The 64,915-nt window shown below is 34.9% G+C and overlaps 2 protein-coding genes and 1 non-coding gene across 9 annotated transcripts; 2 read left to right on the top strand and 1 right to left on the bottom strand.

Annotated features, from left to right (window-relative positions):
• The first annotated feature begins 40,307 nt into the window (after positions 1-40,307).
• On the top strand, positions 40,308-40,379 carry TRNAD-GUC (transfer RNA aspartic acid (anticodon GUC)). Its single transcript has one exon. It is a non-coding gene; the product is annotated as a tRNA-Asp (tRNA).
• A 5,003-nt stretch (positions 40,380-45,382) lies between these two features.
• LOC135154688 (mucin-22-like) lies at positions 45,383-51,393 on the top strand. Its single transcript, XM_064101722.1, has 3 exons — positions 45,383-45,512; positions 48,066-48,170; positions 49,973-51,393. The coding sequence occupies exon 3, from the start codon at positions 50,080-50,082 to the stop codon at positions 50,677-50,679; it is 600 nt and encodes a 199-aa protein (XP_063957792.1). The 5' UTR covers positions 45,383-45,512; positions 48,066-48,170; positions 49,973-50,079; the 3' UTR covers positions 50,680-51,393.
• LOC129265112 (zeta-crystallin-like) lies at positions 47,957-62,563 on the bottom strand. 7 transcript variants are annotated; one of them, XR_010294043.1, is made up of 11 exons: positions 62,158-62,247; positions 60,671-60,791; positions 59,177-59,329; positions 57,999-58,168; positions 57,589-57,640; positions 56,099-56,248; positions 54,908-55,009; positions 54,198-54,293; positions 53,710-53,848; positions 48,373-50,697; positions 47,957-48,301 (listed from the first exon to the last, which is right to left on the bottom strand). XR_010294043.1 is itself a non-coding variant. In XM_064101720.1 (10 exons), exons 2-10 carry the CDS (start codon positions 60,788-60,790, stop codon positions 50,681-50,683), a joined length of 999 nt encoding a protein of 332 aa, XP_063957790.1. In that variant the 5' UTR covers position 60,791; positions 62,158-62,247; the 3' UTR covers positions 47,957-50,680. The 7 variants fall into 7 exon arrangements, 6 of the variants coding, with proteins under 6 accessions (XP_063957790.1, XP_063957791.1, XP_063957789.1 ...); XM_064101720.1 differs by having other exon boundaries at positions 47,957-50,697; XM_064101721.1 differs by lacking the exon at positions 62,158-62,247 and adding an exon at positions 61,070-61,228 and having other exon boundaries at positions 47,957-50,697.
• Between the last annotated feature and the right edge of the window lie 2,352 nt (positions 62,564-64,915).

The following is a 64,915-nucleotide window of genomic DNA, read 5'->3' as shown; positions in this document are numbered from 1 at the left end:
AGTTTCTTTCCTGTTCTGCATACATGGAGATTGTATAAACCAAATACTTGTAGACTGTCCTGTCCTCACTATTATTGTTTAAAGGAAATACTTGTTCTTGCAACAAATTACAACAACAATATTTTACACTTGTCATTGCATGTCCATAACAAATGTCATTACAAAAACCTACTTTCATTATGCAGCTTTCTTTTGTTCTATAATACATGGGTCTATGATAAATACAAATCATAAGTATTTTTTCTGTTGCTCTGTTTCCTGTTTGGACACTTTTGGAGGTAGGGATCTCCTGTACAAGATGAGAAATGGGAGGTTCATTTTCAGTTCCCTATTGCTCTTATGCACTGCATGGAGGTAAAAGTAGGTGGTCGGTAGTTTTGTTGTTGATTAGCAAATCTCTGCCGCTGCCGAGTGAAAGTGAAAGTGGTCTCATACTTCAATTACTGCCTCATGTTTATTTATTCTTGTCTAATGACCGAGATGTTATGGATTTATCAATAAATTCTTTCCAGTCTCCATTTGAGATGAGTGATGAAATGTCTAGATCACCATCTATTTACAAAGTATAAAAGAACTAGTAACAGACCATTTTGCCAGCGTTCTCCCAATGACAGCTGTCGTGAGTTCGTAAAGATTGTTTAAGACCACATAAAATTACAATTAGTTTTAATAATGTTGGTTAAGTTTTGAAACAAACAACCATCAGGATCTAAACCAAACATTCCTTGCAAGAAGCACAAATGCTTCTTCTAGAGAGACCTCCCCCCCCCCTCCTGATATATTTTTGTGTTTTCATATTTTTATATTTTCAGGAGTGCAATTGTGTAAATTTTGAGCCTGCGTATTAATGTAATCATGGACCTAATAGGTCCATGATGTAATTTTCCAACAGGGTCCCTTCTTTCAAACCAATTAATGAGTTATTTGGCTCTACTACATAGACCTAGATGTATATGACTATAGTCTACAACTAATGTCTATGAACGATCTCCCAGTTTAATAAATGTCCCTTGTGCCTGCCTGGAAGCTAAAGAACAACTCCAAGTGTTAACCTCACCACAGAATGTTAGCTAGTTACTGGGTGACAGCAGACATTCTAGACTTTCCTCCTTGGAAACCTGTGAGATATTACTCTAAATAGCCTATCCTAATTAGATCGCAAGTCCATTACAGCTTCTGCCACTTGCCCTCATTCATCATAGTAGGATGGCATAACTACAATGACCAATCCCAGCCATATGGCTGCAGACAATTTCATGCCACTGCTAGATGGCTGGCCCCACATCCAAAGCAGCTTCTGGTTCTAAATGAATGAAACCATCTTGAATGAACCATCTCCAAGATAGGTTATCCCTTGCATCTCAGTATAAACCATCTCTACAAGTCTACAATCATTTTGCAGTCAGTGCAGGAAAATCAGGGACAGGCTAAAGCATTAAAATCAAGCACCCTCAAATACAATGATGCCATGGGCAATCAGCCGCCCCCCCCCCCCTTTCCAATTTTGACACCAGTGGCTTTTGTAGTTGTTTATGAGTTAAAGATAAAATGTTAATTTCTTTTTCTTTTATCTTTTCCGTCATTGTTCCTCTGTCATGCTCCATGACAGTGGTACCTGAGGCACTTACTGCGGCAGCCCGAACACGTAAATACTCTCTGACTATAAATTGGATAGTGATCAGTAGTGTATTGAAGAAAAATAACAGTCTTGTGTAAGTCCTGAAATGATTTGAAATGAATGGGACACACTTTTGGATGACTTCTTTGTTAATTCATTGTTTAAAACTTCAATAATTTTTCCTTTCTTCTTGTTCACAGCCTCCCTCCATTCTCCAACACACCATGGTGCCAAATGCACATGTATGTTACCCTAGATGTGACATTGATCATCAAGTTCCTGCAAGGATTGGCCCATAGATTTATAACATCCTCAGTATAATAGATTGATTTATGATGTATGGCCTATAAAGTGGAAGGAAGCAGCAATAATATAAAATGTATGCTATATACAATTAGAAACTTGTATGAGTTTTTCTTTAAATTCATTTATTTTCTTTCACTGTTATTATTATCATTATTATTATTATTTTATTTTTTTTGGGGGGGGGTACTGCTTGCATGCATTGGTCCACGGATTGATAGCAACCTCAGTATGACGGACTGATTTATGATGTATGGCCTACTAGTATATAGCGGGAGGAAGCAGCAATGAAATTAAACAATCATAAACAATAATATAATAGTGTTTTTTGTGGAAATTTATAAATTCTTTTGAGGTATACTGCTTTAAAACTCAACAAGATCAAAAGAAAATAACCTACATTTCCAAATATGCATAATTTTTATCCACCTGAAATCATCATTATTGCTATATTATCTGTAAAGTGAATGTTGAGCTTTACAACATAACCAGTTACATGGGGATTAGCATTGAGAGGACAAACAGGAAGAATTATGACGGATTTGCCTTCAGATATGATCTCATAAATCCATTCATTTACCAAAAACAGTCTGGGCAATAACAGGATACTCAAATTGCAAGTGCAATGTGGTTTACAATGAATGTCAACACATAGGACACATTTACATTGCAACCATTTCTGTATAAAAAAAAATATATATATATTTTTTTTTTTTCAAAGGTAGTGAATTATATTCAAATCAAAATAAAATTTATTAATATTTCTCTTCAAAATTTCAGGGAAATTAGGTTTCTTTCTCCTTTCTTTTTCTCTGGTAGGGGAAAAAAAATGCAAGTGGCAAAATAGCGAATAACAAAGGTCAAAATTTCAGAAGGGGAGATGTATTACATCCATTCTGTCACTCTACATTGTTTTGGGCAAGGACATCAGCCCATTATCCCTAATTCCCTATATAACTTAAAACTGAGTAAAAATGAGCAAGTCCATAAGTCAAAGTATGGAATGGTCACAGATTAAATCACCTGCAAAACTATTACTTCCTTTTGGTATATATCTAATTAGAAAGTGAAGTTTGGGTAATCCTATACCAATGATGCAATCACATGCATCATGTTGATGTACAGACAGCTTGGATTAGTAAAGTGCATCATTTTCATAAAAATAGCTGGATAAGCAGTATGCTCTCATATAACTAATAATCTGATTCATGCAGGATTATTTCAGTGTGGTTCTACCATCAATCTCCTGCAATATCAAGATTATTATCAATTTATATCATATCAGTGCGCCACATTTAAAATAACGCACTGATGAGTCAAGGTCAATATGATGTCAAAAACTAAAGAACTGAAACATTATGACTTGTATTAATGTCAATAAAGTCATTGAGCTGTTGACAGTTTCTCGAAAAATAGGATTGCTGGCATGGTAGAGAATATTTTGCAGTGTTTAAAATGAAAAACCATCAGAACCCTTTTCAATGAATGATAAAGCCACAGATTATAGAAGGAAATCATCTCTCCCACATTAATATAGGAAGAACCACAGATCAATTACGTAATGCATGTTTTACCCAATGAAATCATATTCCCATTTCACATTTACAGTGCATATAAACAACCCACGCAGGTGACACAGTATCATTTTGTTTTATGTGAAGTGTTTAAAAGTGATCATCTATGATGATCCCTTTTCTTACTGAAGGATGTTAAATGACTATGAATGGTTGAATTAAACTATTTGTATATTGAATTGAACTGCATTTCCATTGCACTTTCAGGCAGAGTTAAAAAAAAACACAGAAATGCAAGAAACATGAAAGGATGGCATCTTGTAAGTTCAAAGGTTGAATTAAGAGATTTTTACACACCACATTGCTCAAGTTCACAATTACAAATATCATGACCAGCATTTTAGGCATATTGCACTCCTGAACTCCACCTCATCATTCAATCAATTACAACATCAACCTAGTATTTGCTAGAAATCTTGAAAAAGACACGATGATCAGGGAACAGCTGGTGCAATACTTGATATGGATCTCACAAATTGGATGGAAGTTATCATCTTAACTGATATGCAATTGCTGTCATATTGCATGGAATTGATCATTCATACCTGATGATAGCTGGCAATTTTTCAAGAAAAATCCATGCTTTGAATATCCACATGTATATTATTTTGTAATGAAATATGTCAAATTTTTCTATGAGGTACCAAAATAGATGGATCATCTTGGAAATTTCGCCCACACCCCTAAAGTCCATAAGTGAAAGTATCCCTCCCTTCGGCTCCTTGCATAGCCTACTATTTTATTTTCTTTCCAAACTTTATAGCATGTATTTTGGCACCTTATGATAATTTTGCAGCCAAATATTTTCTGAATTGCATTCTTGTGCAAGAATCCAACTGCTTAATCTTTAATGAATCTAAACCTTGGGTTGACTCTTCCCAAAACAGCCTTTAACTAACAAGGGTACTATCAGAGCTGAAACCCATGAGTGCTGAATGAATATGAATATGAATATGTTTTCAAAATCAACTCACAATCAAAATCATCTAAATATTATCCCTATTGCCTGCAATATCAGCAGTAAAATAATTAGTTGAGACTTTATAGGAGTCCATTCTATTTACCTGCTTGAGCATTTTCCATAATACATTATCTCTATATCAATTCCTTTCATAGCCAATGCACACCTCATAATTTCTGTATTTGGCACTAAACGATACGCCTACTGCCTTGAACGCACTGTGCCACGAAGCCTGCGTGTAGAGAGACCGGGCTGTAAACATTACTTCTTGGGGGTGCATAAATTGCCCTAATGAATTTTATTGTGGCGTAACAGAATAAATTATTGCAATTTGTTTATAAATTGACTGTGGTGTCACATAAGGATACCGGAGCAGCTACAGACATATATAATTTGTAACATTTTCTCTCATCAAAAAGGGCCAAATATTGACAATTATTTGCTCGATCTACAGATCTACTCTTGAGCTCGAGTTCAGTAGTCAGTGCGACGCGTTGTTTATTAATGCGCGCATTGTGTGTGTACATGTTTATTGCATAGAGATGTATTCGGAGTATTCTGTGTGGTGTTTGCCATAGACAAGTATACCGTCCAATGCATGTATAGCACTGCACTCATCATTCAACGTTGGATTTGGTTTCTAAAATGAGACAAGCATGATTTCAAATGAAAATTGATGGAGCTAAACATTAATTAATCAAGATGATTTTTTGGTGTGGAAAGCTTACATCATATATCCTTGTCTGGGAACGAGAATTTCCCAATCTCATGCAAAACGCGCTGCTGCCAAGTTGAACATCGGTATACTAAAAGACAATTGAGCACGTGCGACCGATCAATGGAAAATGATATTTATAAGCACAAAAAAATTAATTGGATTTAAAATAATTTAACCTAAAAGTGACACAGGTTTTTGTCAAGTAAGGGTATGATTTTACATGGAATGTATTAAATGTTCCCTTCTTCTTACATCTAGAACGAGGATATTGTACTCCTTTTCAATTTTCAATGGTCATTTAAAGTGTCAAAAGATGTCAACAATTTTACATTATATCAAGTAATTAAAAAATGCGCGCAGCTGCATAATCTATAAAAAGAAGCGCTAAGGAATTGATATGTTGGTAGAGAAGCAGACACAACAGACAAGATTTAGAGTAATTTACCAGCAATTTACGCAAATAAAGAAGTGTTTAGAGTATTGCTGGTATCTAAACAGAAGCCATACAAAACTTAAACCCCAACACTAAAATCTTTACAATCCCTACCCTAAATTTCCATGAGATTCTATTCACTATCGTTCTGTTTTTGTATATTTCTTCAATTCCAACTATCCTTCTAGGTTCTTCTGACTTTCTGTCTGAAACCTTTTGACTATCAGGGTTCCCCCTTTCTCATGATCTTCCCTCAACTCAAGTGACAGGACAGGACAAGGCTCCTAATTAATTGATGTCAATCTTCTTGGCAAGGTGCAACTTATGCCGCTGACAGAATTTTGCAGAAAACGTTTCCTTTTTTTTTCTCTATCTCTCTCTCAAAATGAAAGCTCCCTGGGTTAACCATTGAGCTCAAGTATACCACCAGAAGAAAAAAAATCCTGGCAGAACGAAGCAGCATGAAAAAAGCATGTGTTGCAATTTTACTGAAACATACAAAACAAAAACATTCCATAGATATTGATTGAATGGGCTACAAAATATAGCACACATTCCATTGATTCAAAATGAAATAAAAGCTAAGACTTTGAACACTCATTGACTTATTCTTAATCCTGTTTAAATCATACTAGTTTAGTCAATATAATGTATCGTGCCAGTATCTATAATTCATTGCTTTTTACTTCCGGAGAAATTGTTTGACTTTTCATAACAACCTCGCTGAAAAAGTACAAGGAACTCTCCAAACACCATAATTCTCTGCTTTATAAAGACCAACAAAGTCATAAAATTCAAAGATTTGTAAACTGTCATGTGCAATATAACAGCTCTACCTATTCTATTTTTGAAAAAAAAATGAACCAGAACATAATAAAACCTTACACCTATTGATCTATCTATATGAGCTTGTGTCATCGATCTACCAGTATTATTAAAACTGACTTCACTTTTTGATGAAGTACTATCCAATGCTGCCCACAATAAAGGAGCCTATTCTTTAACGATGCAATAAAATTATATTACCCACACCAAAACCAAATAGGTGGGCATTGGTATTCTTTATCCATTCCCCCCTCTCATGGCAAATAATAAACATATACCTCTGGTTTTCCAATTATCAAACCGCCCCCTCCGACAAGAACAGTCTGTTCTCTAGAATGTCTAGCTTTCATGTATGTTCAAACCACCCAGAGCCCCAAATCCAATATTACAAATTTTCTTTCCCCTGCTAGGCTACCATAGTTCAATCCATTGGCTGCAGCCACAGGGTCTGCTGGGATATATTTTCCGATCAGCATTTTACACATGTTGTTTACGGATTGTTACAAAGCCTGGATATGGCATTAATTCAATTGGTAGGTTAAATAGGTGAGGGAGTAAATTTGATTGCCAGCTTACAGTACATGAATGTAGATGAAATGCAAGGGTGTTATAATGCAGAAGGGTTATCAGCAGTCAGATGACATATGTAGAATTTTGCAGAATGTGCACTTTTTGGGGTGGACCCACATCTGTTGAAGCGTTCAACTTAAAATATGATTTAAACCCATGAATAGACAAAGGAAATGGAATAAGAAAACATAACATTGAAAAAAAATATCATGGGCAATATAACCTGAGAAAAAAAACATGGTGGCATATACCCTCTATAATTGCTTGTTATAAAAATGTAGTCTACTGATAAAACTGTAATTCAATCAAATCACATCCTATTGAATATGAATTCCCCCAAATCAATATAATTTCAGAAAATCAAATTTTGAGTCTTGAGTCTGAATTATGATAATAGGGTTTCTGCCCCCCCCCCCCGCCTTTTTTCACTTACCTCCTTTTATCTCCCAGCATATAATGGAAAACACTTTCTACATTATACCAGGGACTTTTCAATGAATGTTATCTTGGTGACATGTATCCCCTATGACGTCAATCAATTTATTTCATATTCTCGGGAGAGAGAGATGCTAGCAGAAAGCATAGACAGAAACTGGATAGCCCATATATGTTAACCCCTTGAATACAAAGTTTGAAAGACTATGCTTGAGCTCTTCAGAACAAGTTGCTTTGAGAATAAAATTGTAAAAAATATATTCAATAGCTTTTAAATTCACACTGACATATGAACTTGTTTTATTTCTGAAAATCAAGAACTTGACAAGACTGGTTAACTCTCATTATTTCTCTTCTTTTTTTTCAGGGGGTGGGGAGGGTAAATTGATAATCTAGCTTCTTCTTTTTTTTGTAAAGAATGATTATAAACATAATTCATACCTGTTCCCGGAGCTGTTGTTCTAGATGCTGAATAATATCTTCTTTCTCTCTACATAGTCCCTCTAATGCAATAATGCGTTTGTTAGAAGCTTGCTTCTGTTCCTGACTCCCTTGCTTACTTTCAGATTTGGTAAGATCTTCCAGTTTTTTCTTTAGCTCTTCAACCTATAAAACAAATATAAGAAAGAAATGTTGAAGCAGGACAAAAAAGGTAGGTATAGTCTTACATTGTATGTTGCAAAATGATTGTTATATTATGAATGCAAATAGATATAGCAAAAAATGCATTGAAATTTGAACATATATGCAAAAACACCCTTCATTTATAGCATTGCTCTTGTTGAGTTCAATATAAAAAATCTAATTTGAATTCTGAATGAACAGGAAAATGTAGTCCATGCGAGGCTTTTCTCATTGTTGGGATAAAACACTATATGCGTGTACATCATTTTTTACTTATCAATTAAACTGACAATTGGCAAGTTGTTAATAAAAACAAATCCCTGTAGCATACATATTTCATCTGAGTTTTCTAATAAAAGCACACTGCATATTTCCATAATTAATTTAACAAGCATGGATTTTGAAGGACAAAATATTTGAAAAAGGATATTTACTTTGCTTAGTAATGGGCAATCATTGTGGTTTTCTAGACTATGCAGTAAACATTGACCAACCATACCTAATATTTGAATACAATTTACATGTATGTCCAGAATATTCATGAAAAACTAAATCTTCACTTGTTTATCAATATACTGGTACGTTATCTTTTTACATTTATAGTCAATTTCACTCTGTCACTTGGACCCTAGTAAATAATTTTTGAACATTCCTTTTGTCTTTTCATTCAATGTGATGACTTTCATGGTTACATATTCTTATTTTAGGCCTATCTAGATAAACTCAAGTTAAAAAAAAAATCAAATTCTTCATCAAATTCTTATTTAAGTGGCAATTTTTTTGCAAATTTACCTCATAGTTTTGATAACACAAAGTGGAAACATTACTCTAAGTTTGGTCTCCTTTTTCTCTCTATTTTGTTTTGTTGTTATACATGTAACTGTGTTAAATATAGTGCATATGACGTACACCCTAAATTTAGTGCATTCACATCTCAACTGTCAACAGTATGTCTATCTCCATCTTCCCTTCTTTTCTCACATCCAAAATATAGTATCCATTACATCCATACACAATATGAGTACCCATAATTAGAAACTTTCACTCCCTTCATGTTATGCTAAAGGAAATAGGGGTACCAAGATCATAACGCTGACAGCATGTGTAAGTCATGTGATAATACAGGATATCTAGTCTTAGCAATACTGATTTGACTTCTTAAAGAATGATCTCTTTCAAAAGCCCAGTGATTTGAAAGCTACCTGTATCCTCCTGAATTATTCAAATACAGCTGTTCACATGGGTAAGATTTCAATTGCATGAATAGGTCAATGTATTGGGTAATTAAAGGTACTTCAGACAAATGAATGCCATCTGCAGCACAGCCACTTGATACATAATGAAAACTGCCACTAAAAATTATGGTAAATGTTAAAGTGTATGGGTTTTTAAATGAATCATACACATGTAGGCCTACACTGTACATGATTTAGACATTTCAGTGTCTCTTGTTATGAAGTGATAATCATATTACCATGTCTTCATCCTGAAAATTACAATTTCCTCAAATACTAATCAACATCACATTCCATTGTACTGTGAAATCAGCTTTCATGCCCTCATCTGAATATCACTTGATATGCTCTGCATGCCTAATGTAATTGACTATTCATATAATGTTTATTGTACAGAAAAACGGCAAAAGCTTCTTTCTTTCTCTTTTTTGGGGGGGGCTTTTTGATTATATACACATACATGGAGTCCCATAGGCCTACAAGTTATTGGTTTTTTGTCCATGTATGGAAATGGAATGGGCAGATCATCCTATCCACACTCATTACCGAAAGCTTCTATTTGTTGACAAGGCTTCTTCATCCCCTCTCAAACTCCTGGGGGTGTTTCACAAAGATTTAAGTATAACTTAGAGTTGCACTTAAATGTCTAGTTGCACGCGGTATAAAAGGCATGACAGCATTGGTCAGATCATGCAAAGAGGACGCACACTACTGCGTATTGATCAATAAGATTACGCATTGCATATTACGTACGCGTCTGCATGCAAGTGCGACCTAAATCTTTGTGAAACACTCCCCAGGTTTATTCCAAGAGATTCCATCATAAGAACCAGGCACCAGAGAGATTATCATTTCCACTACATCTCAATCTACTGAAGATATCTTATTTGTTGACATTCTACATTTCTGAGATTCTTCCAATTTTGAGGACATGGGATCTCACGCTTGCTTGTTCATGTAGCACTTTATGGTGACATGCACACTAAGGCTAATGACTTATCACAGGTCAAAGGTCAGACTCTATGACTGTATTAATGGGTTGAAGAGAGATCAAATGATATAAAGTATATTTGGTATTCAATGGTTTAGTGCTAACAACAGAGGTACAGGTAATATCAATCTGGGAAACCAAACTAGTGTCATGCCTACAACCATGAATATGATGGCTGTATCAGGGATGAACTGCTACCTAACACATATTGAAGACATCTTCACATACCCTACATAAAGACAGATCATGATGAAGTAACACAGAGGAAGAGGGACATGGTACTCTTTGCATTGCATAGTATAGACCTAATTAACCTACTGATGACAAGTCCTGTTAATTCAAGGTTTGAAGATGACAAGAGTGTAGAGATGTCAATTGATCCCATTACCAATTGGATCAGAGGCAAACAAGATCTCTCTCCATCACATTCATTCTAAGAATCCTTGAATGCAATCTCTTAAGATTGGGACTCGTAACTCTCATGAAGCTGAATGAAATATGTACTAACTGGTACAAATCAGTCTAATCATGAATGTCAGCATGCTCATAAGTGATGAAATGATTTACTAAAGCTCACTAAAACCCTGTCCAGATATAAGACAGCATTACTATCCCACAAACAAGTAAACTAGGGCTATGCCTTACTTTGTACAATAACATATATTTCACAAGGAAAAACATCTGTTTCACAAGAAAACAACATTAGACTTGTTGAATATCATGGGATTAACATATCAGGAGAACACAAATGTAAATTTTCATCATAAATAATAATCATCTATGCTGAAGCCATTGCACGTCTGCCCAAGGTGTGTAATGCATGCACAATTGAAATTGATGATGAGCAGTTGTTTTGGCAATGATGTGACGGACAAACGATCAATTCAATTATATTTAATTGGACAGAACTACCAGATTACAAGGCTCATAAAAGGCTAATAAAACCAGGTTTACATGAACTACAATGAGTGAAGGAGTATCAACTAGTAAAAGGGGACAATACTTGAATCATTCATGCTGACATGTTATGATAACACAACTCTGTACAGATTTGAAGAGGATTGTAATAGCAAATAATTTAGAGTGTGCGCAGTAAATTATGTTTACATTATTAATTTTTGTTTATATACTGAATGATTAAGTGCAAGGGGTTAGGGGGGATTCCTGCTAAATAAAGAGTTATGTTTTATTTTTAATACAATACAAATAATCAAGATTTCACCCTTATATAAACGAAGGCTTTTGTATGCAAAAATATATTTTAAGAGAGCATTATGATGATGTTTAATGATCAAAAGAGATACAAGTAACCGATCCAAGTGTCAACTCCAGCCATGTGTAAAAACAAAAATGCTTCAGGAATTTCAAATTCAAAACAGTGTAAGCCCTCCACCGAACTGAGTATGTGGGACAAGCACAAACAAACCATAGGTCCATATGCCATGGCGACAAGACTTCAAATCTTAATGCACTCAGCAGACATGCATTGATTACCCTTGTCTTACTCAAATTACCTTCTTGGAGAGGCTATGAATGGGGGAAACGGTTGGCTTATCATAGACAACATGTACATGTTGAATCAATGTTCTGTGTTTACTAATGAAATTAGCAATAATCACTTCACATAGGGAGATTCATATTAATCGTTAACATAAGTTGAGTGTAACAAAATTAATGAGATTATATTTTCTATTAGCACTATTATCGTATGAGTCACGGACTGAGCTCAGGATGACTATTTTCAAAAACTAGTTTTTACAAGCACTGAACTTTAACATAGCATTCATGTATTTGAATATTTTACTTCTGTAAAAAGTAAATAAATAAAGCTTTCTGCTTACGAAAGAACAAAAACCCAATGAATAAATAAACAGATCACTGATTTCCAGAGATGAAATATAAAGAACGAGGTTAATGTTCTTTTACAAATCATGTCATGTGACATATACAACTTAAAAATATTATACTGAGTACCATGACATGATAACAATGTAAAGACTTGATAAAATGAATTATAATAATGTAAGAAACCCACACTGGCATATATTATCTGCTAGAAAGTATTGAATATGACCAGGATGTCATTTCAAATCTCAAAATACCAAGGCTAGGGTGCCTCAGAACGTTATGTGACTAAAATGAAATTTATGAGAGCAATTCAGGAGGAAGCCGGCATTGCTAAAGCTCAAGCGATCAATCTAGTTTGACCTCTCGTAAAATAGATGAATATTACACATCACAAGTATTTCATATATATCTAGATGTTTTGCTTCGCTGATCTTAAACTAGCCCTTCCATGGCTGGTCAGATTAAAAATAATCTTAATGTAAATCATGAAAACACTAGTTCACATCTATAATCAAAATTAGATTTACCATGATCTTTGCATACTAAAACTATCTGACTTGTTTTTCCATTTCATCAAAATTCAAAATATAAATGTAGGCTAAAGGATCCAGAAACATTTAGATCCATGAATCATTATATTCTTGTTTATATCCTTTGAGCAATTTTAAATATATACATGTAGATCTACACTATATAAGGTTGCATTTTTAATCAGCTTTAATTCTCCATCACAAAGTAACTCTTATCTTTAAATAAAATCATATCGTCACATCCAGTTTTCATGATTTGTATCTTTTCATATTGTTCAGCAAAATCAAAATATTGCCCTCAACTGTATGAAGAATATAGTAAGCTAAACATATTCTTTACAGTATTCTAGGTAGCCTAAATAATATATTCATGAGATTTACTAAGAGAACGCTCTGGTTATCACGTATCCATACCAACATCACGTTACACACACTCTTCAGTATACAGCAACTCAATGTACATACACGCCAATCATATAATGTGTTTTAATTAGAAATACTAGTCTACTGGCCACTATTGCCATCAGATATCAATGTCTAATGGCATGCCACATAACACGTATCAGTGTTTAAATTACAGATGGAATGAGATTCTGTTTAAAAGGAACAATATAAGTTAAATAAACATGATTTGTATATCTATCTTGATATTAGCAAATAGAAATTTGAATTATCTACTTAGCTGTTCAGTCATATATTGCACTCTATATTGTAGGGCTGACTGCAAACAAAGTCCCTTTTTAGTATTCAAACAAAGTCACACTTGACTGAAAATATTGTACAGTCAATGTGATGTTTGAAAAGTGTTTTAATCAATATCAAATTTCTAAACAATTTAAGCTTACTTTTAAATGTTTTAGCCAATAACATGTGAACAAAAAATATTTGGTCAGTTAATGTTTTTAAGGTTACAAATAAAAATCATTATGAAGTTGCTTTATTCACTGAATTAACCCCCCCCCAAAAAAAAAAATCAAATGAAATTTACATTTCAGTCAGTAAACATACAAAACACCTATATCACTAAAATAAATCTAAATTTTCACGCTTTGAATGACGTTTCTAGAACATGGTTGTCCAGTGGGAACGCTGTGCACTGGAGGGTATCTATTACTGATAGACAATTTTGAATTGTCCTTCATTTCCGTGTCCATACATGATTTTATCAACCGAAAGCCGGAGGGTATAAACTATCATCAATTCTAAACTACCATTTCAACATTGCTCAAGGGAACTGAGTTGGATTGCTTCTGAAGATGGAATCTCTTTTGTTTGGTACAGATATTGTAATTACAAGTATGAGTGCAACCTCCTTGTCATTACTCATTCCTCTGACAGACAATGAAGTTGTATAAGGTATCATTGTAACACACAATCTTGTCATTGGTATGGTGAGTGCATGGCTTTTATTGTTAAGGTTCTTCAACATCTAAAGATGATAGTATTTTGGTATAATTTAAGCAAAATTGTTTGATTTATTTTGTCTATATTATCATACATATGTGTAAGCATAAGTAAATTGGATCATTTTACTCTTTAGTCTTTACATCTACCTTATATAGATAAATAACCCAGCACTACTTAAAAATTCACATAATCATGATTGTTTTCACAATACAGTGACAAAACAAAATCATAGCTATAAATTAATGGATGGATGTCTTTAAAGGTGATAAAGAAATGTATCATGTTGGAAAACTAAGGTTAATTTCATGAAACTATTTCACTTCATTTAATTAATCTTCATGTGAGATGATTTAATATTCTCCCAAAGAGACTAAAGCAAAAATAACTCACTTCTTTCTCTGCCTTTTCAGCTCTTGTAGTTGACACTTGGACCTTCTCTTCCAGTTCTTGCATCTGCGAGACAAAATGACGGGAAATATAAAAACAATAGGGTTTGAAAGACATTCAAAATGTTCAATCAAAATCTATATTTTTACATAAATGCAAGACATAAGAATAATCAAGGAATGTAGCTCAGATGAATCTCTAATTCATATAAGAAGACCAAATTATCAAAAGGTTTCTTTTAACATATGCCTTTTCATATATGATGACTGTGCACATTGAAACAATATGAATTTACGTGCATGAGCTACCAATGCCAATAATTGAAAGAAACTATAAAAAAAAGTTATATAAAAAATAAAATAACATGATCAAGAAAATCTTTAATTTAGCCATTAATGTATTTCGTCAAGCACATTCTACCTTTAATATAAGGAGGAAAGTGATGAAAAAATTGTTGGCTTTCAGCCAAGGCACAAGTCATCTGAAGAAATATGACATTGGGGAAACATTAGCAAACCTCTTTGTCTCTTGCAGTCAATTCTAAACACTGAATGCTTTATATTTCCATACACAGTACATCTTTCATTTTTGTGTAATTCTCATGTCTCACTCTACCCCCTGCAGTTATCTCACTCCATTTATACCACTCTCATCCACATCATCATCTCTGCTCTACGCTTTTCTTCTTCTTTTCTCTTTATCTCATTCTTCAGCATCCAATAGTTAGGCTCCTGTTGAGCTTCTGACAATTTTCAGAATTTAATTTACAGTTAACATAGATATACATGTTCAAATCCCCAATTCCTTTTTTACACATTCTCATCCCCTCTGTTCTTCTCAAAGAACACCCACATAACCTCTCTCTCTCATTCACTCACTCTCTAACTCCTTCTCACTCTATCTCTCTCTATTAAACAGGGGAACACATCTCCAGGCGAGCCGGATTGATTTCCCCTAACAGCATTGTCCCAAGACACCATCCACAGTGAAAATAAGCTAGTAATTCAAGACGTTTCTCTCTCCATCTCTCCCTATACCTCTTCATCTCAACCGATTCCAAAGACTTCTTCAAGGCACAAAGGAACAGTGGAAGCATAAATTATTCCCTATAAAAGCACCTTCACTGCATGTGGGAATACATTGTACGCCTATCAAAGAATTCCAATTTCTTTCAATATAACATGAAGCTTCAAGTGTTATCTACCTGACTATTAAGTATAACACCCACTTTGGAACTGAATCTTTCCAATCACTCGGTGGAATAATTACTGTTACCAAAACATCTACAAATGTATGTAATGCATTTCTATTGGGAATTGCAAGTAGAGATTGTATCACCTACACTGTCAGCCACTTCATCTTAATGAAAATAGCACAACAAACTCTTGCTTCCTCATTAGATGAAACATTTACAATCAATCAATAAGAGATGCAAAATTACTCATTGGAAAGAGTACATAGTGGAAGTTAAATGATTGTCCATCCTAATCTGTAAGGCAATTCCTACCATCAACAATCAATAGTATTAATTACAAGGTTGTAATTTTCTACCTTTACACATGGGAGCTTGAAACTACGATGTAGGCCTATTCAATATTCCTTTAAAGAATGATAGCAAACACGGTAATGAAAGGAAGTACAACATGTTATCATCTACCTTAGATAAGTTATTCTAAGGGCTTACAATTAATCATATGTTTTACAATCGAATGTTAACTTTGCATTTTGCAATAGATAATGTAGGTCTATTTGCCAGATTTAAAACCAATTTATCAATCATAAAACTGATATTTCTTTGCAAGTTTCATGCAACACAGGCCTAAAGCAAGTTTTCTTTTTCGTTTTCTACTGGCTCTCAAATCACAGCATTATAAGACTCCGGATAAAAAAATATGTCTAAATACAGAACATCTGCGAGATTAATAGGTCTTATCACCCGATACCAGTCACATGATTTATTTCATTCATAAATTTCTCTCCCTGTTCAATCATATTCACATTTTGTGCTTTTACTTCTCATTTTTCAAAAACTTTAATCTTTCCTCCTGATCTACCAATTTCTCATAAATTTTCCACCCTGTGCAACCATTATCAATTTATCATCAAGTAGTTCCAAAGCCAATAAAAAGTCCCTCATTACTCAGACTACTGACTCATACACTGAGATTATAACTGCGGTAATTTTTCAGAGATGGAGCGATCCATCTTCGTTTATCTTGCAAACAAGCAGTAAATCACAATCGCATAACAAAAGAAAAAACTTGGAATAAATGCAACAGTACAATCCACTAAAAAGGTGGAAAATATTCTGCCATTTTCATCACAATGTGTTCAAGGTCATTATAGGTATGAATTCTTAATGATGATAAAGAAAAAAAGCTGAGAACGATTGATACCAGGGCCGGCTGGATTGAGGATATCTATCGATTCATCTCCATGATTACATTGTCTAGCTTGCATTGTGTCAAATAGCCAGAAATAGTCAGCCTCTCAGATGTATGAGTCATGTCTACGACACCAACCAATGATTACCAAGAATCAGCCCGCTCACATTCTGTCTAATACACCGCCGACATCAGCTAGGCTATCCAAACCCATTATTACTCTCAGATGAAGAGTTTTAAGGATTGGTGGACTACCAAGCCTGAGTCATAATGCTATTACCAAGGAAAATTGTTTGATTAGCCAAAGTCATAAAGCTAGAGAGTCCATATTGTGAAACAAGCATGAATTTGAGAAGAGAACAAGTTTTTTTTTTTGAAGTATTGAAATACATTATTAAATATTGAATACATTTTGGTTCATAAAAAAATCTCAGTTGCAATGGGTGAGTGTAAATTATTTTTCCATCAAGAATACATTGTAGCATTAGTTTATATTTCTCTATCCTCATTCAACTCTTAAAGATGATCTTCAATAAAAGATGAATTATGTTTGTTACTTTTCACATTATACATGTATGTGGAGATAGAAATACACTGTGCAATAAGTGTAGAAAACTGTTACTTTTCTTGTTTGTTGTTGGATATTTTTCACAATGAAAAGATCCCTCCTCTGCCATTAATCTCATTACCTGACACCTACATGTCCATTTAGACTACCTCTTTCATGTATAGCTAGTTATTTACAAGTCCAGTGCTAGTTTAAATATAAATACTACAGTAATAGCTTCTGAAATGGTGCTAATACGACTGGCTAACAGCACACTCTGTCAGAAGATTTTACTTGTATTATCTCACTTCTTATTAGTAATTTGTTTCATGTTTCAAGAGTAAAAAAACTATTTGTATCTGATCAGAGATGTGAGGTATGGTATTTGAAGATTAAGCTTCATGTGGTGGTCTTGCATAAGCCATGCCAGACTGCAGCAATAACACATTTACTCTAACAAAACATTAGCTTATCACTGTTGCTTATCATCTGTCTCTGCTGCAATAATGAAATCAAGCCCCATTGCATAGACAGAAGCATACTTACGTCAGCTTTGGTTGCTTTCAATTGCATTAAATCTAAGGAGATCTACTAGATGGAAGATGAGTAGAGAGAATGAGATACATTGAATGTGTCATTGAGTGTTTACATTCGTCTTGGATTCATGGCAATGAATTGGAATGGCTCCAATGGACCACATGCTTGGTGACCCCAGCATTACAAACTTGTTATGCTGATAGCACCAACCATGGAACGTTGGTGAGATGTCAACAACTTCTACAGACTTGCATCCCTGTTCATCTTCTTGAGAGCTACTATTAGTCCCTGTCAAGTTTCTCCCTCTCAATATTCATTCTTATTTTCCTCTATCTACGTCTACTTTTGATCATTCTATTTCTGTCTCTGATCTGTGTATTCTGGTTCATCTCTTGCTAGCACTGTCCTTTTCACCCTGACCATAAATTCACCTTTTGTAAGGCCAAACTGGAGTGGTCACAATGAGCAATGCTAAGTCTTTCAAACCAGGTGAATTGCTTCTCATCGAAGATCTAAATCTAATATATTTAAAGCAGGCAAAACTATTATGAAACTATTGCTGAAATTGAAGGGTGCTGAAAATTTTGAAAATCGCCAAAACAGAGAAGCACATGTAGGCATTTGTATTAAATAAAACTCTATTTACAGAATGCAACATTTATTGTGCTAATTACAGATCAATTACTAATTTTCTATCAGAATCATCTGTTTATTCATATATATTTTTGAGGTCATTGTATTAGATTATGTTATAATTCGTTTTTCAACCATTACTACAACTGGGCTTTGTAAACACCTCATTCTCATCCTATCTTTATAACACTCATTCTTTCTTTCGTGTTTCTATCTTTGATTGTCTCTATCTGAGATGAACTTCCTTTTTAAATGTCTTCTGGATAGCTCTTCTCACCTGCTATTTTTTCCTTACATCAATCATCCCAGATCTCTATTTCTCTCCCTTCTCTTCCTTTCCAAACACCCATAATTTCCACAACTCAAAATATTCCTTCAAGACATAATCAATGTGGCCATGAGGGGCTACCATATGTATTTACATAGATCTCTATCAACATCATACGAGAAGCAGGTTAGCCAATCAAATGGTACCTTTTATGCCTGCCAAGCTCTCATCCTGATTCCTTGATTTCGTGAGCTCAAGTCATATTTTCTGTGCCAGGAAATTACCCACCAAGGCCTGAATATATTGATAAATAATGAGACATGGGATGGATAAACTCCCCAGCAGGCTAGGCAAGCAAAGGAAGCAAGAAGGCAGGCCTTCACTAATTCACCTGCAAGTATCTCCCCATCATCACCTCAGGTAGATATAAAATGAGTCAATGATGAGCTGATGCCTGCCTTACTCATGCACCCATTAGATACACATGGAACACCAAAGCAGTTGGGGCAGAATGCTAAATAGCCTACACGAATCCATAATTCTAACCAGGATTTATAAGAGCACACTTGATTTGAAATTCCCACAGTTGACTATTTACTGCCAAGGCATGCAGAATATAAATTGTGTATTTAACAACTGTGGGACTGGCAATGGAATTTTAAAAAGAGTGAATAACAGATTCAAATTACTTTTCCACATAATTATAAAATATGGATGAATGTGAATGTCAAATCCCAAAGAAAGATTACATCTCAATGAATGGGATGTAATACTTTCAAATCAAGCAAACATATATTCAATGTAAATTCCCTGATCCTGTAAACAATATCATTACCAAAAGAAGTAACTGTGGTTGCATCTCATCATCTAGAACTATGAAAAAGAGTATTAAAAATTTTATTCTGAACAATAAACTTTGTAAAATGAATGTCATACCGGGTAAACAAAATTCAAGGAGTATTCTTAGTAAGTTTATGTCGGGGGGGGGGGGGTGGCACTGCAAAAAGAGGAGATTTTGCTTATTAATTTGTTTTTCTTAAAAGATGGAGATGGGAGCATCTTTCATGTTTGTGTGTGTTTATCCGATTGAACCATTTTATCTTGAGTTGGATTTATTACCCAGGTAAATTCTTTGGACAGGGAAAAGTTAGAACAGATTGCTTTTGCAATCATACAACTCTCAAATGAGTATCATCATGTGGGTCAGATGGTCAGACATGGTTCAAGAAGTTCATTTAAAATAAACTAAAGAGGGCAGTGGCAGACCTAGTAGAACATTTGGTAGAGTACTCAAAATAAATAAAGGCATTTAATTTAGAGAAGTTATCCACTTATATTTCATAGCTGGAATTCTTACAGCAGAGACTAGAGTCAAACGACATAAGCCTACTCCAAAACAAAATCATTCTACTTGGTTAATATAAAAAAAAAATCTCCTTTTGGATATTGCAAAATGAATTTAAATGTACACACCAGACTCTATACTAAAATAATGAGGAACAATAAACTTAATAATAATAGTGATACTTCTTACAAGAAAAGTTTATTTCCCTGCAAAAAAAATAATGGTAAGAGTGGTGTATTCTTTGTTCCTAAATGTAACTTGTCTGATAGTGACGTTACCAAGTAAATTTATTAAATACAGTTATACCTCCTGGGTGTGAAATATCCAGAACTGTAATTTGATAAATTGTATTTCTTATTACAAATGTTTCTTCAATCATATACTTCTGCTTTTACACTTTGGGTAATAGTCATACTGACATACCTCTACCAAATGTCATTCCTGGATATTAAATAGAATGGTATTTTGGAATGTATACACTCATAGTACTAGTAGATGGAAGTCACTTTAGATGAGGATCTAAATTTAATTATGATAATGATTGCAACAGATACTGTATATGAGACCTAAATCTGAGTTAATGTCCATTATGTCAGTATAAAATAGTTACAATCACTGCATTTTTCTTGTTTTATAATACTAACAATCTCAACTTAATGATTGCGCACATAATGGCTCATGGCACCATATGAGCAAAAGTTCTCTCATAGAAAATTAAAAAAAAAAATACAAAAAGGTGGAATTTCTGAACCCATAATTTGAAGAAAACAATAGAGAATATTCCATGAAATTCAGTATAACCAGATCATATTTATTTCTGTACATAGATTATCTGTTGCATTCTTGAACTTTGGTTCTGGAGTACAACCTCTTGTCTATTAGAAGATTCTGAAACTAATCAGCTTCATGATGATTGACGGAGGAGGTTGACAACCCTCTTTCAGATTACTTGAAAACATTACAGGTGTATGTACTCTTGTTCACCTGCACATTATCATTATCTATCACACATCCTTCATCTGAGGAAAGAAAAATCTGAATATCCTCTTCTCTATATGCTCTCTTGTATGTCCTACAATCTTGCATTTCAAGAGTCAAACAGTGAAGTGATTCTCCTGCTTGTTAAATGCTTTTACCAAACGGCAACAACCCTACCGATTCTCCCATCTCACTGATATTTCGCCTGAAATCAGAAATATGCCAACGATGACGATGATGATCATGTTGACCTCCAAATTCCCCCTCTTTTCGTAATGAACTTCGGGTGTAAGCGCTTCTCCAGTTCTAGAAGGAAATCACTCTGACGTATCCCCTGCACTGATATCTTTGCCATACGCTCGATTAGGTCCTAGCCGCTCACATCGACAAACGTCTAGTTATAAAATCAATGGAAGAACACATACAGTTCTGAGATGGAAATCCGACCATAACAATTACAGATGTGTACTCTCAGGAATGTGATCAGATGAATAACAAGCCAAATACATTTACGTAACTTATTTATTTCCTTTTGGAGCTCTATTAATAACAGAATTAAAACACATTTGATGATTCACTTTTAATTTACGAAACATTAATTGAAAGCATAAAAACTAAATTATCTAACAAAATATCAAATTTTAGAGGGTTGACCCAACCAGTTTAACCACAAAAGGCAAATATTAAATGGGCTACAAAAATATGTCAAGATTTTCTTATAGGATCTCAGTTCGTAGAGATTTTTTTTTGGGGGGTGGCAGGGAGAGGGCAGACCATATTGGAGCCATAATGATTCCCAAATGATAACTGTTTATCTTAACATTTGTTGGGGATAAATATAGGCCTTTGCCGTTTGCGTATTAAAACTTTTATCATGCCAATATGCAAGAAAGGGATGAAGTAAATTTCAATACTCAATTTCAATTTCTTCAACCATTAAAATTAAATTTTCATGAATTTCAAAATATTCTGACCAATAGCATCTACCATACATCAAGCAGAAAGCTGTAAGTAATTAAATCAATGTTTTCAGATGAACCATAGCTTCATTACAGTATACAAATAGCAAATAGGCAAGAGTGCGATGGTGCGAGATTTCGCATGAGGTGAAAGAAAGTGCTCTATTCAACGAGGCATTAGCAGAGTTGAATAGAGCGTCTGTTTCTTTCACCGAATGCAAAATCTCGCACCATTGCACGAATAAGAATATTCGCTATTTGTGTTGTACAATGCCTCGGAATTTAGCTATGAAAAAAAAACCAAGAGTTTTTCCCTGCAGTAATCTATGAAAAGGGAGCACAAAAATTTGAAAGCAAAAAGCAAAATCCCACAAGCGCACATGACCTTGGGCAGCATTGTGCATTTAGCCAGCAGGCTTATATGCGTATTGCACCTTCATTTTACTGAGCGCAATGAATTAATTCGTATTGTGACGTCACCTCCTAAAGCTGTGCAACGGTAAATTTTGGATGGTACGTCTTGTGTGCAACGGTACGAATGTTTGACATTCAGCCTCTCATTTGCCCGCGTACAACAAGCTAAGTAGGCGTTGTACACTACCTTCTGTCACAACACAGCTACATGTAAGGACATTGATTGCTTGATGTAGGCAACACAAAGCATATATATTTTAAGCAATACAATTACTGTATAATCTCTAATGATTATTGTATATGACCATGGTAATGATAGTATTGGTGATGACCAACCCAATACCACCATACCTTCCAGTTTGCTATCTTCTGGTACATATGGTAATGATTTTCTCCACAAGCCGGCATTATCAGCCTAATCTGACTGGATAAGTGTGAAACAAAGAGGATTTTCATTAGAACAGGAAGTGAAGGGACTTTGCTAATTACACACTGCATCAAATCTCAACACAGTTCATTCCCTCATAGCATATTACAAGACACTGACATTTTACAACAAAGAGGTATTATTTTATCATTCAATATGCATTGATTTTCAGTCAGAAAAACTACCTTCACTCAAAATGTTTCAAGTCTGATACGGACTTCAGTCACTTCATGATATTCAAGAGAAAAAAAATCTCATCAGTTGTCTTTAATAAGTATTACCCATGAATATTACCCATAGAAATTTAATGAGTATTACCCATAGAAATACACGTATGTAGCTGCCAAACTTGTGTCAGCAACTCGTTGAAACTCGTTTGAAACAGAATTACAGCTTTTCAGGAACATTATTTTTTTATTTTTTATGGAAGACTACTGTTCCTATGTACATTTACTACATTTGCAAATATGTATGCAGCGTACAATGTAAATACCAGAACTGAATGAGAAGATGGCATTTCTAAAATAGATTTTATATCTTCGAATGATTCAGCTAGATGTAAACAGTAATTTACCATTTTGATCTAATCTACATTTCTATCTACTTTATTAATTCATCATTTAGTAGTATGCAAGTAGTATGCAAATAATCAATGATTATTTCAATCACTTTTAATCAATCCATTCATTGTTTAATTCCACTAATATTCTGTCTCTCTTTGAATAAACTTCTTGATCAATTTCTATTAGTTAGTTTGTTTACAAATTTTGAACAGTATTATTCAGTATTCACTATGGTCATGGATACCGGCTGACAGATTTAGTAGACTTTCAATTCAGCCAGAACCACACTAAAAAACAAACGAAAGCATGCTGTCAGAATTAAATTGTCAACACAAAAATTACATCAAAATAATCAAAACTAGATTTTAATTTGTCATGCGGACGAATGAGGTGGTTGTTCGTAGAAAGATAAATAGATAAACAGACATAATTATTTAAACAAATGAGTAGATATTAGATTAAAAGATAAATAGACAGACAGATAGACATACACATTTAAACAGATACATATAAGAAAGATAGATAAATAGATAGATGGATGGAGAGATAAATGATAAGTGGATAGATTAACAGAAGATTATACCTTGATAAATAGATAGATAGGTAGATAGATATAAAGACATATATAAACAGATAAATACGTATTGGATAGATAGACAGATAATGATTGATGACAAAAATTACGATGATGATGAGGATGATGATGATAATGATTGATGACAAATGAGATGATGATGATAACGGTGATTATGATATTATATATAACCAGATGGACAGACAGATAGATAAATAAATAGATAGATGGATGGATAGATAGATAGACAGACAGATCTATAGAAGATATATCGATATACGTATTGGGGCATTTTCACGGTAACTGACGTTACACAGCACAATTTTACACACTTTTCATTGTGTGTATGACTATATCTAAAACAACAAATGATGGGAGTTTGCTTTTAAGCAATGAAAAGTGTGTAAAATTGTGCCGTGTAACATCAGTTACCCTGAAAATGCCCATTGATATATATACAGATCGAATAACATATTAAACAGATTTAATAGATAGATATATATTAGATGGGACAAATATACAGACATAATTATTTAAACAGATCAATAGACATTAGATTGAAAGATATATAGACAGATAGACAGACATATTCAAACAAATAGATAGATAGAACATCAATAGATAGAAAATAGATAGATAGAGAGATACAGGCAGAAAGATGGATAGATAGATAGATAGGTAGGTAGATAGAAAGACAGGCATATTTAAAAAGACAGATATATATTAGACAGAGAGAGAGAGATAGACAGATAGATATATCATATAGGTAAATAGATATATATAGACAGATAATAGATAGATAGATAGATAGACAGACAGACATATAGATAGATATATATATATAGAGAGAGAGACAGATAGATAGATAGATAGATAGATAGATATATAGAAAGATAGACATATTCAAACAAATAGATATATATTAGACAGAGAGATAGATAAACAGATAAATAGACAGATCGACAGACAGATTAATAGATAGAAAGATAGATAGATAGAAAGATAGAGACAGGCAGATAGATGGATAGATAGATAGGTAGATAGAAAGAGAGACATATTTAACAGATAGATATATATTAGACAGAGAGAGAGAGATAGACAGACAGACAGACAGACAGACAGACAGACAGACAGACAGACAGACAGACAGACAGACAGACAGATAGATAGATAGATAGATAGATAGATAGATAGATAGATAGATAGATAGATAGATAGATAGATAGATAGATAGATAGATAGATAGATAGATAGATAGATAGATAGATAGATAGATAGATAGATAGATAGATAGATAGATAGATCATGTAGGTAGATAGATAGACAGACAGATAGATAGATAGATAGATATATCATGTAGGTAGATAGATAGATAGACAGACAGAAAATATAGATAGATAGAGAGAGAGAGAGAGAGAAACAAATAGATAGATAGATAGATATAGAAAGGTAGACATATTCAAACAGATAGATATATATTAGACAGAGAGATAGATAGATAGACAGATAGATAGATATGTCATGTAGGTAGATGGATAGACAGACAGATAGATAGAAAGATAGATTTATAACATAGATAGCGGATAGATAGACGGATATGATTAGATAGATATAATATGAAGAAAGAAATTATAATCTGTTTTATTTTGTAATATTCTAACTATTATTCATTGGAATTCTTATAAATGATCGTGTGCAAGATAGTAAAAAAAATAATGTTCACCCTCGGACTCAACCCCCTGCCCGCATGACTGAACGAGATGCAAGTCAGACGCCTTACCGATTGAGCTACAATATTTCCCATAGACTTTACATGTATGCAAATACGATAATCTGAAATCCAATTTTGCAAGTGCAATACGGGCATGATTCCGGCATCCGATCAGAAAAAGAAGGCAACATTGCAAAAGCTTAGAATTTCAGCTACAACATACTAAAAGCTCAGGGAAAACTGACGAGAAAAAATGGAGATATGGCTCACGATATAGAGGAATGTAGAATCTGGTTTTGAGACAAAGTCATGTCCCATAGAGATTACACACAAAATGAGCAAAAATGACATGCCGTTATAATTTGCCATTTTTTAGGATGATCTTTTTAAAAATAAAGGCAATAATCCAGAAAGAGTAAGTCCTAAGCTACAACATATCCAAAATTGGGCGAAAATTGACCAATATTCACGGAGTTAAAGTCAAATTTGCATATTTATTGTGACGTCTTAACACCCACAACTGATATTTTGAGTTCCGACACCATTTTGATGACGTCATAATATAATTGAGGGTCTAATGAGACATGAAATCATATCTATGATTCATAATCTATCGAAATATTAAAAAAAAATCGGGGGTCCCGTTCGTTCTGAAGAGCTACAGTGAATTTTTAATAGGCATGTTTTTGCCCATGATATAGAGCCTATGGAATGAGGTCGCGTGCACGTGTGCTGCAAACTTTAGTGGGTGCTCATTCCCTTATAAATGATCATAGAGAGCTGATCGAAGTTTCAATTTGATCAGAGTTATAACATCAATGAATAAACGCCGTTACGCACGAAAACGCACGCACATACGTGCCCGCACGCAAAATGTTGAAATGCTTAAAATGACTTGAAACGTACCCAAAATTAATTATAGGTCATTTTGAGGATTTTTAAATTTTGACGCGCACATACGCGCGCGTCATGACCTCTACATGACCTTTGATGATATTGACAGTCGACCTTTGACCTAAAGTTTATTTGATGAAAATAAGATTGATTATTGATAATCTGTTATGTAGATATGATCAAATAAAGAATTTTACAAAATGGCACCTCGATGACGTCATCATGTTATCATAGATGAAGCTTTATCTTGGAATGAGCATCTGCACCATATTACAATGTGTATTTCGAGAAGCATTGGAATTATTTCTAAGTTAAAATTTATTTTGCCTCTTAAAACTTTATTCCTATTGTACAATTCCTTAGTACTCCCGTATATTACTTATTGTAACGTTGTTTGGGCTAATTGTGGCTCAACAAAGCTGACTTCTATTTTCAAATTACAAAAGAGAGTTATTCGCATTTGTACAGGATCTCATTACTTGGCTCACACTGATCCATTATTTTTCAAACAGAAAACACTAAAAGTTGCCGACTTGTATACTCTTCAAGTAGCTATCATTATGTTTAAGTATATTAATAACCTACTCCCTTCGTCTTTTGATGATATGTTTAAGTTCAATAGTTCTGTCCATACCTACCCAACTCGTACATCTGGAAACTTTCATCTCACAAACCCCAGACTGTTAATTACCTCTAAATCAATTCGACATCATGGTCCAGACATTTGGAATAATCTTGCAGAAAATATTAAATCTTGTTCCACTTTATACTCTTTAAAATCAACTGTTAAAAGAAATATCATTCGATCTTATTCATCCCAACCTTCAAATTAATCCACATTTACCACTATAAATTAAATGAAAAATATAAATTCTACAGCTATCTTCTGCACCCGCACCTGCACCTGCATTGCACCCACTTGTTCATTAATTATACCAATCATAGTCACAAACCCTTTTTATGAGGCCGCCATCAATTACAAGCTTAACCGCTCACGATGGCGGTCTCCTGCGTTCATTAAATTTTGTTAATGTTCCTTTTTATTATCAAAATGTGAAGTATATGCCCACACCATTTTTTTTCTTCAAATTATGTATTATGTTTATATTGTATGCATTATGAATTATTTTGTATATTACAAACAATGTAAATATTTATGAAAATGTATTGTGAACGCAGAAATAAAAATAAAACAAACAAACAAAACAAACAAAATGACCAGATGACCTTGAAAAGCTTAGTAACGCGTCTCTATGATAGACTCTATATATGACGAAAAATTCAGAAAATTGATATAGCCAATTCAGAGAAAAGTTGGCGACAAACATTGGTGCAAAAAATGAATAATAAAGAAAATTCTGATTAAATAAAGAGGTGATCGGTCAGAGACAGACCACCTAATGATAAATATTGAATAAGTTCTGTAGTATGCTTTATTTTTAACAACAAATGCTGAAGATAGGCACTGATGTAATGATGTATGGCGCACATACAAGATTGGGCTAGATCCCTTTATACTCGACTCAAACAAAGATCAGATATATAATGATGGGTTGGGTCTAAGGGAACTTGGTGGGTTGATTAAGCTCAGAGTCTGACCATCCATATTTGGACATCATTGGTCTGACTCATTTCTAAATTATCTTTTTAAAAAGTTTTTCATGCAAAAACGTGTATTGACTTACATGAATATCGTAAAAATCATGGAGCTTAAAGACCATGCCTACTCAGAATGAGGGTTTAATGCTTCACATTCAGTGCTTCGCAAAATGCATTTGCATATGATTTCGTGCTCTTCCTCTCTCTAAGAGGCTGTTCTCACTCAGTTCCTTAAACTAGTTTAGTGGAAACTAGTTTAGTGGAAACTAGTTTAACGCTAAGTGAGAACGGTCGAAGCGCTCTTGGAAGCGCTCTTCCAAACCAGTTTGGAAGACCACCTCGCGATGTAGTTTTCAAGATCGCTTTGCCTCGTTAAAGTGGTTTTAGCGTAAGTGAGGACACAACCGTTCTTCGGGAAGCGATCTTCGCACATTTTGAGTGCGCTACTCCACACGACAGGTGTAGAATGCCTATGCTGCGGTTTCGAATTTCGCGCGAAACGTGTCACCCCACTGAGAGCGTTTCCATAGCAACAAGAGCGCTTTACGTGAAGTGATTTTGAAAACCACTTTCGTGTGATCAAGTGAGAACGCTAGCAAAGCGATCTTCCAAAGTGGTTTCCTGAATCGGTTTCCAGTAGACTAGTTTTAGAAAGCGTAATGAGAACGGCCTCTTATTTTCCTAATCTTCCATTCCAAGCTGAAGCTCCCTCTCTTGTTAATTTATTCTTCCACTTTTTTCTATTTCCTTTTTTTATTTTCATCTTTTTTTCTCTCTCTCCCTTCATTGCCCTCTCTCTCCCTTTTTTCTTGCACAAATAAGGGGGGTTATATATTGACAGTTGAATCAGGCCAACATCCCTCAAAATAAAAAATAAATTGAGATGTAGGACACGTTTATGATGGTCAATCCCTTATCAGATAGAAACAGAACTTTGCAGAAGCCAAGTCAAAGTATAACTTCCTGATTCATTTGAATTTCAAGTATCCCAACAGCTGGGGCAATCACTTTGCAATATCCCAACATCTTCAGAACAGATACTATCATAGAACATGGTAGGTCCACACACTGAAGGTTTTTTTTTACAATTGACAAATTCTTGCTTAGTCGTACTTTTAGTGGGGCTTAAATGGCATTGGCCCCTGGCCCCCAAAATTGCATTGGACCATTCTTTCTCTTTTAATGCTGTACTTGCTGGTCCTGCAAAAAGACAGATTTAACACCACGACCATTTGCCAAATGAGCAGCTAACGTAAAAAGGATCCCAATTCAATACTAACAGCGCAGTTCCTAAAGTTTGCACAAGATTTCTTTTTTTTCAATTTGGTTTAAAAGCAAACCCTAAGTAATTGTCACAAAAGAAAATCAGATCCGTAAGGATGTGGTGCTGCATTTCAGGGCTCTTAGAAACACAACTAAAGAAAGAATTCAAAGAAAATAGGGCTAAATAAAAAAAAATAGGATCTTTAAATCTTTTCAATCAAAAGATTAAGTACAAAGAGCTCCCGAAACATACCATCAAAATATGCTGGTAGCCTTTTTTGAGTAATAAAGTAATAATGCTCAAATTTCTCTTTGAAATGAAGGACCCAATGAATGGGTACCTGTTCATTTTATCATATTGTATGCCCCCCCCCATCCCCATCTAGAGAGAAATAATCTATTTTTTACTAGAAAAGAAATGTACACAAAAGAAATTAATGATCTATACTTGTACATGTATGCAAAACTGGAGATTGTTTTTAAAAGAAAAAGACTTATATCACATGTGTATAATTTGTGTAGATTAATTATTAATATGAGATTGAAAATTTCATTCATATCTGCAGTCTACCAGGGCCTATACATTTAAAATGTTTCCGATATACTCCGAAGCTAAGCTGGCAGTTCCCAATACACATAGTAACACATTGTGTCCGCCATATGACCTCACAATAACTAAATTATGCTTCTGCCACTCAAGCTTTCCTAACTGTGCAAGAGGGTGGGCATTTGTGAGTGTGAGCGTGTGCAGCGGAAAGCATCAGCAGTTTCCCTCCCATCTCTACAGCCTACATGTACAATATGGCGACACGCAAGAGACAATGCACTCTACGGATGGAGTTCATAACAAAGGGGATCCCCTTTCCACAGTAATTCACAGTAATAGTCTGACGATGGGTGACTGTTGTATGGGGGCAGATGGCTTCACAATAGAGAGTCTACATCACATACATGATGACACATGCTTGGCAACTATCTATAGCCCTTATTACAGGGACTGTATTACTTTGTAAGGATGGACCAACCCACTCTAATATGGCCATTTATAGGTACCAAAGACCAGACAATCAAATATTGACAGTCTTGCATCAGTGAATTTATGAAGAATAAAAGAGGATTTGAGAGATTAGTAACAACAAACTGTCTTGACGTACAATAATGATCAAATGTTCCTAAGACGGTTGAGAAAGGAGGGCAATTATAGCTTATTATGTACTTAAGTACTAGTCAAACATCTCTTCTGACTTATTGGCTAGCAACTACAAAAAATAAAGCTCATAAAATCTATTGCATTTCTGATTGAATATCAAACACTTTAGGCTTTACTGATAAATATACCGAATCATTCTTTTATCTTAAGATGCCCCTTTTAATCAACACTTTATACGCAATAAACAAACTGAGAGCCTGCCCAATGCTTCCCTTTGACATGGAGATAGATGGGCTTTTACATTAAAGTTGATATTTTTCTTTTCTAATTTTTATAAAAGATTGTTTTCGCAGTGATATCAATTTGTGTCTAAAACAATTATTTAAAAAATTACAAAGCGATGGTAGAAAAGTGTCCCATATTCCATAGTTTATTCTTATCAGAGACCTGGGAACACCATTTGGACAATTACCAATTTCCTGCTTCCTGTGTCAAAGAATAACCGTTCTAAAATCAGATTTTGACAAGGAAAATGAATGAGAACCCTTTGTCAAAATTAAAAGCATTTTCCTCACTTTTGATTTTAAAAATGAATGCATAATTTCAATTTGTCAATATAAATCCAGTGTGCAGCTAGTACATCAACTTTTGAGATGATTTCTTGTCCTAAATCTTAAGATAATTAAACCAGTGTATTTTTAATATAATTGAATAAAATGCTAGAAAGAATTTAACTAACAACAAATATTTCAGAGCATAAATTGTTAAATAAAATATATATATATATATATATATATATATATATAGTTCCATCATCATTGTGTTTGAAGGAATGAAGGGCAGGGTTACACTCAAGATACTTGAACTAGGCAACTCAAGGCAATTTGTCAGAAAATATTCAACAATAAAGTAACAAGGGAAAACAATCTGCAGGCGAAGTGTAAAAATCAACCCCCCTTCAATTTATTGAACATGGATGTTCTTCAGATCATTTGGCTGTACAATGTGAAGATGATAAAACTTCCAAGAATTTTTTGTAAACTTCATTTTCTGCTTTCTTTCTCCAATCTTCAAGGTATGGATAGGTATAGAGCATGTGGCTCTTGTCCCCTCTCTCCACCTAGTCTACAGGCACAGACTCGTATTTGACACTTCAACCAATAACAGGTCTAGACAGTAAAGATTAGACTCAAAAGACTTTGTCTGTGCCAAATAGCCAGCCACAGTACATAGTGAATCTAGTCTCACTAATCCAGACTCTGCATTATGCACTGTGTGAATTGTGAAAACCAAGGGTCTGTACCTGCAGACTACTCTCCATCCACACTGGATGCAGGCTAATCAGAAACTGGAGGTAGACTAGAGATGCGACCTTTCCCTTCCACTCACTCCTTCTTGATGGTGGAGATGAGGAATACTTGAGAAGGTCAGAGAGATGTTGACAGAGAATGGCCTGTAGCCAGGTTTTCATAACATGCCTTGGCCTCATTACTAACCCATGACATCATTTTTTCACCTTCCACCAACCAGCCTTCGTCCTGACCTAATGCAATCTTCCTCTCTGTTCATTTCAATTACATCATGTTGCATTATTCAAAATCATTTCACTGTCATAGTCAAAAATTGATTGAGAACGAAATAGTAATTTAATGCACTTGATTAGGAGATTAGGACCCCCCATTTTGACTCCTCCCCATCCCGACTCCCCCCTCTCTCTCTCTCTCTCTCTCTCTCTCTCTCTCTCTGACCTCCTCCACCCCCTCTTGCTCTCTCTTTGTTTTCTTATCTCTTTCTCCCCTCTACCTCTCTCAAGTTCCAACAGCAGGTTATCACTTCTTCATTTTACTGTTTAGTTCTTAATAAATAAATGCAAAAGAGATGAAAATGTTTCCATGAACATCTCATGATTCCAATTACATCATGAGACAAATGATTAATACAATGGTTGCATCACAATTAATATAAACAATATTGAACAAACTTAGTGAAATAAATCTACATGTCCATTTCTTTCTTATTATTATATCATTTACCCTACATCAATTTCAGTAAAATGTGTTGAAATAAAAGCTAATGTCAAAATATCATAATGATGCTGATAAATATCATGTTGATGAAGATGATGATGATGATAACCAGGATGAGGATGGCCATAATGATGATAATGATGATCATGATCATGATGATATGAATATGAAGGTGATGATGATGATGATATTAAAGATGATGATGGTGGTGTTGGCGATAATGGTGGCGATGATGATGGTGGTGATGATGACAAAGATGAGGATGGTAGCGGGAGTGATGGTATCAGTGATGATGATTATGGGGGCAATGATCGATAGATATGATGAAAATGGTGAAGACGGTAATGATTAAGAAACTGCTGATGAGGATGATGATGATGAGAGTGGTGGCTATGAGGATGGTGGTGGTGATAATGATGGTGGTGATGATAATTATAGTGGTGGTGGTGGTGATGGTGCATGGTGATGAAGATGATGGTGGTGAATGGTGATGAGGATGATGATGAAGATGAGGATGGTGGGGGTGATGATGAAGATCATAGTGGTGATGATGATGATGAAGGTGATGATGACGGTGTTGATGATGGTGAAGGTGATGATGATGATGATGGTAATGATGATGGTAATGATGATGGTGGTGGTGATTAAGATAATGGTGGTGATGGTGATGATGATGATGATGATGATTTGGTGATATTGATAACAATATTGATAAAGGTGATGATGATGATGATAATCGTGATGATGATGGTGGTGGTAATGATGATGATAATGATGAAGGTGATAATGATGAAGGTGATGATGATGATGGTGATGATGATGATGGTGGTGATGATGATGTGGTGATGATGATGTGGTGATGATGATGGTGATGGTGATATTGGTGATGGTGATATTGGTGGTGGTAGTGATGGTGATGAGGATGGTTGTGGTGATAACAATTATAACGGTGGTAAATTATGGTGATGATGATGAAGATAATGGTGGTGATGTCAGGCAGATACAATTTCAACACTATTGTAATTTTCATCCAAGGCAGCTAGACTGAAATTTAAAGTAAAGCAATGACAATAAAATATCCTTATCAGGGTGAAAATTTAATTAAAAGATGAGGTGCGATATTTATTCCAAAATTTCCAGTGCATTTGCTTCCATTCGTGGCCATTTAAAATCTCTGAATTTTTTTTAAGTGAGTTTTTTAATTCAAATAATTTAAATTCAAAATCTAAAATCATTAAATTAAAAAAAAGGTAAAGCTTACCTTTTCACCCAGGACAGATCGAATTTTGGTGGCCTGCAAACGAAACTTTTCGAGTTGGCCTTCAAGGGTGCGGCACCTCTCCTTCCAGTCCACATCCCCTGCTGCGGCCCCTGCATCACTACCCAGCCCCTGGCCCTGGCCTTCCGATGAAGAACCTCGCTCGGTCCTGGTAGCCATCTCGTCCAAGACGAATTGGCTCGAATTTATTATCTGATGAAAGCTAAGATAGTGAGTCAACAAAATGAACGATCCGTGCTAATTACAAGTATAACCTTGGAGCATAATTGGAAATAATAACCGATATAGGCGACAGAATCCTAGGAATACGGCGCTCATAAGCAGAGCCGCACAACCTATTCGCAAAAATTTCGTCTGCTACCGTTTTTGTTCGAAGCCTCTCTAGACTTCACTCCGCGATCCAGTTACAGCGCTAGTGCCAGCACACTTGTGCAGCAGTACCCAGTGCAGTGCATGCGTAAAGATTGATGACTCATTCGTGTACAAAAGGAGTCTGTGCTAGCATGATTGAGCCCTGAACTTGAAGACGTCCGTCCATTGAGGGCACCGAAAATGAATGCTAAAACTACGACTGCTAATATCAGTTCGCCTTTCAACCTTTTCAAAAATGAGTTGTATAAATACATGTACAATGGTCTCATTTCTTAAGTTTGTGAACTGGCGTGCAAATGAGCCACGGATCCCCCCCCCCCAATATTATTCATTTTTCTCACCCGCTTTGCTTGCTTGCAACTTTTTGAAATTCTTTGCCCCAATATTATGCCATCTCTTTCCCACTTTGACTCAATTCGTCACTGACTGTGTGCATGCGTTACGCCTATTGGCGGCGGAAGCCAACAAATTTAGGGGGTCCACCTAAAATTTTTGGATGGTCACAGGTAAAAAAAATTGGACGAGCAAAAAAAAAGTTATCAACAGAAATTTTAGGAGGGAGTCCGTCCCCCCACCTCAAATTTAGGGGGGACAGGACCCCCCCCCCCCTGCTTCCGCCGCCTATGGTTACACCTACCACCTCGCCCAGTCCTCAGATGGGTCCACTAATCTTATTGTGGATTTTTTTTCTCTTTTTGACGCATTTTAAAAGCAAAAGCAACTAAGAGACACTGAAGCTTTTTGTATCTCAATAAGGTCCTTTTTCGATATAAAGAGCCGGGATAAGCAATGATCTAGGATTCTAATATAATGGGGAACAATATCATACGCCCAGTCGAATTATAACATACAGTTTCGAATTTAGTTACACATTTACAATAATGTTAGTATGGCAGTGTATCCTATTGCCGGACACCTTTATTTCAGTGCTTTAAAAATGACAACTAGAGGAAATACAATCAAGAAAAATTCGCACTTGCTTTTCCAAATATTATGAAAATTATTAATATGATAAAATTATTTTATATTTACCAACCATTTTCTTTGCATCGCACTTGCCGCATACCCCTCCACGAAAAACAATTATTTTCGTGCGCGACAAATTACATCATGATTCCGGACGCGCGCCGGACGGGTAAAGATATCCTTTGATTATAATGATGTAAGAATAAATTTCTGTGATTTTTTTTCTTCTTATATCATGCATATCATGAATAAATTCTAACTTTTTGTTGCTTTTTTTATATCGAATCTGATCAAATGTTGGTAATAAATTCTTGTTTGATAACTTAATTTATTTTTTATTTTTTGGTTAGCTGCATGTTTCATAACACTTTCCAGTGCGCGTTCGTATCGTGACGCTCATCAAGTTCTATCGATGCGCATATGCGCAGCCGATCGTCGACGGCTCTACTCACGGTAAACCTCGCGCACGGTACCTTGAGAACTAGCCGTCGACGATCACCCACAATACACCTCACCTCATCATTCGATTGAAGGAGCCGACGAGATTGAAATTCGGCAAATCAGGCCCATATTTTCGTTAGAAAATATATCAATTCATTCAATTGTTAATGCAAAACTATGTTATATGATATTTTAAGCATTTTCTGTCATTTTAGAGATAAATAAGGTAGAAATTTGATTTTTTTTCGCCTTGTTTTTGCAATCTTGTTCTATGTTGATCTGTGAAAATGAATTGCGGAAGTCTTACGGTATGAAATTGTTTTCGAACGCATTTATATGCGCGTCCGGAATCACAATAGTGTCCGGTAATACAATACGTGACTATAATAGTATCATAATTTTATGTTCATAGCCAGTTTACGAAATTATAATGACCAATGGATTCATACAAAAATTGAATATTATTGTGCAATAGCTCAGTCGGTATAGGGGGGGGGGGTCGGATTCCGGTGACCCGGGTTCAATTTTCACTTGGTGCGCTAGTGCACTTTGGTAAGGCATTAGTCCTCATTACAAGGTCCCTCGGTGAGGACCTTAAGCCGTCGGTCCTCTCGTTGCTTCAGCACATGCATGCTTTCTTTTTGGTCTCTAATCTGCTTTGATTCTTAAATATTTGCCCCATTGATATGGATTGAAATCAGTAGCGTACCGTGAACCGCAGGAGACAAAGCATTGGGGGGGGGGCAGTGCATTAATTGTCTGTGAACAATGCTTTGCCCCCCCAATGCTTTGTCTCCTCCGAGTCACGGTACGCTACTGATTGAAATACTGCAGAACTAGTTTTTAACTTTCTTATTTTCTTATGATGCTATACTCTCATTTGTTTTTAATAAACACAGGCCTAGGGTTTTCCATCAGGTCTAAAGGTGAATGAAAAGGGCACTTAATAAAGGTAAAATAATTATGATATCAAACATTCCAAGCAGAAAATACACTTTTCACAAAAAAAAATCGTATGAATATTCTTAGCATCAGATTCTTCTTCTAGTTTTTAAGCCATGAAAAAGAAAGGCCTATAATAAGTAAAACTTAATAATAACCGAAGGGTCCGAAGTCTAATCAGATCACAATTCAGGCAAAGAATATAACTAGGAAAACGCACAAGATGTTGTCGTGTCTGTTATGATAATGATGATAATGATGATGATGATGATGACGATGATGATGGTGGTGATGATGATGATGATGATGGAGATGATAATGATCATGTATTTACAATTCTCTTTTAAGAAATACATTCAGATATGAAAAAATATGAATATGATTATATACAAAAAATTGGGGGAACCAGGACATGCAATTGGTCTTTCACAGGCAGGGTTTGAATATCATAAGAAGTAATATAATATTTTAACGGAGGACATAACCATACTTGGCATGTCTTGTGTGATGTGGATGAAATATCAAAGTGTTTTGAAATATCTGATATATCTACTTTTTTCTACGGACATAATTTACTTAATACTCAAATTAATTTGCTTAATTATCTAGAAAAAACATTTATTCAATAAGAAAATATAAATTCTAAGAACAAAAAAGAGGAGGAGTTGTGGAAGAATAATAAACCAAGAAAAGTTTTTTCGGAAAAGTCAAAACTAATGCATATAAGCAGGGCAGGTAATGAGGAATACAGGTATATTCATAATTATTAAAAAAATTCAAGGTATAAATCAAACAATAGAGTATAAAGTACAGTTCAATATTACGTAATCATGATTATTTACTGTTCTTTTTATTTTCAGTCATTTTTTTATTCAATAATGTTTGTGTCTGACAAAAAGTTGTCAGATCTTACAACTTTCCATGGTTTTTATTTGTTGAGAAACACTGTTTCTATGGTAAATGTCTGATAATAAAAGACTTGTCAGATAAAACATCTGACAAGTCATTTTGTGAAACGCTCACCAGCATTACGGTCGACCTTACAACGTTTTCAACTACAGATGGTGCTATACTTCTTTCGGATTGAACTACTGATAACATCAATAGAAATAAATAATAATAATAATAATAATAATAACAACATTAAAAATAATATCATAAATAGGTTTAATCAGGCCCCCCCCCCCCCCCCCCGGAAATCTGCAAGTCTGTATAGTTAATAATTAGATTTTTGTGTATGAATTAATTATGTTGATTTATGCATACATTTTACATTTTGCTCTATAATTTTGCTCTAGATTAAACTCTTTAAATGATATTTTTGGCGTAAACATTCTATGGAGCATTCCTAACGATATTGTGCTTGCAAAAAACGGTTAGATCTTATGTATTTCATTTTTTATATTGTGCTTGAAAAACGGTTATTTCTCATGTATTTTATTGTTTTTTTTTAATGTATTTGTTTGTTTTTCGAAAAATTTATTGCAGAACATTTTTGAAACATAATTGAGCTAAAATCAAATAATTTTATCTGATAAAGGAATATAATCATATAGAGCGAAAAGTAAAAGAAAACATATATAATTAAAACTTTTAAAAATTAAAAAATTGATCTACTCTCAATTATGTCCCTTTTTATACAGATATTGTAAAGGTATAGAATGCGTACGATAGTTTAATACATTTTTATTATCATGAATTATTTGCATTCATCAAACATTTGGTTTATCATCAGAATTCCGTTACATGTTAATCCATATATGTTTTTTTATTGCAATGGGTATTGTTAATTTCGATTGAAATTTATCATTGAAATTTGATACTGCAAGCAATGTTTACTTTAATTGTTAAATTTATTGCTAGGATTATATATATTTGTAGGGGAAAATATTTGAAAAGTTCTGAAACTGAACTGATTTGTTATGTGAACAGAGGCGAGAATTAGTTATTAATTGAGTGATTTATAGTTTTGTAGCATCCCATCGTTGTCTATCTATTTGTTATTACTTTTTTTCGATCCACCTATTTGAACCACATTCCTCTTCATCGTACAGTCTTCCACTCTAGTATAATCATTGTGAACAAATTCCTAAGTTTTATAGCACCATCTCTAGTTAAAACGTTGAAAATCAACTGTATAGTTAGAAGGTAACAGATACAAAAATAATACCGTTTGAAAATTAATAATGAACTCCGCGTTTCAGGCGGGATGTAATCATCCTAATTAGAACCGTCACTCTGTGTTTCTTTTAATGTTGGTTTTATTAAAATTAGTTTAGCGTATATTTAAAACAGTGCCATCTTGCCCATTTTACCTTCATGGTATTACAAGCACTGTCCCCTGTAGGCCTACCTAGTTTAGCAGGTAGATGTCAGTTTTGTTCATTAATTATAAGTATCTTGTTCATCTTTTGTTTTCATTTTAACTCGAGAAAACGGGATATAATTGTGAAATACTATAATTGTTAAATCTATTGATTAAATTGTATATGTTTGTTGGAAATAAGCAAAATAAAAATTTATTCAGCCATTTCAATTAATATCGAACTTTTTATTATTTATAATGAACATCTTCTCCATGATTCGTTCTTTTAAAATGCATTTTATTTTCTTGTTTTATAAAGCCATAATTATATGAATTGAAGTAGCATCGGATTGTGCACTCTCCCCCACAAAAATGGGGAAAAAATAAAAAAAAGAATGGAAAAAAATCGGCCGTTCCACCGTGCGTTCGCCACTGAAAATTTGTACACACGTCACCCATGGCAATAATATGCAAAACTTTAAATTCATTTTCTCCGAAATAATTACGTAAGACTATGCATAATTATGGAATCAAAGTTCTTATTACGTAAATGAAGCCCAAATCTGCATTTTGTTAAAGTGAGAGATTCTCTCTGTTTTCCCCCTAGGAGTTTTTGCATTTAAATCGCATTATAGACACAATGAAATACATTACAATGTGACAATTTTATAAGAAAGCAGATATAGAATTTATCCAAGGTAGGGCCTATAGTAATAATAATTTAAAAAAATGCAGTGGTCATTAACTATTGTAAGCAAAATACTTGAACTCATAGCAGCCAGAAAAGGCTGGGCTAAATACATGGAAACCAATAAAAATATTTGGGGCAATAAGAAAATAGAGACGTCACAACAAATTATCAGAGAATGAAGAGAAAGATTGGATCGAGACCCAAAACAAATCGATACCAAAGCACTTATTGAATAAACTGGGGAATAAACGCAGTCTTCTAAGATTTAATTTCCAAAAATGCAGTTAATATTTTTTTTCCTTAATTTTTTTTTTTAAGATGAGGATACATGCTTATACACACCATTCCCTTCCTTGAAAATAGGTCTATTTAAAAAAAACAGGTTAATCTCTATAATAGTGCATACAAACGGCCTGTGTATAATAGGTTTCAATACAGACCGTTTTTATAGAGCTTAAGATTATTATGGCGTTATGTACGCTCTATAAGCATTTTTGAATGGAAAAGATTATCTCTACTAGTCCGAAACTCACTATACGTAGCTTTGTAGTACGCTGTTTTACGGTAATGTATAATCAGTCCTTGGTAGTATAGTGGTGAGTATCTCCGCCTGTCACGCGGAAGACCGGGGTTCGATTCCCCGCCAAGGAGATCATACTTTTAACTTTTTTTTTCTTCTCCCTCTCCCACATGTAGGTTTAATTGATTATGATAATAATAGTTTTTATTTGGCGTAAATTACAATTGAGTCCCTTATTTGTGTTATGCAGCGGGTACATAATCTATTTTCATGACAACATCATTTTCGTGGTTATATCCCTATCCTTCCATGAAAATTTACTGAAGAAGAAGGGAGATCTTTCTTAATTAAACATAATCCAATGATATATGAATAAGCCCTGACAATGGCAGCGGTACAGATAAGTGATTGGTAGATGAAAGTATAGGGGGGGGGGTATGCAGGTAATATCCTGCCCCTTTCCCTATCAATCTACTAACCGTCCTACTTCATTATCAAACACGGGGACACTGCACAGATAGCGACGGTAGAGATCAGGTTCAAAATGATTTAAAATAGAAAGTGGTAGAGAGAAGTCATGCAATCGCTTAATTTCTCGAGCGATAGCACAGCAGTGGCATGTATATAATTCTTTATGATTAAATCATCAAGGGTTTGAACTTTATTTTGGATTGGCTTCGCTCCCGATTATAAATTGCCCATCATCATGTACAATTTTCGCGTTTTTAACTTATCGCTGATCTTGATTTCGCTGGCAGGTAAATATGAAATTTTGTTTTCTATATTTCGTCAATTGTATCACTGTTCAGGTTTTACTCCAAAGAAATATAGGCCTACTTTTGTCTATTGGGAATCTTCATCTTAATACATAAGTAAATTAAAATTCATTTATTGAACAAAAAATACCTACTTGCCAATATGAAAATATGCTCATCTTGACCGAGGGATGGTTCCAGGGTATTTTGATAGGGAACAAGACGACCGAAAGATAACAAAGGTGAAAAATACACCCCAAACCCCTCTTTTTTATGATCTTACTTCTCTGTTCTCTCCTTTTTATGTTACTTTTATTTCTCTGTTTATTTTTTTCCAATTAAATCATCATTGGGACGCCCCCCTTTTTTCACGGCGCCCCTGTTTCAACTAAAAATTAAACATTCGTTCAAATATGCCGGCATGAAAGTTTAAAACAAACTTACCAATTATTTGAGAAATTCAAATTCCATTGAAAAAATCATTCTGGTTAAATTACAAATAAGAATTAACATTTTAAAAATAATTCTTAACACTATCCTGTTATCTGAATGCTCGAATAACCTTCCCTTTCATACTACCATAACTCCTCTATTATAGTAGTTCCATATTTTGTCAACATAACATTTAGTTGAATGTCTTGTTAACTTTTATATTCCTCTAATTGTAATGATCGTAGTTATGATTGTTTCATTGCTTCTATTCATATTATATACAATTCACTAATTATCTACGATAAGATACATGAAATCTTAATTCACATCTATGCAAGTATATGTGTTTACAAAAATACTTTATATCCATAATTCATCCTTTTATATAGGACCAAGATGAAAAACGGTATCCCATTCTGATCTTGTTTTCGTGTCAAAATGTATTTAAATGAATAAATAAATATATACTAAAAATAAACTAATTAAATGGAAAAACTTACGAAATGTCTCGCCATCAAATAAATATAGTTGAATACCAATTCATTTATTAAAATCGTCAATCATCATCCTCATAACTTCAGCTACAGTTGAAAGTTATATGAAATGGTGTTTGTTAATTGCTTTAATTTGAGAATAGTTTTATGGCTTCAAGTATCGTCGGTGGATAGGCCTACTCTACGGGAAATTCTTCTATCAGGAGGAATTAAAACTACCAACTTTAGTCAGACTTGGAAAGATGCCATGGCTTACTGCACTACGTTGGCTGGCAATTATCATCTCGTCGAAATCAACGATTATACTGGCAATCGAATAAAGAACTTCGCTAATACGTATGTAAAATTCTAAAATCTTCATTTGTTCTGTTTATTAAGTACAATTTATAAACAGATCAATGTCCAATAAATCGTGGCAGATAAATTGATGATACAAGCAACCATTGCATTAAATTATTATGCGAGAGAGAAAATTGACCAATCTTTGCAAACATGTTGCCCTTTTAAAGTTTATAAAATACTAGTTTTTATGCATGCACCTCAAATTGGGTGGGGGCGAAATTCTCTAAACATATTTTATTTCTATATTGTCCTTCCAAAACAGATAATTTATCTCATTATTTTCTTCCATTTTCTAAACGAATTCTACGATGCATGCATCAAAATATAGAGGTTTTGAAGGGCCATTTTCTGTGTAAAAATCGGTCGCTGTGCTTTCTCGCGTGATTCCTCTCAGAATTGAATTGAATGATTTTGCGCCCCTATTTTTGTTCTAAAATTTCCTCTTTATATGGACCTTATTCACTGGGGTCAAGAATAACATGAAAAGTTTGGTTAAAATCAATTTGAAAGAAAACAAAAATGTATGCACTGAGTTTTGGCAATATTGTGGGGGTGCAGAAATCACGTGCCCCGGCCTGGACCAAAAAAGACGAAAAAAAAAACAAAAAAACAGGAGAATGGACAATTTTTTTTTAAATAACAATAATCTGTTCAGATATTTTCGCCCCACCAAATTTGAAGGTGCACTCACTAAAACTAGTTTTTGTTTAACTTTAAAGGACAAGTTCACCCCAACAAAAAGTTGATTTGAATGCAAAGAGAAAAATAAAAAAAGCATGGCACTGAAAATTTCATCAAAATCGGATGTAAAATAAGAAAGTTACATTTTCAACTTTTGCTTGATTTCACAAAACAGTTACTTGTATATGTACATCCTGTTGGTTTGCAAATAAGAGGACTGATGACATCACCCACTCACTATTTATTTCATTGTATGAAATATGAAATATACTAATTATTTCGTCATTGTCCTGTGAAACAAAAGTTTTATTCCTCCCTGAACAAGTTGTATTACCATTCTTATAACATTAAATGGTTCAGTTATGTAAAACATGAAATATTGTATAATTCAAACAAGAAAACAAAAGAAAAATGAGTGATGGCAAAAGGTAATGGTCATCGACTCTCTCATTTGCATGTCACTGAGTTGTGCGTAGGAATTATTTTGCGAAAAAAAAACCACCAAATTTTAAGATGTCATAACTTTCTTATTTTACAGCCGATTTCGATGAAATGTTCAGCATTATGCTTGTTTGATTTTATCTCTTGATTCAAATCAACATTTTTCAGGGGTGGACTTGACCTTTAAAAGGAAACATGATTTTAAAGATCAGTCGATTATCTTTCTCGCATTGAATTCAGAATCACATGATTATGACCGAGGCCGTATTTTAGTTCTGAAACCAACCTAGGCCCCCTATTGGCAATGATTGGGGTTTAGTGTTTGCAGCCAAAATTTTGAAGAGATTAAATATATTAATTTGAAAGAAATGTAATAATGAGGTCGGTACAGAAGCGTAACTACGGGGGGGGGGACACGGGGGGTATGTGTCCCCCATCGGCTGCCCCCGCCCCCCCCCCCCCCCCAAAAAAAAAAAAAAAAAAAAAAAAACGGGGAAAAAGAAAGAGAAACATAGTGGGGGAAGAACGAATTATCATATATTATATTGTATTGTAATATAATTTATTATATATATATATACATATACATATATATATATATATATATATATATATATATATATATATATATATATGTATATATATATATATATATACATAAGGAATATTGCTTGGAGCAATGTGTTCATCATTCCTAATGAGATATACAATTCTGTTGTACAAAAAAAATCCCGTTTTCAGCTCGCGCTACGCGCTTGCATCGTGTGGTTAGTGAAATACGTATAGTCTTAGTGAATTCCTACAAACAAGCCTTAGAATGCACAACTCCAGGTCTGGATTTCAAAAATTTTCAGCTTGCGCTTCGCACTCGCAATGTTGATTAGTGAGATACGTATAATGTTGATGAGTACAATGACTACAAAAAGTGTTGCTGTGTTTACATGTAATTCTAACAAAATCAGCAAGCGTTTGGCGTTCGCATTGGATACATATAGTGAGATATGTATATGCTCTACACGAATTCTTGAAAATAGTCCTTAGAATGTCCCTGTTTGGGCTCAATATATACATAAAATTTCCCCGCATTGTTTCTTTAGTGAGACAGGTACTATCATGATTACAAAGATTATAATGTCCCTTTTTTAGGTCTGAATATTAAAGAACCTTCAGCTAGCGATACGCGCTCGCATTATTTGATCTCGATTAGATCAGTATGATGGGCAATTGGTGCCCCCCAATGCCGTGACCCAAGGTACGCCACTGGGTCGGTAATTTGAGAGAGCACAAGCAACAGAGGGGAGAACAGGGGAAAGGGCGAAATTAAGAAAAATAAGTATTTTTTATAGGATTAAAAATATCAAAATTTTCTGGAGCTCGGTCGCTTTTCTCCAGCTCAATTTGTTTTCAATCCTTTCAGGATATCATAACATTTTACATGTCTCGTAAAGGTTATGAATTCGATACCGTTACTTGTCACTGAATATTTGTCGAGGGTTTAGCTAATTTCAATCACAATCAATAAACTAAATAAAACAGATAAATGTTTGTTTATATCAAGTTGTTGATCGTCTCTGCCATTTCATTTCAGAGTATTTTTTGTATGTTTTATAGGCAAAATTCTAAAGGAATTGCGATTATAATTTGAATTGCATTTCCACGCTTGGTAGCTACATCATTTGCTAAATATCACGGAAATATACCTTAAACAATAAACAAATTGCTTTATTCGTCATTATGCCTAGATACGCCATTGTACTAAGACAATTATCCTAATTTACGCATGAATTAGCAATACCGGTTTCCAAATGACTGATGATTATATTAGGTAAAATCTATAAACGAAAATTGGCAGATGGCGTCAAAGGACGCATTTGGGAAAAAAAATAGCACGGCTAAAAACTCCAATCTGATCTAATCTGTTTGATTCAACAAAATAAATTAACCCTTCTGCTGGAATTTCTCTGTTGTTTTCATGAATTTTGCAGAGGAAATCAATCAGAATTCATCTGGTTTGGGTGTCATCTGGTACAAAATTCTTCGGTCAACTTGGGAAACATCACTTGTTGGACTAATGGGTCAAATTCCGAGGTCTACGACACTACGGGAATATTAATATCTTGTAAGTTTTGGAATAATGATCATACATGCATCAAAGTCAATTATAGATCGTCAACAAATGAGGGTGGAGAGTAACAGAGTCCAATTGTGAATATATGGCAGCCATGCCCCCCACAAGTTCCACCATCTAGAAAAAAATAGCTGAAAAAGAAAAAAACGAAAGTAAAGGAGATGAATACTATTTTCTGAACATATTGTCAATATCTATAACAAAATCAGCTTACCGAATTGAGAGGGTAAATTTCGTTTAACTCATTTGGGACTTGTTAGAATATTGCTCCATACACCATATTTGGCCCCTGACAATGTTGGTTCATTACGCCACGGACCGAGTACCAAACCTACCTTTAAGCATGTACACGACATTTACAATAATAATTATAACTTGGACACCATAAGTGGCTGTCATGTTCCCCATCCATTTTCTTCCACATCGAGCTACTTGCTTCAATCATTCATTCTCAATTTATATCTTCATATCTTTTAATTCTACTCGATATAATGTTTTAATTTCCCCAGTCATCACTTTTTTAAAATTTCGTTTTAGACCATCGTGAAACTCATAAATTTGACAGCCTTTGATATGATGATTTGCCTGACTGGTATAATTGTTCTGTGCTTAACACTTCTTTGGGTATCACCAGACTGTAATGGGATTGTAATTACCTTCAAATCTTTGTATGATGTGATGCTCATTTCCGCATCCCCAATTCAATGGCTTGACACTATATCAAACTCATTTAATCTAATGTCACAGTTTTCTCAATTTGTAAACATTTCATTTCCGCTACTGATCAAGTTGCACATTTAAATGATTATCTTCACTTATCACGTCTCATCACATTTTTCAAAATCATCCTGTGCATACACTGAAACCAATATACGACGATAAAGAGATCAATAATTCAGTTCCTAGCATTCACTGGGGAATTTCCTTTGACAGTTGAGCGCAGAAAAAAATAGAAATAAATGATCTGAAATAATTATTGTATATACATCTACACACCGACTCAGAAGCGCTCACTGACATTCAGTGAAATAAGATGCTATTACGAAGTAAATATTACTCCCCCATTTTCGGGCTTTATAATATGTTATTCTCTTTTTATCTATACGTAAATCTTTCCGGGGGAACGTTTCACCTTCTTTAATTATCAATTTTAAACCAATCCCGGGTTGTAGTTCATACGCAGATTAGAATCAATATCACATTTAGCAGAAATGGGGCGGGGTTAGAAAAAAAAAAATTCTCAGGCATTTTTGACAAGAAAAAAGGGTATTCGTTAGCAACAAAATATGGCGACCCCCAAAAAAGACTTAAAACATTCTTTTCAGGTCTGAATATTAAAATTTCATCTCGCGTTTCGAGCTCGATTTCAATTAGTGAGATATGTATCCTCTTCATGAATTCCTAGAAATAGTCCTTGAAATATTCCTTTTGCATGTCACTATATCAAAATCTTTAGCTCATGCATCGCCATCTCATTAACTGTTAAAGGAGAATGAAACCCTTGAAACTAGCTGAATCCATATCAAAGAGAAAAATCAAAGAAACATATTGTTGAAAGTTTGAGGAAGATTGAATGAATTATAAGAAAGTTATGAGCATTTGAATATTGAGATCACTAATGCCATGTAGATCCTCCCATTGGCAATGCGACCAAGATCTGTGATGTCACACACGTACAACTCCCTCATTACTTTAGTACTTATTTCACTTATATTCTCACTTTTATAGAGTCTATCACAAGGTGATGTGTTCTCTTTATGAGAGGACAAGTACAGAGGTTTCACAACATTATATCATTGATGAATCGTTTGTCATATGATTAGAACATAGAGATGTATACTTTAGAATGAGCAAAAAGAGATGTTTTGGGGTATATTTTCAGCGTCCAAAAGGGGAGAGTTGTTCATCTGTGACATCATAGATCTTGGTCGCATTGCCAATGGGAGGATCTCCATAGCATTAGTGATCTAGACATTCAAATGCTCATAACTCTTCTATTGCTAGTCCTATTTTACTCAAACTTTTGTTGATCTTATTCTTTGATTTTTCTGCTTTCACAAAAGCTAACTTGCTCCAAGAGTTTCATTCTCCTTTAATAAGCCTTTATTTCCTCATGATTACAAAAGTGCCTAAAATCTCCAAAAATTTTAGCTCTTGTCCAGTTGATTTTCTATTTGCATTTTCCTTAAGTTTGTATAATTATATATACCAAGTGTGTGATATAAAGTGATTGTTTTAAATTTTACTTGGTGTATAGGCATAAAAACCTTGACCTCATTATAGTATTCTTTTAATTATTCTATTGAAACTTGTTAGATACGATTTGAATTTCATTGAAGAATAATATCTTTTGATCAGTTATTTATTGAAGGGAATATGCTCTGATTTCCAATGAGTTCATTTTTTTTCATTTCTGTATTTTTTATTTTGCTTTTAGTTGTAAATTTTGTTGAAGTTGAAATTGATAAGAACAAATACAATCAGTCAATCAATACTGTCTGACATTTTTCAGTTTCATTTATTTCTATACTGATCTGGATGTAGATAATAATCAGGAGAATTATTCATGTTTGGCCTATGATAAAGGAGACACTGGTGGATTGACATTGAAAAACTGCTCGGATACTGGAGTTGTTGTGTGTTTATCTGGTATGTATAGATAATAAAGTATTCTTTCTTTCGATTTCAAGTAATATTTGACAATATTTCTCTTCTCTCATCTATGACATATCACGTAATCCTGAAACAAATCAGGGACCCGTTTCATAAAGGACTTGCAACTGTTGTAATTTTGCCATAATGGCAACTACCACGGCAACAGGGCTCAGCAGCCAATCAGAATCAAGATTACCATGGTAGTTGCCATAATGGCAAAGTTACAACAGTTGCAAGTCCTTTATGAAACAGGCCCCTGATGCTTTTACCAGCCCACTTTTACTTTATTTATTCCCCACCTCTCGCTCTCTCTATTTCTGACCACCTTCAAATCCATTTTTGTCTCACCTGCATAGCAGAGTGAGACTATAGGCGCCGCTTTTCCGACGGCGGCGGCGTCGTCAACATCAAATCTTAACCGAAGGTTAAGTTTTTGAAATGACAGCATAACTTAAAAAGTGCATGGACCTAGTTCATGAAACTTGAACATAAGATTAATCAAGTATTACTGAATATCCTGCATGAGTTTCAGGTCACATGACCAAGGTCAAAGGTCATTTAGGGTAAATGAACTTAGACCATGTTGGGGAATCAACATCACAATCTTAACCTAAGGTTAAGTTTTTGAAATTTCATCATAACTTTGAAATTATATGGACCTAGTTCATGAAACTTGGCCATAAGGGTAATCAAGTATCACTGAACTTCCTGTGGGAGTCATTTAAGGTCAATAAACTTTGGCCAAGTTGGGGGTATTTGTTGAATTACCATCATAACTTCGAAAGTTTATGGATCTGATTCACAAAACCTAGACATAAGAGTAATCAAGTATCGCTGAACATCTCATGATGGTCACATGACCAAGGTCAAAGAACTTTGGCCATGTTGTGGGGAATTGTTGAATTCAACCATCATAACTCCGAAAGTGTTTGGATCTAGTTCACAAAACTTGGACATAAGAGTAATCAAGTATCACTGAACATCTCATGAGAATTTTAGGTCACATGACCAAAGTCAAAGGTCATTTAAGGTCAATGAACTTTGGCCATTTTGGAGGTATTTATTAGATTGCTGTCATAACTTTCAAAGTTTATATAGTTTATGAAATTTGGATATAGGAGTAATCAAGTATCACTGACAAGTCTTAGGTCACTGACAAGTCTTAGGTCGCATGATCAAAGTCAACTGTCATTTATTGTCATTGAACATAGTATTGTATCATTATATGAATTGTGTTTTTGTGAATAATTATGTTATAGTAGTTTTCAAAGTCAGCACTGCTGCTATATCGAATCATGTGATGCAGGTGAGACTGCCAGAGGCGCTCCACTTTTTATTAATAACCAATACTTCTAACGTTTTATAATATCGCACAATATCTTGTACTCTGTTCCAAAAATCTCAAATATAGCCTTTGTTACTTACGAACCAATTTAAAAACACAAAATAAAAGGCGATAGGTTATCTTTATGAATTACAGTAGAAGATTGTAGTCAATGATTTTACCAGAACTACCTGAAAAAATAAACCTTCATGTTCTTTCACATTTCGCAACGGCCGATACCTGATAGAGTCTAGCACTGAATCACCAACCACATCCATCCAGGAGTCACACCAACCAATGCAAGTCACTACTACACCTACTCTCCAAGGATCAACAAAGACAGTCTTATCATCACACAAGACACAACACTCATCATCCTTGATGATAAGTGAACAACCTCACTAGCACTCAACAACAAAGTACACTCATAACAAAGCCTAACATGAAATTTTCTTTTATCTTGTTATTAAAGGTTTAGCAACAGAAATTGCTTCGGAGGAATTAACAACAGATGTTGCTTCGGAGGAATTGTCAACTGCGAACCCAATATTTGAATCAACTGAGTCAGTAACTGCTACGATGGTGTCTGAAGAAAGCTCTGCAAGAAGCACAGAGGACAGAAGTGAAGGATCTTCAACTATCACCGTCCCAAGAACAGCCACCATCAGATCGACAGCTACCACAACAGGGATGTCAACCAACAACACTCATGGATCAGAAAATACCATCAGATCAACAGCTACTACAGAAGGGATGTCAACCAATGCTCAAGGATCAGAAAATACCATCAGTTCAACAGCTACTACAGAAGGGATGTCACCCAATGCTCATGGATCAGAAAATACCATCAGTTCAACAGCAACTACAGAAGGGATGTCAACCAACACTCGTGGATCGGAAAATCTGCCCAGGTCAACTACATTATCAAATGGACCGTCAAACACAATGTCAGCCATCTTCAAGAGGAATGTTTCACAGAAGCAAGGTGGTACATGTGGTTTGGGAGATGGCTTTCCAGTCCGATCTGCTCTTCAGTGTGCTTCTGCTTGCTTAGGAGCAACAGATCATACTTGTCAAGGGTATGATCTTATTCGCAACACCGCTGGGAGATTGAAGTGTTTGCTAAATACAGGCTCACGAGATGCCCACTCTGAGTGTGACTTTGTCAAACACATGTAGATTACGAGGAAGAGAGGACTGAAAGAGAAAAAAGGTAAAACAAATATACAAATAAACATTCTGTCTTAAAGGGTAGCAGACTATGCATACCTCCTGAAATTAATAGAGATATCTGCTCACATTCATTTGATTCTTTTGATACAATTATCATATTCAAAATCTCATGAAACAAATTAGACTGGCAAAGATATTTTTTTCAACGGATATAAAGAATATATACTTTATTTATTAAAAAATATTTGTCCACATTTCATTTCAAACCATTCTGTATGCATAATGAAGCCGATTTCAAACAGCATATCAAATTTACATTTTACTTTCAATTCGGAAATCACAAACTTTGCCACAATACTGCTTACACCATATTTAATGACCAAGGGCCAAATCAACCCCAACAAAAAAGTTGGATGAATTATGTTTAATGAAGCAGAAAAATTATCCAGGTCAAAGAGTGTTCAATTCTTAATTACCGGTATGATAAAAAATAATAAGGATATTTTTTTAAGTAGCAGTAAATCAAACATAATTGGCAACTGAAGTAACACTTTGTTCTCCTATATAATTATTTTTGAGTTTTACAAAATAACAATGTCAAGCAAATATAAAATAGGTCAGACTCATATCACAAACAGGGAAATGGTTATTATATGCCAATATTATTGAGGCAAAACATGCTGTCTTAACAAATTACAGCACTTAAAGAACCAGACCGGATTGGACCCAAAATTGAAATCGACAAATCATATACCAACCAAAAGCTTATGAACTACTAAACACAATAATGCAAGTTTTATGCATTTTCACTGCTTACTAGCTGAGTATTGTGCTTATGAATATCTCCAATTATCGGGCTTTTGAAAATTGGCTTTCTTGTGCTTATTACTGACCTCAAAACCGTGATGTCATGTTGTGCTAGATGCGTTGTACTTCCATAGGTTTGAACACAGAAAAACTGGGTGGTTTTCTGCTTTTCAGATTATACATTTTATTTTCTTCACTTCTATCACAATGACATGTCATAAATATATTTTCATACAAGCTTAAATTGATGAAATCTAAAGCTTTGAACTAGTTTTTGCCACATTTCATTTCCCGCTTTCCATTTCTTTCTGCATTCACATGATGTGTAATAACTTTTCCTGACATAGCAATTTAGGCCCAATAAGAGCCAAACGAAATAATCACAAAAAAATCTAGTGACAAGTTGTAAATGTACATGTAGGTTTCCATCCATTTGATCACAGAATAATCATCTGTGCCATTTTCTTCTGCAAACTGAAATGAAGAATCAGATACATTATCCAAACAGCATAAAAGTCACCCAGTATTTTTGTGTAAAAACCTATGAAATCACAACGCTTTTAACACATGACGTCACGACCTGACGCCACAATCTTAAGTCGAATCAAAAGCAAAAGAAAGCCTATTGTCGAAACACCTGTTTGAGTTTTTCTCCAGCAAAATACTCAGCTGCCAAGCGTGAATACAAATAAAACTTACATTGTTGTACTATGTGACATATATTTTCCATTTGTCAATTTCACTTTTAGCTCCGGTCTGGGTCTTTAATAAAAACATGTTGTTTCCACTAAATTATTTGATGTTTCAGCATATCCAAGGGTATGATTAAATCCTGATGGATTCACACAATAATGTACAAGACTGAATTGGAACTCTAGGATCTACATGTATATGTGCAAGCTTATCATATGTATACAAGATATATTATGTAGGTAAAATGGACAAGTCAGCTCTATGTACTTTGAATATAGCTTATAGTAAACTGAGTATGTATACTGTTTTCGTGTTCTATTTCTGTCTTAAAGTGATTCAAACTGACAGTTTAATGTTATCATTCATTGATTGCAAATTTCTTTTAAATATAGAAAGATCACAGATTTAGTAACAAATGAAACTGAATGAGAGTGTAATATACAAATAATGAATGTTTATGAGTGCAATGGACAGAATACTTCATGAGGTGAAAGATGAAAAGATCCGTTTACGCCTCGTTGAATGGATCATTCATTTCATCTTTCACCAATTGCACGAATGAAAATAACATTAACTATTTGGTTTATATGACACCTAAAGTAGATTCTTTTTCATCTGAAATTTATGAATTTCGATGCAAAATATGCTCATGCAGTGTGAGCTCGGTCTAATGATTGTCCCGTACATACATCATGCACGCTGAAAACACGAGTGCTTGAACTTGTGGTGCAAATTGTGCTGCCTGCAGTCTCAGTGAGTGCGTGCAATGGACAAAATCGTACGGATCCAAAATTGCACGGTTGATGACGTAATTGTAAAACAGGCTGAATGATTGATATCAAACAACCAATCAAATGACAAGGATTTTTCTAGGTGTCCTATAATACTTATTAATTGTAATTTGAGCAAGAAAAAAAACCCAGTATGATATAACATCATATATTTCCCGTATCCTGCATAATTCATGAATTCAACATTATCCATGTCACACAAACATACATCAAACAATGACACATAATGCCCATGGAATTACATACGAATCATATCTTGCAGCATAAAACCATATCATGAAATGATCATTCATGATTATTGGAGACATCTCTACTCAGAACTGTCTCAAAGGGATAAAGTCAACCAGTGGCTATTTTGACTCATGCTCGACAGATTGTAAGTGAATCATTACATTCTTCCAGATTGTTAGCTGTTATCTTACTGAATTATATGATAGATCATACATTCATGAATGTCATTTTATAATCCTACATTATATTTCCTTTTCTTCAAAGGCTTAATTAGTCTTCCCCTCGCAAAAGGTATTCCCTTTTCCTAGAGCATGTTCTCTTGAAGAGGGGCCATTCGTAGCCACTAACAAATACTTAACAGCTTGGGCAGTGAATGCAAGAAATTCAATCTTTGAAGCATCTCATTATTTCATCTAATCCACATATTCAAATCAATCAATCACAAACATGATAATAACATAATGATGGGTTTGATGTTTTTGTTTGAGTGATTATGGCACCAGGACGATCCTACCTTGTGCTGACTTGGTTTCAATGACTTCATGGTGTGCTGCCGGTGCATCATCCAATGAATACTCTTGGTATACTACCGGTTTAATCCATCCACCTTCAATACCAGTATGAACAGCAGCAGTTTGCTTCTCTCTTTCCTCCTAAAATGATAAACATCAAAGAAAGTTACTAAGTTTTGCATGATATAATTTCTTGTCATAAAGAAGGAATACATATTTGGCTCCTTTTTCTTCCCCCCCCCCAAAAAAAAAAATGACCAATAAAAATTATTACACTGTTATTGTCTGTATTTTAGTTGTATGTATCTTTATAATTAATATAATTATTATCATGATATTATCATAACCATCATTATTATATCTATGCCTATTAGCATAAATATTATTACCATGAATATTATTACTACTAATAAAGCATAATCACTATTACAAATTTCAATATCAATCAATATCTGCAATATGATATGAAATGACGCACAAAGTTACTTACTTGGGATGATAACATCAACATTACTCCCGTTACAGTGGTCTCTTTGGCCATCAATAAGCGAGGGGAAATCTCAATATTTCCACGGCTACCAACAATCTGCACAAATAAACAAACCAATATCTTTATGATCATGCACTAATAACTTACATGTGAATTAAGGAAGAGCATCACACAAGATATGGTGTATTTTTTTTAAAGACATTTTTTAAAATCACAACTCTGATAACACAGGATCCTGGAAAATAAGACAATAAAATAGAAGAAGTATAAAGAAAAAAGGAGAAAAGGAACGTACAATGAAAAGGAAATCAAAATTGCCACAACCGGGGAAAAAAAAAGGTTTACTTTTCAACAGCTTGAACTTGTAAAGTACATTTTTCATATGACATAACACTTGTTTAGGGTACTCTGAGGATGATTTTTAAGTCCATAGTGTACTACTGAGTGTCAATGACCCCTTCCCCCCCCCAAAAAAAAAAGGGGGAGGGGGAGTACATAGACCCCAATTTTTATGAATGGTTAGATCACATAGAAAATACATCCATAATGATGACAGCGATATTCAAATATCAAACAGCTGTCTACAAAACACTGGAAGGTGTCTGGCTTCCTTAGTTTTAATTACATATCATTCACAGAAGTGTAGGATAATATAGATTTCAGGTTTTAAACAATTCAATGTTGCATGTAGGAAAGTATTAAGCACTCACTGCAATGGAACCTCCTTGGGCCAACATCTCTAAGTCTTTCTGAAGATTGATATTAGCAAGCATCTCCACAATGACATCCACTCCTCTACCATCAGTGGCATCCTTGTAAGAAAAAAATACAAATTAAAGAGTGAATTTGAGTAATCTCTCTTTTTTTCAAGTTTATATCAGACACAACAAGGTTGCATTGTTGTTTAATAAACCAGTAATGTAGTGAAGACTGTTCTCAATATAGATTTGTTTTAACAAACTCTGACAGATAATCCAATGCACCCCTTCTACAATAAGCAGAAAAATGTATGTATTTAAAAAGGATACATCACAAACTGATAAAATTTCACTATTGTTGCCTCTGTCACTAGAAACTTGTTTTGAGGAACAAATTGATCATATTTGTGATTTTTTGTGAAAGGTATTTTGGCCAATTAATACATAGGGCCTGTTGCATAAGAGAAAAACTCTGGCGATTTTTTTTTTGCGAGTGTTTTTACTCTTATTGTCAATGGCATACATGTAGTATACAAATATACCAGGCTTTGAGTAAGTGGGTATTATTCATCCGAGGTTGGACTGGCATTACTATTTTTTCCCGAGGGGCGAAGCCCCGAGGGAAAAATAGTGATTTTGCCAGTAAAACCGAGGATGAATAATTCCCTCTATACTTTCTAAATAAAGGCCTGGTATATTTGTTTTATATCCTACTTTGATAAGTTAGAGCAATAAATCTTGATAATCTAGTTCTTGTACTCTTAGTTCATTCTTTTTTTTCAATCTGAACCAAACCAGCTGCGCTGACTGACCTAGTTTTCCTGAAGCACTTAGCTACGCGCTCAGTGCGCGAAAGGCGTATTAGTGCTTGCGCCATCATGATCTGTGACTTCAATGATGGAATAGTCGACTATTCCATCATTGATGTCACGGAATAGCACATTTTCTTCGGTGGGCGTTTGGTCACATGATGCTATTTAAACCAATCAGCATACAGGATTTAATTTATGTAGGATATAATTTTGTTTGCCAGAGTATATTTTATGCCAAAAATTTGATGCAACAGGCCCATGGAGTTGCATATCACATCTCACAAATCCGAAAATTAAGACATCATTTAAATCTGTATAAGAAAACAATGTCTACTGGTACATAATTCAGGAGTGATAAGCATTCAAATTGAAAATGAAACAAGATCATTACCATGATTTTCTGTGTGTAATCTTCCTCCCTATGATTAAAGACTTGATGAGCGCCTTCTCTCTTGATTAGTTCAAGACCGGGAGCCGAGCCAGCTGTTCCTAAAGCCTTCACACCATACTGACGACAAAACTGTAAAGCAGCTATTCCAACCTAAATGCATCAAGAGAGAAAGAAATAGGCAGAAAGGCAAGAGATTTAGTGTAGGAAAATTATCGAGAAAGAACAAGACCTTTTTTTTTTAAACTGTGTTTTCTGTGGTTGGATATATATATAAGTAGAGGTTGATACTTATTTTTTAGAAGGTGGCAACCCTCCAAATGAGAGCTGAAAGGATGAACAGAATCTTGGATGAATTCGCGCAGTTAGGTTTCTTTTAACTTTCCATAATAATGGTAAATGGTGTACACTGATCAATTGGCTCATAGGGCCTATCATTACAATCAGACTAAAGTATAACATTGTAAATCATTATTTGAAATACATTAACTATTAGGAGTCAAATGGGTAAAATACAAAAAGCAAGAATTAACAATGGCAATTGTTGAATGTGAAGACCAGCAAAGGCCTAAGGAATACATGTCAAAGCTTAATCCCTTAAATAAGATACACATTGTATTCACATCACACAATGATATGTAAACAAAGGTATATAAAACGAAAGACATGCAACAAAAAAGGGAGAGATATATGAGACCCTTAAAATAATACTTTAACGACATGAATGAAGAGATTTCCTTTTAGTTAGCTGTAGGCTACAATCTCTTGGGGTATAACTTAAGGCCTAGGGTTGAAATTAATTAATTGAAATATTATGAAATATGTTTTGAACAATTAAAAACGTATTAAACATTAGAGTTTAGTCTTTTCAATGAGCACAAGTTTTTATGCTAGCATTAGCATTGAGTCAGAGATATAGCGAATCAATTAGGTTTCATAGTACAGCCAATTTATACTGTATTACTGAAGTAATACTCCACGAGTTTACTGGTCATTAGCTGCATATCGACCCCTTCAACAATTTGTCTTTCTTTATGACACTTGTAAAACTGATAACCCTTCAAACACTTATTGCCTATCAGGTCAAATTCATTCTGTACCGATGGCATCTATATGATTATAATACATTCATTAAAATATGAGTCAACAGAAAATGACCTTTGAACTTTGTAAAGTGGAAATAAGATTTTACCTTGTACACAGGGAGAATGACTATGCACAAATTATAGAAAACATGATTTGACCTTTTTTCCAAGTTTTAAAAAGTCATTCCAAATGCAGAAATATAAGAAAGTGTTCAGATGTATACAGGAAATAGAGAAAGAGAAATCTGGAAGAGAGAGAGAGAGCCATGTAGAGAGAAAAATAAATAAAAAGGATGGCTACTAAAAATATGAGAAGAGAGCAAAGGAAAGGGAATTTCTAATAGGGAAGAAATTATGACAAAATAACCAGAAATATTTATTTAAACTTTAAGGATTACATGTACTTACTGATCCACTTGCTCCATGTATAAGAACAGTATGTCTGGGATGTGTGTTGCATCTGTGTGTAATATCAAAATTTATTGCAAATATTTTATGTCTAATGCAATTGATATTGCATGTTAGTTAGCCATATATAATATTTTCTGTATAAATTTCAAAGTTTAAATGTTGTTAGCAATAGCATAAAATTTTTCAATTGATATACTTGAATATACCCGTTTCATTTTTTTTCTCTCTCTCTTACTCAACAAATAAATATGATTAGTATCATTATGTTTTAAAAATTAGGAAGTAGATTTTCAAATTTGTAAATTTATTTAATATTATCATTTATGGCTGCAAAGAGACAATAGACATTTTCTTCATAAAAATATTCTTTTAAATCTGGCAATTTCAAACATCAAGTTAAATCTTACTGTTGGAAGAGAGCTCGATAAGCAGTGAAGTATGGTATCCCTAATGTGGCTCCTTGTTTGAAGTCAAGATTAGCAGGAAGACAAAAAACATCCTTTTCTTCTGCAAGTGTATATTCTGCATAGGTTCCTGGGAGGCCTGGAGATTTACAGACATAAACCCTATCACCAGGCTGTAAAGTCAATATAAAATGAAAATAAAAGAAAAGGATTTCCATAACTAGGACTATACAATATTACACCAGGGTATTTGATTATTATCATCAGTATCAAAACAAGATGATATAATGTTCCCGATGAATGGTTGTCATATTATTATGATGTGCAAACCATGACAGACACACACAGTTCAAAGGAAAAGTTACAACACATTCTAGGCAATTCCACACATAATGTTCACTTGCCAAAATTGTAAAAATCCTCACAAACATCAAATGCTCCTATGATAATTTGGGATTAAACAAGAGCTTTCTCATAAATCTTACTCAGGCAGAAGAACATCATAGCTTTTTTTTATACTTCTGACCATCCCCACCCCCCTTCCGCAAAAATGTAAGATCTCCTTGATCCCAGCCACAGACATATGTTTTTATGTCATCATGCCGCCATCTTTGAAGATGAAGCCTTTGCCTTGGATGCAGCTGGCACATCTCTATTTAAACAAATTTCTATCATCTGAGGGAGGGCCCCATGATTATGATGTCATATACATAAGGCAGGGTGCTACAAAAGCACTTGCCCGATTGCCCGGGGAAAGTAAATTTTAGAGTCGGGCAAGTATTTTGAAGTAAAGACCAAAACTACTTGCCTGAATTGGGCAAGCAAAATTCACACAGGAAAAAGCAAAATTCTCACAGTAGACTGACCAAAATTAGGGTCGATATGATTGACCCTAATTTTGGTCATGGCAGGCAAGATAAAATCACTTTGGAAAAAGAAATGCAATAACAAGGTAGATCAGTTCATATAAAAGAGAGAAAAAGGTCAATGGTTTATAAAACCGCAAAACTTTCTTTTGAAGAGGTTTAACTTTTTTTTTCAAGGATTTTTTCGGGCAAGTGAAATAAATTTCTGGGCAAGTATATTCAAACTATTTAAAAATGTTCTTGCCCAACCAGGCAAGCACTTCTAAAAAGTTATGTAGCACCCTGCATAAGGTATATTAAATGTGTCCATCTTACTTTATATTTTTTGACATTGGGTCCTATTCCTTCCACTGTTCCTGCTGCGTCTGCTCCAGGGGTGTATGGGAGAGGAGGTAAGGTTGCTCTATTACCAGATCTAATATAGGTATCCACCGGGTTAATCCCTGCTGCACCAACCTTTATCAACACCTGAGAAAGACAAAAAAAATTATCATTCCTTGGTGTGTAGGCTGAATGAGCAGCAACAGAAATTATCATTGTCAATATGCTGCCGGTTATGATACTATAGGGTGATAAAAATGATGATGATTATAATGATGATGATAATGATTATAATGATGATGATGATAATGGTGGTGTTGGTGTTGGTGGTGGTGGTATCATGATGATTACAGTCATAAATGGTATAATGTTCACAATAATAACTATATAATACAAAGAATAAGTGTACTTAGCATTTCTGGTTGCAAGGGAAACGCTTTCAATAATGTTCTGTAGGCCTTTATAGTCCAATGTAATATAATTGCTACACAAAAGAAATTGGGTGAAGCAGTAATAAAACACTGTGGCACAAATCACGATGCGATACCAGAAAAAATTGTTCCCTGTATTAACAGATATACAGACATCTTTCATCCACTGGACTGGATTATGGAACATAATAATTGTGTGTGGACATGACTGCATATAAATATCTTCTAAATGTTCAATGTTGGTCGAGTTGTAATGGGAGCTTCCATTTGTTTAAAATTCAAGTTTGCAGTATTTTTTCACTGAAACATGCAATACTGAGTACTTTTGATTCAGCTTGAAGCGGAATACAACCTTGGTATTAAATGACAAGTGTAAAAAAGGATACAAATTGAAGGGTCAAAGAGTGAAAGAAATCAGACAAAAAATGAAATTTTTTACCATCTGAAAAATGAGACGAAAATATCAAATTTACAATTTCACTAAAAGATTATAACATTCATGGTCAATTAGAAAATACAAGTTATAGTATTTTATAACAGGGCCCCGTCTTACAAAGAGTTACGATTGATCCGATCAATCGTAACTCTATGGAAATCCATCAGTGTCATAATTCTCTTCCACGAAAATTTGCGCAATGTCCTTTGTATGCAAAGAGAAGCGAAGTGAATTTTCAAGAAAACAATGAATATACATCACAGCTAGAAAATATTTTGAAGAAACATGCATAATGGATGATGACGATGGCCGTCCATAGTTGCAATTGATCGCATCAATCATAACTCTTTGTAAGATGGGGCCCACATTTATCATTTGTCCAAACTTTCAACCTGTTCCTCTGCTTTTTCATTTGGGTCGGAATCTCCTTAAACATGCATCCATCGAGCGCGAGCAGGCCTTCAATTTGTTCATCTTTTAGATGGTGATGAGATAAGGACATAATTTTAATATGGGTAACTAAACCGCATGATAATGATGATGGGCAGTAAAAATGCCAAAGTGAAAATATCACATTACAATTTTATACAAATGAAACAATTCTGATTCTGTAATACACACCTGGCTAGATTTTGGCTCAGGAATCGCTAATCCACCTTCCACCTTCATAACCTCTGGTGCACCAAATTTGCTTACTCTAATTGCCCTCATGACACTTGCTGCTGCTCTTCCACCACTCATGCTACAGAAAAAAATAGAGAGAAGCTAATGATTATAAAAGTAGAAATATAGACTTTCATAAACACAGCTAGCCTAAATTTGTATTAGTCTAGATCTAGTACAATGAAGTAAGCTAGCCGAATTCTTGTATTATCTCATATTTATTGTGACTGATTCTCATTACATGTAGTCCAGGAAAACATTATGTAAAATCTCCATGTAAGTCACATCTACACTAAATGCATATGTTCATGTATCTAACTTTCAAATCTTTCTTCACTGTTCTTCTTCTACTTCTACCTTTTTTTTCTGGGTTGATCCGCCTCCTTCAAGACCACTTCAAGTTTCTAGCAGATATATTTCTTTACACTTTATTCTACTCCCAACTCCCTGATTAATATTGCTTAGAGAGTCAGAAGCTACCTAGGTCGTCGAGGAGGCAACAGTCAAGTCTGAGTCAAGTCAAAGTCAAGAGACTAAGCTAACTAAAGTAAACTCATTTCGGGACTCATAAGTTCAAAGTCTGATCTGGCTGTGTGTGGACATGCATGCCTTCTAGCTCGCAAAACAAGCAAATGAAAAAACACACAAGACGTTGTCGTTGCTGTATTGGAAACCTAATTTTCTTTTGTTAGTAAGATTAAATTAAAGAATGGCTCTGTACAATTTTGTGGTTGTTCTGCTGATTTACGAATTATATGTTGGCCATGTGTCTGGGGATAACAGTAAAATGTAGGAAATTGTTAATAGCCTTCCCCCCCCATAAAAAAAATGGTTATTCTTGTCTAAATCTAGTATTTGGAAATCAACAACGGCGTCAACACAGATCCCTACCCCCTCTCACCAGCAAGAACTTAACCGCAGTGCGCATATCGCTCCTCGCCGAACGTGAGGACTGACATGACTGAGGTGTGCAACGTTTGTTTATGTTCCAGGGTTGGGGTTGAGCAAAGGCAAAGCCACACGACGACAACCTGGCTACCGCCCAGTTCCTCGCGAACCTTCCTTCCCATCTCCAACATGATCTTGCCATAACTCCCAATCCCATGTCACAATTCGCGGCATGTATTCTAATGTTGTACTTCTTGGATTGGACACTAATGGCAAATGCAACTAGTATTGCTTCAACTCCCCATGCAACTTCATTATCTAATATCTTGCATGAACTTCATGTCAAACGTTCTCTGTTGGTGAACAACAACTAGGCAGTCTTGTGATACACTTCCCTCCTCCGGCCCTTCAAAGTCCGGGCTCCTGTCCTAGCTCCTGAGAGTCTCTGTTTCTATAGTATAGGCCTACATTTTAAACAAATCACTTTTTCTGCGTATCCACTGGATCCCGCAGTTCTCCAGGACTAGAGGAAGTCAACAGAAGAAGAAGGTACTTACTTCTGAAATCCGGAAAGAGTCTTAAGATGATCTGAACTTTAAAAATCTCAAACCTAACTTGGTTGTGTACCGTACTCACTGAAGTCGGATGGGGATTTCCCTTTTCTACTTTTTTTGTTGTTTTTTCTCACTTTGGCTTTATGTATATTCTTTAAACCAGTCATTAAAAAATATTATTTTTTCCAATCATTTTCTACTCAAATTGTTTTTATAAGTAATTGGTCATTAATTTTACATACACTTACATATACACGAATTCGATAATCTATTTCTGATATTGACCGGTATTTTAGATGAAATTAGCGGATAAAAATTGTCAGGAAGAACAATTTTATCTAGAACAATAAATTTCCCAGACTGTGGTTTACGTACGGTATACATACCGGTACCACGTGTGCTTCGAGCTAGCATACATGCACTGCGACTAGCGCTATATCCACTGTACTGAACATGCCCACATATGCACAGTCTACGTCGCGGCCCACTCACTAAAACTAAAAGTTACCTACTGCCTAAAAAGTAAAAGTGCTACTGCTAAACTAAAGCCAAAATGGAAGATGGGAAGAGGATTTCAGCTTATACCGCATTCAAGGTAAGTTCATCCTTGCAATACAAGCCCAAGTAATATTAATAATTTCCCTGATCTAATTCTAAACTTAACCCAGGCATGCCAGGGTGCTCCGGCCCGCGAAGCCGAAGGCGAGCGGGCCGGAGCCCAGGCCAGGAGCAGGAGCCGTCCGTGTATTAATGCTAGTCAAACATTAGACAGGAATAACCGTCGTTTCTGGGGATTTATTTTACAATTTCTGTCATTTGGCGGCCTGACATTTTACTATCAATCATCCCCATTCACCGACGTTAGTGTGTTGTTAGTGCAAGCCTGCATGTGTAATCCAATTCGGGCGACTGGCATGACTGGGTTTTGTCTAAGTTGTTAGATTTTAATTTTTTTTAAATGATTATCTTGAACGAAGGCCCACTTAGCCAGGAGGCTTCTAGAGAGTAAAAATCATTTACTAACATATGCTTACTCTCAACAAAGCCAGGTATTCCTTCCCATTCATCTCCACGTACCGTTGAAAAACCTGAAACTTTCGCCTCCGAGATTTCTACTTCTAAAAGATCTAGCCCTAAATCTCTCTCTCTCTTACTCTTAGGTGATCCCTCCACTGTTTTGGAGATTCTCAGAAACAAGTATATCAATTCCAGTCCGATAAGTTAGGGATTCAACATCAGGTTGGAGCGGTGGTCATGAATTTTATGTAGAAAAAAGAGAGATTTGAGGAGCAGACTATTATTCACTTCGGAAGGGAGACCAGGTTGATGGGTTATAGGGTAGCACAGGAAAATTGGTGTGGATCAACAACTCAACTGTATACAAGTCCATGTAATCTGGGTGGTCGGTGAGACACTCCTCGACTCTGCATATGAAGTCTTGGCGGAGGTGACCAAGAGAGGAGCATGATCCGACAAAGTGTTCTACTGTCTCATCATTAAGAGTCACAAAGAGGGCAAATACGGGTGGAGGACTTTCCTAATGTGTAGAGGCGACATTGAGTTGGGTACGTGGACGAAAGTAATTGGGCTCTGACAATGAGCGCATATATCGGATGACAGGCGAATGTGTGGTCTTCGGATAAAGGAGATTGGTGGAGGGTGGGATGTGATCGATCCAGAACTTGAGAGAAGACTTTGCACGAGTGCCCTGTGCAACGAGATTATTGACGGCAGTATATATCTTGTACTTAACCAGTTTCTTAAAGGTGGAGTAAGGAAATGGTTTCGAGATATTGGTGTGAAGATCAGGAAGGTCATACTTTCTCAACGTGTCCTGGATGATTTGGATAGTTGGAGTCCATGCTCCGAGAGCTGCTAGAAATGTCCGGTATTCAAAACGGTTGTGATCCAAATTGGAGAGTTGGCCGAAGAGGAGCAATCTATCGAGATCTATCTGGATGGAGAGAGGCAAGAGGTCGGTGAGAAGATGTACTATCTCGTCTGCAGCTGTTATTGGGACTCCAAGAACCCTCTTGAATAGGTGCGTTTGGGCTTTGTCGAGCTTCTGTAGCATGGATTTAGTGAGTTTGGTAATAATAGAAGAGCCATGCAGCATCCTTGGAATACAGAAGGTTCGCCAAAGGTGTGTGACCAACATGGGGGTGAGGCTGCCAGTATATGCCCCAGAGCCAGACAGGGAGTAGAATATTCGAAGGCCAGTTCCGATGATGCTGTCTGTCGGGTCGGACCGAGAACTGGATTTTGAGATCCCAAGGTGGGGATGACTGGTTTTTACATCAACAATACTTCCATTGACTGTCCAAGAGGATCTTGTGGGATGTTTGGTGTTGTTGAAGACAATCACTGCACTTTTGGAAGGGTTGATTTTATAGTGCCAGAGCCCTGCATAGTTGAATGTGGCATCATCCGCAAGAACAACACCAGAGAATCGGCCATCTATTGAGCTGCCGAGGTTCTTCTCTCGCAGCTCCTTGATCAGACCGTCCACAAAAGCTGTGTAGAGTAAAGGAGACAGGACCCCTCCTTGACGTACGCCTTGGGTGATGGGGATTGGGTTACTGGCTGCACCCTTCCAGAAGACCTTGCTTTCAATCCCATGGTACATTGATTCCAACATGTCTTGAATACTGGGGTCTAGATGAGATGACTTAAGCTTCTCGAAGAGCCCTCTATGCCACACAGTGTCAAAGGCCTTCTCTGCATCCAAGAGAGCAAGATATGTAGGGAATTTATGTGCAGT

Source organism: Lytechinus pictus, chromosome 7 (genome assembly GCF_037042905.1).
Source record: "Lytechinus pictus isolate F3 Inbred chromosome 7, Lp3.0, whole genome shotgun sequence".
NCBI lineage: Eukaryota > Metazoa > Echinodermata > Echinoidea > Temnopleuroida > Toxopneustidae > Lytechinus > Lytechinus pictus.
This window is presented reverse-complemented; position numbering and strand designations above follow the sequence as displayed.

Coding starts and splice junctions, on each gene's coding strand:
- LOC135154688 (XM_064101722.1), top strand. CDS start 50,080: ATGGTGTCTGAAGAAAGCTCTGCAAGAAGCACAGAGGACAGAAGTGAA.
- LOC129265112 (XM_064101719.1), bottom strand. CDS start 60,790: ATGAGTGGTGGAAGAGCAGCAGCAAGTGTCATGAGGGCAATTAGAGTA. Junction 55,010..56,098: donor ATTACACACAGAAAATCATG/GTAATGATCTTG, acceptor TTTTCTTACAAG/GATGCCACTGATGGTAGAGG. Junction 53,849..54,197: donor TGTTGATGTTATCATCCCAA/GTAAGTAACTTT, acceptor TTATCATTTTAG/GAGGAAAGAGAGAAGCAAAC.